The sequence below is a fragment of the Symsagittifera roscoffensis genome, chromosome 2 (genome assembly GCF_963678635.1).
Source record: "Symsagittifera roscoffensis chromosome 2, txSymRosc1.1, whole genome shotgun sequence".
Lineage (NCBI taxonomy): Eukaryota > Metazoa > Xenacoelomorpha > Acoela > Convolutidae > Symsagittifera > Symsagittifera roscoffensis.
In genome coordinates this window covers 49619087-49691175 of record NC_087063.1, presented here as the reverse complement: position 1 = coordinate 49691175, position 72089 = coordinate 49619087, and the positions used below count along the sequence as shown (strand labels likewise).

Genomic DNA, 72089 nt, shown 5'->3' with positions numbered 1-72089 from the left:
GAGAAGTACTTCAATGGAACTGGTAATCAACACGAAAGTGCTGAATGCAGCTCAGTGGAACTTAAAAGCACCACAACGGAAATGAAAAGCATCTCAATGATATGAGAAGCATCACAGCGGAAATGATAAGCACCTCAATTAGCTGGAAAAATTCAGTGTAATTGAAAATTACATTATTGAACTGAGAATCATCGCCAATGAAGGGAAAACCACCTCAGTGGAAATGAGAAGCATCTCAATGGAATTAGAAGCACCAAAATGGAACTGAAAAGCACCTCATTGTTTTGAGAAGCACTCCAGTTGAATTGAGAAAAATTTCATTGGAACTGAGAATGGACACAAAAAAAATTAAAAGCACCACAACGGTAATAAAAAGCATCTCAATGAAATGAGAAGCATATAATTTAGTTGAGAAGCATTCAGTGTAATCCATAATTACATCATTGGAAGTGAGAATCATCACCATAGAAGCGAAAAAAAAACCTCAATGGAAATGAGAAGCAACTCAAGGGAGTTAGAAGCACCAAAACGAAATTGAAAAACACCTCAATTTGTTGAAAAGCGCTCCACGTGACTATAGAAAAAATTTGATTGGAATTGATAATGAACACAAAAGTATTGAAAAGCAACTCAACGGAAATGAAAAGCTCCTCAAACTGACACAAATCACCACAAAAGAGTTGAAAAGCACCTCAAATGGTTGAGAAGCACTTCAATGGGTTTGAGAAGCACCTCATTGGAACTGAGAAAAACACAAAAGAGCTGAATAGCAATTCAATGGAATGTAGAAGCACCACAAGGGAATTGAAAATCCCCTCAATGGAAACGAGAACCATCATAGCGAAATCGAGAAGCACCTCAGTCGCTTGAGAAGCACTTAAATGGATTTGCGAAGTACCTCATTTGAACTGAGGATTAACACAAAAGAGCTGAAAGTAGCTCAAAGGAATTTCGAAGCACCACAACGGAAATGAAAAGCACCTCAATTAGTTGAGAAGCATTCAGTGGAATTGAGAGGTTCATCAATGGAACTGAGAATCATCACCATAGAAGTAAAAAGCACCTCAATAGAGTTAGAAGCACAGAAAAAGAATGAAAAAGCACCTGAATGGGTTGAGAAGCACTCCACTTGAAGTGAGAAGTTTTTCATTGGAACCGAGAATGAACATAAGAGAACTGTAAAGCAACTCAATGGAAATGAGGAGCTCCTCAAATTGACTTAGAAGCACCACAAAAAAATTGAAAAGCACCTCATTTGGCTCAAAAGCACTTCAATGGAATTGAGAAGTACTTCATTGGAACAGAACCAACATAAAAGAGCTGAAAGCAAGTCAAAGGAATTTAGAAGCACCACAACGGAATTGAAAATAAATCAATGGAAATGAGAAACACCATTATGAAAATGAGAAGCACCTCAATCGGCTGGGAAGAACTTCGATGGAAATTAGAAATACCTGATTGGAACTGAGAACAACACAGAAGAGCTGAATTGCAACTGAATGGAACTTAGAAGCACCACAAAAAATTGATGAGCAACTCAATAAAAGAGAAGCATCAAAACGGAATTGGAAAAACGCTCAGTCGGTTGAGAAGTACATCTCTGGAACTGAGAAGTACCTCAATGGAACTGATAATCATTACCATAGAAATGAAAGGCAACTCAAAGGAATTGAAAAGCACCTCAATGGAACAGAAAAGCCCCAAAAGAGAAATGACAAGCACCACAATCGGTTGAGAAGCACTTCAATGGAATTGTGAAGCACTTCATTGGAACAGAGACTCAACCCAAAATTAATGAAAAGCAATTCAATGGAACTTACAAGCACCACAACGGAAGTGAAAAGCATCTCAAAGGAAATGAGAAGCACCACAACGGAATTGTGAAGCACCTCAATTAGTTGAGAAGCATTCAATGGAATTGAGAAATACCTAATTGGAACTGAGAATCATCACCATAGAAAAAAAGGGCGCCTCAATGGAGATGAGAAGCTTCTTAGTGGAGCTAGAAGCACAGAAAAGAATGGAAAAGCACCCGAATGGGTTGAGAAGCACTCCACTTGAATTGAGAAGTTTTTCGTTGAAACCGAGAATGATTACAAGAGAACTGAAAAACAAATCAATGGAAATGAGAAGCTACTCAAACTGACTTAGAAGAACCACAAAAGAATTGAAAAGCACCGCATGTGGTTCAGAAGCACTTTAATGGAAAAGAGAAGTACCTTATTGGAACAGAGAACAACATAAAAGAGCTGAAAGCAACTCAAAGCACCACAACAGAAATGAAAACAACTCAATGTAAATGAGAACCACCAAAACGGAAATGAGAAGCACCTCAATTGGTTGGTAAGAACTTTGATGGAAATGGGAAGTACTAGATTTGAACTGAGAACAACACAAATGAGCTGAATTGCAACTAAATGGAAAGTTGAAGCACCACAAAAAATTGGTAAGCTACTCAATAAAAATGAGAAGCATCAAAACGGATTGGAGAAGCACCTCAGTCGCTTGGGAAGATTTTCAAGGGAATTGAGAAGTACCTCAATGGAACTGGAAATCAACACAAAAGTGCTGAACGCAGCTCAGTGGAACTTAAAAGCACCACAACGGAATTGAAAAGCATCTCAATGAAATGAGAGGCACCACAACGGAATTGAGAAGGATCTCAACTAGTTGAGAAGCATTCACTATAATTGAAAATAACACTATTGGAACTGAGAATCATCACCATTGAAGTGAAAACCACCTCAATGGAAATGAGAAGCATCTCAAAGGATTTAGAAGCACCAAAACGGAATTGAAAAGAACCTCAATGTTTTGAGAAGCACTCCAGTTGTATTGAGAAAAATTTCATTGGAACTGAGAATGGACACGAAAGAACTGAAAACACCTGAATGGAAATGAGAAGCACCACAACGCAAAGGAGAAGCACCTAAATTAGTTGAGAAGCATTCAGTGTAATCGAAAATTACATCATTGGAACTGAGAATCATCACCATAGAAGTGAAAAGCACCTCAATGGAAATGAGAAGCAACTCAATGGAGTTAGAAGCACCGAAACGGAATTGCAAAAAATACATCAATGCGTTGAGAAGCGCTCCACGTGAATATAGAAAATTTTGATTGGAACTGAGAATGAACTCAAAAGCACTGAAAAACAACTCAACGGAAATGAGAAGCTCCTCAAACAGACATAAAACACCACAAAGGAATTGAGAAGCACCTCATTGGAACTGAGAATAACATAAAAGAGCTGAATAGCAACTCAATGGAACATAGAAGCACCACAAGGGAATTGAAAAACCCCTCAATGGAAACGAGAACCATCAAAACGGAATCGAGAAGCACCTTAGTCGCTTGAGAAGCACTTGAACGGATTTGAGAAGTACCTCATTTAAACTTAAAGCTCAAAGGAAATTAGAAGCACGAAAACGATATTCTAAAGCACCTCAATGGTATAAAGAAGCGCCGCAACGGAATTGAGAAGCACTTCAATTAGTTGAAAAGCATGCAGTAGAATTGAGAAGAACATCGGTCGAACTGAAAAACACCATGTGTAAAAGCACCTTAATGTAATTGAGAAACACCTCATTGAAGTTAGAAGCATCAAAATAGAATTGAAAAGCAAGTCAATGTGTTGAGAAGCACTCCACTTGAATTAAGAAAAACTTCATTGGAACTGAGAATGAACACAAAAGAACTGAAAAGCATCTCAATGGAAATGAGAAGCACAACAATGGAAATGAGAAGCACTTAAATTAGTTGAGAAGCACTTCACTGGAAATGAGAAGCTGCACAAACTAACTTAGAAGCACCAAACTAGAATTGAAAAGCACCTCAATGGAGTCAGGAGAACTACAATGGAATTCTGAAAACGGAATTGGAAAAACGCTCAGTCGGTTGAGAAGCACATCTCTGAAACTGGGAAGTACCTCAATGAAACTGATAATCATTACCATAGAAATGAAAGGCAACTCAAAGGAATTGAAAAGCACCTCAATGGAACAGAAAAGCCCCAAAAGAGAAATGAGAAGCACCACAATCGGTTGAGAAGCACTTCAATGGAATTGTGAAGCACTTCATTGGAACAGAGACTCAACCCAAAATTAGTGAAAAGCAATTCAATGGAACTTACAAGCACCAAAACGGTATTGAAAAGCACCTCAATGGTATAGAAAAGCACCACAATGGATTTGAGAAGCACCTCAATTAGTCGAAAAGCATTCAGTGGAATTGAAAAGTACATCAGTGGAACTGACAACCATCACCATAGAAGTGAAAAGCACCTCAATGTAATTGGGAAGCATCTCAATGAAATTAGAAGCAACAAAATAGAAATGGAAAGCAGCTCATTGTGTTGAGAAGCACTCCATCTGAATTGAGAAAAATTTCATTGGAGCTGTGGATGAAAACAAAAGAACTGATAAGCATCTTAATGGAATTGAGAAGCACCACAAGGGAAATGAGAAGCACCTCAATTAGTTGAGAAGCACCCCAATGGAAATGAGAAGCTGCACAAACTAACTTAGAAGCACCACAGTAGAATTGAAAAGCACCTCAATGGAGTCAGGAGAACTTCAATGCAGTTTTGAAAACTTGACTGGAACTGAGAATCAAGACAAAAGAACTGAAAATCACTATAACAGCATCAAAGGAACTCAATGGATTGAGAAATACTTTAGTGGAATTGAGAAGTACCTTACTAAAACTTACCGAAATTAGAAGCCCCATAACGGAAGTGAAAAGAAGCTCAGTCGGTTGAGAAGCACATGCCTAGAAAAGAGAAGTACTTCAATGGAATTGAAAATCATTACCAAAGAACTGTAACTAAATCCAACACAATTGAAAAACACCTCATTGGAAATGAGTGCATCACAACAGAATTGAGAAGCACCTCAATTGGTTGAGAAGCACTTCACTGGAAACGAGAAGTACCCTATTGGAACTGATAAAGATCACCATAGAACTCAGAAGCATTCCAACATTAATGAGAAGCACGTCAATAGAACTTAGAACCGCAACAACGAAACTGAAAAACACTTCAATAGAACTGAGAATTTCCTCATTGGAACTGAGAATGAACACAAAACAGCTAACCAGCAACTCAAGGGAAGTTGGAAGCGCCAAAACGGAATTGAGAAGTACGTCAATTGGTTGAGAAGAACTTCAATGAAACAGAGAGCTGAAATGAAACCTCATTGAAACCTCATTGGAACTGAGAACCAACACAAATTAACTGAAAAGCATTCCAATGGAATTAAGAACCACAACAATGGAATTGACAAGCACCTCAAAGGTAATGAGAACCAATAAAATGGAATTGGAAAGCACGTCCATCGATTCAGAAGCACTTCGATAGAATTGAGAAGTTCTTCTTTGGAACTGAGAAACAACACAAAATAACTGATAAGCAACTGAAAAGATTTAGAACCACCACAAAAGAATTGAAAAGCACGCCAATGGATCTTATAAGCACCGCAAAGAACTCGAAGAGCACCTCATGGAAATGGTAAACACCATAACTGAATCGAGAAGCACCTCAGGGGATTGAGAAGCACTTCAGTGGAATTGAGAAGTACCTCACTAAGCTGAGAATCATTACTATAGAACTAAAAAGCAGCAAAATCGAAATGAGAATCTCCTCAAACTAGCTTGGAAGCACAGCAAAGAAATTGAAAAGCACCTCAATGGGTTGAGAGGCACTTCAATGGAATTGAGAAAGACTTCATTGGAAGTGAAAATCAACACAAAAAGAACCGAAAAATAACTCAATGGAATTTAGTAGCACAATAACGGAAGAGAAAAGCTACTCAAAGGAAAAGAGAAACACTACAACTGCATTGGGAAGTAGCTCAGTCGGTTGAGAAGCACTTCATTGGATTTGAGAAGTACCTCAATAGAACTGAGAAATGAAACCATGGAACTGAAAAGCAGCCCAAAGGAAATGAGGAGCAACTCAAGGGAACTTAGAAGCACCACAAGGGGATTGAAAAGCACATCAATGATTTAAGAGGCACTTCCATGGAATTGAGAAGTTTTTCGTTGGAACCGAGATTCAAAATAGAAGGACTGAAAACCAATTCAATGGAAACTAAAAGCAACACGACGGTTTTGAAAAGCACCTCAATGGAAACGAGAAGAAGCAGAAGAGAATTGAAAAGTATCTCAGTTGATTCAGATGCACTTCAACGGAACTGAGAAGTACTTCATTGGAACTGATAATCAACACAAAATAACTGAAAAGCAACTCAATGGAACTCAGAAGAACCAGAACGGAATTGCGAAGCACCTCAATGGATTAAAAAGCACTTCAATGGATTAGAGAAGTACTTCATTGGAACTGAGAATCAACACAAAAGAACTGAAAGCAACTCTAAGAAACTTGAAAACACCAAAACGGAGTTGAAAAGCACCTCAATGGAAATGAGAAGCACTAAAACGGAATTGAGAAGCACCTCAATTGGTTGAGATGCACTTCAATGGAACTGAGAAGTACTTCATTGGAATTGATAATCAACACAAAATATCTGAAAAGCAACTCAATACAAATTAGAAGAACCAGAACGGAATTGCGAAGCACCTCAAAGGACAAAGGAAATTAGAAGCAACACAACGGAATTGAGAAGCAGCTCAATCGGTTCAGATGCACATCTGTGGAATTGAAAATTAACTCAATGAAACTCATAATCATTACCATAGAACTGAAAATCAATCCAACGGAAATGAAAAGGAGCTCCATGGAATTGTGAAGCACCACAACGGAACTGATAAGCAACTCAATTGGGTTGGAAGCACTTCAAAAGAACTGAGAACTGCCTCATTGGAACTGAGAATCAACACAAAAGAGCTGAAAACAATTCAAACGAACTTGGAAGCACCACAACGGAAACGAGAAGTACCACAACCGGTTGAAAAGCACTTCAATGAAATCATGAAGTACCTTATTGGAATAGAGACTCAACCCAAAATTAGTGAAAAGCAATTCAAGGGAACTTAGAAGCACCACAACGGAAAGGAAAAGCATCTCAATGGAACTGAGAAGCACCACAACGGTATTGAGAAGCACCACAACGGAATTGAGAAGTACATCATTGGAACTGAGAATCATCACCATAGAAAATGAAAGCACCTCAATGGAAATGAGAATCATCTCAAAGGAGTTAGAAGCACAGAAAAGGAATGGAAAAGCACCTGAATGGGTTGAGAAGCACTCCACTTGAATTGAGAAGTATTTCATTGGAACCGAGAATGAACACAAGAGAACTGAAAAGCAACTCATTGGAAATGAGAAGCTCCTCAAGTTGACTTAGAAACACCAGAAAAAATGGAAAAACACCTCATTTGGCTCAGAAGCACTTCATTGGAATTGAGAAACACCTCATTGGAACAGAGATCAACATAAAATAGCTGAAAGCAACTCAAAGGAATTCAGAAGCACCACAACGGAATTGAAAACAACTCAATGAAAATGAAAACCACCAAAACGGAAACGAGAAGCACTTCGATGGAAATGAGAAGTACCCGATTGAAACTGAGAACAACACAAAAGAGTTGAATTGCAACTGAATGGATCGTAGAAGCACTACAAAAAATTGATAATCAACTCAATAAAATTGAGAAGATTCAAAACGGAATTGAGAAGCACCTCAGTCGCTTGAAAAGATTTTCAAGGGCTTTGAGAAGTACCCCAATGTAACTGGGAATCAACACAAAAGAGCTGAAAGTAGCTCAGTGGAACTTAAAAGCACCAATACGAAATAAAAATCATCTCAATGAAATGAGAAGCACCACAGCGGAAAAGAAAAGCACCTCACTTAGTTGAGAGGCATTCAGTATAATTTAAAATTATAATATTGGAACTGGGAATCACCACCATTGAAGTGAAAACCACCTCATTGGAAATGAGAAGCATTTTAATGGAGTAAGAAGCATCAACAAACGGAATTGAAACTCACTTCAATGTTTTGAGAAGCACTCCAGTTGAGTTGAGAAAAATTTCATTGGAACTGTGATTGGACAAAAAAGAACTGAACGGATATGAGAAGCACCTCAATTAATTGAGAAGCATTCAGTGTAATCGAAAAGTACATCATCGGAACTGAGAATCATCACCATAGAAGTGAAATTCACCTCAATGGAATTGAGAAGCAACTCAAAGTTTTGATTGGAACTGATAATGAACACAAAAGAACTGAAAAGCAACTGAACGGAAATGAGAAGCTCCTCAAACAGACATAAAAGCCCCACAAAGGAATCGAAAAGCACCTCAATTGGTTGTGAAGCACTTCAAGGGAATTGGGTAGTACCTCATTGGAAGTGAGAATAACATAAAAGAGCTGAATAGCAACTCAAAGGAACACGAGAGCTCCACAACGGAATTGAAAAACCCCTCAATGGAATCGAAAACCATCAAAACGGAAATGAGAAGTACCTCATTTGGATGTGAAGCACTTCGATGGAATTGAGAAGTACCTGAAGGGAACTGAGAACAACACAAAAGAGCTGAATAGCCACTCAATGGAACGTAGAAGCACCACAAGGGAAGTGAAAAGCCCCCCTCAATGGAAACGAGAACAATCAAAACGGAATCGAGAAGCATCTCAGTCGCTTGAGAAGCACTTAAATGGATTTGAGAAGTACCTCATTTGAACTGAGAAATAACAAAAAAGAGCTGAAAGTAGCTCAAAGGAATTTAGAAGCACCAAAACTGTTCTGAAAAGCACCTCAATGGTATAAAGAAGCACCGCAACGGAATTGAGAAGCACCTCATTTAGTTGAAAATCATTCAGTGGAATTGAGAAGTACATCAGTGGAACTGAGAACCATCACAATAGAAGTGAAAAGCTCCTCATTGAAGTTAGAAGCATCAAAATGGAAATAAAAACCAGATCAATTCGTTAATTCGTTGAGAAGCACTCCACTTGAATTGAGAAAAAGTTCATGGGAACTGAGAATGAACACAAAAGAACTGAAAAACATCGAAACGAAAAGCTCCTCAAATAGACATAGAAGCACCACAAAGGAATTGAAAAGCACCTCATTGGGTTGAGATTTGATTCAAGGGAATTGAAAATAACACAAAAGAGCTGAAAACAACTCAAAGAAACCTAGAAGCACCACAAAGAAATTGAAACGCACATCAAAGGATTAAAAAGCACTTCAATGGAATCGGAAAGTAATTCGTTGGAATTGAGAATAAAAGCAAATGAATTGAAAAGCAACACAGGGGAACTTGGAAGCACCACAGATGAACTGAAAAGCACCTCAATGCAAATGAGAAGCACCAGAACGAAATCGAGAGGAGGCTCAATCGGTAAATACATCATTGGAACTGAAGATCAACTGCACAGAAAGGAAAAGCAGCACAACGGAATCGGAAAGGACTTTATTGGAGGTAAAAAGCACCCCAACGTAGTTGAGAAGCACCTCACTTGGTTGAGAAGCACTTCATGGTAATTGTGAAGTACATCATTGGAACTGAGAATCATAACCATAGAAGTAAAAGCACCTCAAGGGAAATGAGAAGCACCTCAAAGGAGTTAGAAGCACCAAAACGGAATTGAAAAATACCTCAATGCGTTGAGAAGCGCTCCACGTGACTATAGAAAATTTTGATTGGAACTGAGAATGAACTCAAAAGCACTGAAAAACAACTCAACGGAAATGAGAAGCTCCTCAAACAGACATAAAACACCACAAAGGAATTGAAAAGCACCTCAATTGGCTAAGAAGCACTTCAATGGGATTGAGAAGCACCTCATTGGAACTGAGAATAACATAAAAGAGCTGATTAGCAACTCAATGGAACGTAGAAGCACCACAATGGAAATAAAAAACCCCTCAATGGAAACGACAACCATAAAAACGGAATTGAGAAGCACCTCAGTCGCTTTAGAAGCACTTAAATGGATTTGAGAAGTTCCTCATTTGAATTGAGATTTAGCACAAAAGAGCTGAAAGTAGCTCAAAGGAAATTAGAAGCACCAAAACGTTTTTGAAAAGCACCTCAATGGACCTAGAAGCACCAAAACGGAATTGAAAAGCACCTCAATGTGTTGAGAAGCACTTCCTTTGAATTGAGAAGTTTTTCATTGGAATTGAGAATGAACACAAAAGATCTGAAAAGCAACTCAATGGAAACGAGAAGCTCCTCAAACTGACTTAAAAGCATCACAATGGAAATGTAAAGCACCTAAGTTGGTTGAGAAGCATTAAGTGATGTTGAGAAGTACATAAATGACCTGAGAATCAACACCGAAGAACTGAATAGCAACCCAAAGGAACTTAGAAGCATCACAAATAAAATAAAAGGCAGCTCAGTCGGTTGAGAAGCACATCATTGGAAGTGAGAAGTACTTAATTAGAACTGAGAATCAAAACAAAAGATTTGAAAAGCAATTCAATGGAAATTTGAAGCACCAAAACGAAATTGAAAAGCAACTCAATGGGTTGAGAAGCACATCACTGGAATTGCTGAAAGAGCTGAAAGCAACTCAGAAGAACTTGGAAGCACTACAACGGAATTGAAAAACAGCTCAATGGAAATGAGAAGCACGTAAACTGAAATGAGAATTACCTCAATCGGTTGAGAAGCACTTCGCTGGAATTGAGAGGTACCTGACACGAAAGGGCTGAATAGCAACTCAATGGAACGTAGAAGCACCACAAGAAGCACCACTCAATGGAAATGAGAAGCACCAAAACGGATTTGAGAAGCACCTCAATCGGTTGAGAACTGCTGTAATGGAAGTGAGAAGTACTTCTTTGGAACTGAGAATCAACACAAAAGAAATGAAAAGCACCTCAACGGAAATGAGAAGCACCAAAACGATTTGAAAAGCACCTCACTCGGTTCAGAAGCACTCCAATGGAGTTTGGAATTACCTGATCGGTACTGAGAATCATCAACATAAAACTGACACACCCCAAATGGAATGAAAAGCACCTCTATGGAACTTAGAAGCACTAAAACGCAATTGAAAAGCGCCTCAGCGGAAATGAGAACCACAATAGCCGAATCGAAAATTCCCTAAAGGACTGAGAAGCACTTCATTGGAAATGAGAAGTATCTCACTAGAACTGAGAATTATCACCATAGAACAGATAAGCACCCCAATGGAAATGAGAATCCCCTCAACCTTACTTAAAAGCACCAAAAGGGAGGTGGAAAGCACCTCAATGAGTGGAGAAGCATTTCAATGGAATTCAAAATTGTTTGATTGGAACTGAGAATCAACACAAAAGAGCTGAAAAGCAACTCAAGGCAAATTAGAAGCACCACAGCGAAACAGAAAAGCACTCAAAGGAAATGAGAAGCACCACAACGGAATTGAGAAGCAGCTCAATCGGTTGAGATGCACTTAACTGGAATTGATAAGTACCTCATTGGAACTGAAAGTCATTACCATAGAACTGAAAAGCATCCCAACAGAATTGAAAAGAACCTCAATGGAAATGAGAAGCACCCCAACGGAATTGAGAAGCACCTCAATTGGTCGAGAAGCACTTCACTGGAATTGAAAAGTGTCTCATTGGAACTGAGAATCATCAGCATAAATCTTAAAAGCACCCCAATATAAATGAGAAGCACGTCAATTGAACTTAAAAGCACCACAAAGCAATTGAAAAGCACCATAACGGTTGAGAAGCACCTCAATTGGTTTAGAACAACGATAATGGAAGTGAGAAGTAATTCATTGGAGCTGAGAATCAACAAAAAGAACTGAAAAGCAACTGAGTGGAATTAAGAAGCACCAAAACGGAATTGAAAAGCACTGCAATTGAAATGAGAAGCAGCTCAATGAAATTTAGAAGCACCAACCGATACTGAAAATAACGTCAATGAAAATGAGAAGCACCACGACGGAAATGAGAATCAACTCAATGGTTTGAGAATCATTTCTGTGGAAATTAGAAGTATCTCATTGGAACTGCGAATCATCGCCATAGAACTGAAAATCATCTCAATTGAAATGAGAAGCAGCTCAAGGGAACTTAGAAGCACCTCAATCGAACTGGGGAGCACCACTGCGGAATTGAGAAGCACCTCAATGGGTTGAGAAATATTTCAGCGAAATTGAGAAGAAACTCATTGGGAATGAGAATCATCACCTTAGAACTGAAAAGCCCATGCTTGAAAATGAGAAGCACCTCACATTTTTGAGCTGTCAGACTAAGCATTATGCTTTGGTATCAGAAGTTAATTGAGACCCTCATGATACCCATAAAATAACATAACTTTTGTAGCAGGCTAGAATAACTAATAAAATACGCGGTTTCAATGTAAAAAGAGCTTCAGAAAAAACTTAATTTTGAAAACTGAACTCGGGATACATAAAAATTATTGCTAATTGAGGTAACCTACAGAAGAAGCATTCAAGAATTGAAATTTAGAAGCACCAACCGATACTGAAAATAACGTCAATGAAAATGAGAAGCACCACGACGGAAATGAGAATCAACTCAATGGTTTGAGAATCATTTCTGTGGAAATTAGAAGTATCTCATTGGAACTGCGAATCATCACCATAGAACTGAAAATCATCTCAATTGAAATGAGAAGCAGCTCAAGGGAACTTAGAAACACCTCAATCGAAATGGTGAGCACCACTACTGAATTGAGAAGCACCTCAATGGGTTGAGAAATATTTCAGCGAAATTGAGAAGAAACTCATTGGGACTGAGAATCATCACCTTAGAACTGAAAAGCCCATCCTTGAAAATGAGAAGCACCTCACATTTTTGAGCTGTCAGACTAAGCATTATGCTTTGGTATCAGAAGTTAATTGAGACCCTCATGATACCCATAAAATAACATAACTTTTGTAGCAGGCTAGAATAACTAATAAAATACGCGGTTTCAATGTAAAAAGAGCTTCAGAAAAAACTTAATTTTGAAAACTGAACTCGGGATACATAAAAATTATTGCTAATTGAGGTAACCTACAGAAGAAGCATTCAAGAATTGAAATGTTGTTTGATTCAAAAAATTTAAACAGAGATAGCTGAATGCTGTGCAAGTAGAAAAACTATTCTGACCTCGAAAAGAAAAAAACGCAGAAAAATTGAAACAAAAAATCTATTAGAATTGCTATTATCAAAAAAGAGCTAGATGATTTAATCATTTTTCAAAAATTTGTTGCTATTTTTATTAAAAAAAGGGCAATTGATAAGAAACTGCAAGAGTTTTTTTTAGAGTTAACATCAGACAAATTTTTCTTGATACAAAGACAATTTTCTCTAAGTTTTTTCCTTCTCGAACTCGAACACAGATTAAAAGAGGGCTTTTAAAATGTTTCCTAGTCTTCGGGTGATCGAAACTGCTTTTTTTTTCTACTTGATGGACTAAAAGAGCTAATTGAAAATCGCCAGTTCTAAATGCCGTTTTGCGAGCCTACTTTCTTATTAGTATAATTGAAAACTCTTTTAGAAGCACTACAACGGAATTGAGAAGCACCTCAATGGGCTGAGAAGCATTTCAGTGGAATTGAGAAGTACCTCCTTGGAGTTGAGAATCATCACCATGGAACTAAAAAGCACCCCAATGGAAATAAGAAGCACTCTTGGTATCAGAAGTTAATTAATGTTATCATACCAAGAAAGAAAATCGGGCTATACTCCACCCAGACTGTAGCCCCCTCCTAATTTTTACGACCTCGCTTTTTGAGGAAAAAAACGCAAAAAAATTGAAAAAAAATGAGAAAAAATTGATTATATCAAAAAAAAACGTCAAATGAATTTTATCACTTTTTAATATTTTTTTTTGCTATTTTTTAGCAAGGGGCAATTGATACAAAACTGCAGCAGTTAGAGTTCGCATCAGAACGGTTTTTTATGACACTAAGACGCTTTTTTAATTTTTTTCCTTCTCGAATTCAAACCCATTTAAAAGGGGGTTTGAAAATATTGTCTACCCTTCGGGTGATCGAAACTGTTTTTTAGACATTTTTGACCAAACTTTTTGACATCATTCAAAAAATAATGTTGTCTTGAGCTTAAGTTTGGAAAGATGTTTTACTTGTGATCTTTTTTTGTTAAGTTATGGGGGTTTAAAATTGCCATTTTAGCCAACTTGGGACAATTAACGCGCGATATAGTTCGCGCTATTAACGCATAAGCGGATATTCAATCCGTCTTAGAAATCGTTCCAAAAAGGTTGAAAGAACATATTTGCCATAATTGATTTGTTGCAATGAGCAAAACTTATCCTTTTGTACTTTGGCGTGTGAGGGGATGATTTTTGTATAAATTTTCAAGTTTTAGATGAAAAAATTTGCATTTTTTTATATTATATTTAATTTTTTATTTACCACTGCCCAATAAACCTTAAAAAGCAGTCGGAACATTCAGGTACGAGCAGTATTGTTAGTATGTATAATTGAAATTTTTTTTTGCAGTTGTGTGATTGTTTATTCCGCAAATCTTCCTAAGAATCTGGACAATAACCTAATTTTTGCATAATAACAGATATTAATTACATTGTTGGCACGATATGGTCTACATAACTTTACGTTTTCTTAGCAGTTTTTTTCCTTTTATGGTAGACACATAACTAATAACTTCATCGGCTCAACTGTCGTTCCAACCATTTTAAATGGGAAGGAACTTTGTATTAGGGTGTGTTATTTTTTTTTCTTTTTTTGTTCCGACCATTGAAAATTTTACCATTGTTCCGACCAATGTGGAGGAAATTTTATTCCTGTGTGTTTTAGTTTTTTTTTGCTTTTTGTTTTCTTCGCAAAATCAGGTGCCATAATTATTGATCGGACTGGGTTGATTATGTCATATGAAAGCCCTTTTCCTTGTGATTTGAAAGACATTAAAAAGTTTTCAAAAAAATTCTCCTTGTTGAGAAAAACAAAATGGTTTGAAGTTTCGTCTTCATTTGAGCAAATGAAGCAAGCGAGCAGGCTTAAAAATGCTGAATTATGCCAAATTTAATACCTTAAAACAGAATTTTCAGCAAGTAAAACTAATTTTTGAAGGTTTTCAGCTTCATTTTGGGAACCAAACTTTCAAAAAAAATGAAAAATTTTCTGCAAAAAATTTGAACAATTTTTTAAGTTCCTGTTTAAGGTTTTCCAGTAATTTATCTACAAAATTTCTCGTTCAAGTTGCCTATATTACTATTACTGTCTAATATGCCTTATTTCAGACAGAACAGAAAAAACTACACTAATTTGGAAAAAAAAACTTTCTAAACCGTAATTTTCTAAAGACTATGGTCGGAACATTCTGTGCTAGTTGCACAGTAACCGGCTATCCTTGTTTTCTTTTTCTTTTCGTTTTCCACGCAAAATCAGGCACCACAAACAATCATCTGACCAGGTTGAAAGATATATATAACCTTAAAGCCCTTTCAGTCGTGATTCGACCGACATTGAAAAATTACAAAAAAGTTTCCGGTGTCGAGAAAAACCGGTTTGAAATTTAAATTTTTCATCTAATTTTGAGCGAGTAGTCAGGCTAACATTAGCTTATTTCTGCTTAATTTAAGCTTTGCAAATTTATTTTTACTCAAACAAAGTTAGTTTCTTGAGTCTTTAGCGGCATCTTAGGAACCAAAAAATTTCAAAAATTTCAAAAAACTTGGGAACCAAAATTTTGAAACACTAAAAAAACTTTTTCAGTTTTTCTTTATTTTTTTGTTTTTCTTTTCCCTTTTCTTCTAAAAATTTTTACCAGTTTTTATAATTTACTATGACTGACGAAAATGACTCAGCTCTACTTTTTCGTTCAGATTGTTTTTTATCACACCACGCCGAAAAAACGACGCTAGCTTGTTGTAATTTTGTTGTAATTTTTTAAGTCTATAGTCGGAAAGTTCTGTGCTACTTGCCTAGTAACCGGCTATCCTTGTTTCATTTTCATTTCACTTTGCAGCTTTTTAAATTCACTTTGAATGAATTTTTTAAGGATGCAATTAGATAATTGTCAAACTCAACTTAGTAGCATTTTACTTTTTTAAATTACACTGAATCACTTTTGATAGGGCATTGTGATGTAGAATACAGCAGTAAATAATACCCAATGATCAACTAGCAACTATCAATTAACAAGTTTTACTGAATAAAACTGAAACATGATTATAAAGAGAGCATTTATCCAATGAAACATGTGTGCAGTATTTTGTTACCATATTTGACAAAATTAGAAGAATTTTGAAACAATTGTGCATTTTTTCAAATTTTAGTGCAATATTTAAAACCTTAGTGCAAAATATGAAGTACTAGTGCAACATTTGGAAGACTAATATCTTTTTAGAACAATACAACAAACGAAATAAAAAAATAAAAGCTATGTGTTAGCGGAAAATGTTTATAAGTGTGTGTTGTAAGTTTTTTTCGCGTTTTCCACATGTGCGTCTCATCAGATATGTAATAATTCTCATTGCAGCTCGAAACTTATTCAATTCTCGACACTGCGTGTCTCGATTTAATCACAAAACTTAAAGATGTAATATGCAACTGTTGCTTATCTACTACATTTGATAAGTTGCCAAAAATTAACTTGAAAGTCAAGATATAAAAAGACTTCTTTTTTAAAATTGCATATAATTGCAGGTAATTGCTGAGCTAAAAAAAACAAGGCTAAAATGCGAAAAGATTCAAATTTTTTTTGAGCATTATATATTTCTCAAGCATCGTGTATTGAATATTTTTTTTACTGAACATCTCTTGATTGGTTGAATCAAACTGTTGGATATTTGCATACGGAAAAGGGCTCTTTTGCCTCCCCCCACCTGCAAACTTTTTGGAGTAATTTTTCTGTTCACATTGTCGGAATGTTATTTGGCATACGGACTGATTAGGCCATGACAAACATATTTAGTCTTCATACTCAAGTTTGTAAAACCACTCGTTACACTATGAAATCGATACTTATGTGACGTGGGGTGGGAGGAGGGAGTCCGGAAAAGTAACCATCGTCTGCAAGACGAGGTCCCAAATATTTATTTCGGTCCAATCCTTGCAGAGAAAACGGGCGAGTAAGGGGAGAAAATGGGAGCCAGTCACGTCTTTAAATCCGTAGCAGTTAATTTTTTCTAGACTGTTACTATTGAACAGGTGCTTAGTCATAGATCGATGAATTCCCTTCAGTGACCGGTTGCGCTGACTCAATCAAAGCTTCTAAGAAAAATTGTTTCTGAAACTTTCTAAAACACTGAAGTTGAGATGGATATTGAACTTCAAGTTAATAGCCGTTTGTTGTCAAACACGGCAGTGGCGGATTTAGGGGGGAAAGAGAGGGGAAGGGGGTTGCGGACGCCCACCCTTTAGGAATTCGACCCCTTGCCAAACCAAAGAGTCCCCCCTTTGTACTATTTTGAGATATCCATTTTTTGGTGAAGGACCTTTAAATTTTTAGACCCAATATATACTAATTTTGAGGGGTAGCGAGCCGAAAAAATGATTGGGCGACAATTCGTAACAAGCAACGATTCGTAACAGCCGGCAATTCGTAATTTTTTAAAAGGCGACTTTTCGCAACAAATGACGATTAAGATCAAGCGACAATTCGTATCAATGTTTTGTTTGATGTTGAACAATCAAAAGCTTAATTAACGTAAAAGGAATTAAAGAAATCAGAAATCAAAGTTAAATGCTAGTCCCTGTAGTATTTTACTGATTCGATTATTCTAATAGTTTTTCAATATCTCAAACAATCTTAACTGCGCTCTTTCGTATTTCGCTGTCTTTGATGCCTTCTCTCGGATCTTATTCTCACTAGCTTATACGCAGCTAAGCTTTGTTCTCGCCGAATAAAATTCAATGAACTTGTGGATAGTTGAATGTGTACAGCCCAATTTCACATGGAAATCACGAGGCCAGCTTTCCACCTAATTGTTCGTCTTTTACTTTAGATCTCGCGCGCACATAACTGATTCCAGAGATCTGGAGGGAAGGACGCTGATTGACGTTTTGTGCGAGATATTGGATCAATTGATATCTTTTCAAAATATTCCACATATGGAATGATTTGAGAGGTTTTGCCCAAATGATTGTTCAGGTGTTTGAAACTCAGCTCCAAATTCCCTTGAGGGATAAGTGCCAGCGCAACGAATGATTTCATTCGCAGTGTTTAGTTGGATCTATAAAAAGGAGCCAAGCTGAGCTCCTGAATATCTTTCCAATTAGCTTGCGCGAAAAGTTAAAAAGCAGTCTTTGATAATGGCACATGGGAGGGCTGAATGAAAGTCATTGATCGAGGTTTTTTTTGAAACCAAGGAAAATTTTGCAGGGTCTAAGCAGGGGTTTAATTGTACCAGTTCTTCAAAAGCTCGCAGATAGCGCTCTTCTGTTTTTGGTGTCAAAAGAAAGTATACCATTGAAACTTTTTGTTCTTTTACTACAGCGTGTATGGTGAATACTTGATAGAAGAGCGAGATTTAAAAATTCCATCAGAATGTCAAGTTGTGTTGCTCTCCAAGACATCTAAATATTCTTCCGTAGAATTTTATCTCTCCTGACTGAGGGCGTGAGCTGAATTGGTATCGCAATGTCTTTTAGAATAACATGCGCTGATTAGAGGACTTTTTGTCACTGAACCGTTCGGGCTATCGATTTAAATTTTGGGAAATTTGCCACCGTTCCCATTGAGGCGTCACCAGTAATCTGCATAAATAGCCAAAAGCGGTTCCAAAGTGACTTTGGATTTCTCTTTGATAGCACAATTGACTCTTAAAAACGTTTTTTTTTTGCATTTGGGGTTAAGTTCGAATTTTTCTCCCCAGAAAAATAACGGCATGCTTAGAAAAATAAGGTCTGCTTAACAGTATTTTTGTTTTGGATAAAAGCAATCCTTCTAGTCCCCACTGAAGTGCACGCCCTCTATTCATGCTTGTTTAAGCTTTATTTAATCCAAAACGGAAACAAATATTTAACTTTTTAATAAACCGGTACATGCACGTGCAAAAATCAAAAAACTATAACGCACGAAAAAACAATCCTTCTAATCCTCACTAAAAAACAATCCTTCTAGCCCCCACTGAAGTGCACGCCCTCTATTCATGCTTTTTTAAGCTTTATTTAATCCAAATTTGAACCTAATATTTAATTTTTTAATAATCCGGTACATGCACGTGCAAAAATCAAAAAAATTATAACGGACGATTTGCAAAGAAGTTTACAGCATCGCCATGTAGTCTGGTCAGTAACATTGCTGTGTCGAACTGGGTATTAATTTTCTCACTCCAGGAGAAGTTGCTGCTTGGCGAGTTCACTGATGGAGTATTCTAGAGGCATTGATGGACGAGTTTATATGGATCGAATTGATAGATAAGCGATTTAATTTCAACAACAATTGAGGAAGAATGTTCACAATCATTGTGAGAAAGTCCATGCTTATATTGAGAATAGTTTCAATTACTGTTTTTATGATAACCAAGATTACATCAATTCAAAACGTTGATAAACCAATGCATAACTAAGGGTTTCCGTCCCCCACCTCAATATTTCGATGTAAATAACAAATGAGAATCAAAAAAATAATCCCCCCTAACAATTGCAATCAATAATTCGAACGCTAGTTTTAATCCTTCCCCATCAGAAATTAAGTGCTGCTAAGTGTCGACCTTCAAAAATTTCCGAATCGTCGCTTGATACGAATTGTCGCCTGGTTCGAATCTTCGCCTGCTACGAATTGTCGCCTCACGGAAAAAACGTGAATTTTTGGTCAAAATTTTCCAAAAAGTGCTTAAAAGCGCCTTTTTTGCCCGTTTTTTCAAAATTTTGCCTGCGGCGTAGAAAATTAAACAAAACAGGGTCTTTTTAGCGCTCTGGGAGAGCTCGGAAAAGAAATTTATTCGACCTAAAAAAAAAGGTCGACAAAATTTTCTATTTGTTTTTTGGAATCCCCTCGAGAAAATCCTCGACCCGCCCCTGAAATACGAAATCATTTTTAAAAACGCAATTTTTTGAATAAACTATCAAACTGAGAGCAATAAAAATCTTTTAACAGTTGAGGAATCATTAGGTCATTATTAACCATTTCATACTCTGAATTGAATCTGAAAAAAAAAGGATATATCAAATAATTAAACACCTGGATAATAACAAAAACTTCAGCATCATTTGATGCTGCAAGTGCCCTATGCAGAGGCAGCTCTAAGAAATTTCTCGAGGGGGAGGGGCATATCTTCAGAAAACTTTTGAAAATTTTGTCGAACTTTTTGATTTTAGGTCAACCGAATTGGTTTTCCGAGCTCTCTCAAATCACTACAAAGACCCGATTTGGACAAAATATTCTGGGCCGCAATTAAGTTTTTGAAAAATAAACGGGACAAAAAAAGAGTTTCTACGATTTTTTGGACAACTTCGACCAATAAATGGACAGCTTTGACTCATCCCTCAAATTTAATATATATTGGCTCCAAAGCGCTTTCGAAAATATTCAGGGCCGGTCAACCTAAAATGGATGTTTTCAAATAGAAGAAAAGTGGGGACCCTATGAGCGTCCACCCCTCCCGGCTACCTCCTTAATCCGCGACCGAATTGCGGGTGAGCGGGCGGCAAATCAGGAACCCAAAATATTACTAATATACTACGAGATATATTTGAAAGTTGACAGGCAAAGTTAAAGGTTAGAGGCAAAAACTCATAAATTTTTATCTCTGATAATAAATTTAATTTCATCACAAATACTGCGAAGGAAAAAATGAATTTAGTTCAAATTCGAAAATTTGGGATAAGTTTTTATTGCGTGAGCTTGGTTCGCAGATTGCTGATCAAATTCGGATCTGTTAAAGTAACTTATATTTGTTTCTCTAATTTTGTTCAACCCACGAAGACGCAACAAATTGGCTCAAAAAATTGATAAACTTTAGGCAAGTTAATAAGGATCAAATTGGGCGTTAAAGGACGGAAACCAAATTACAAAGTATACGTGTTTTCGCTTGCATTGGTAGACATCTCGAGAAAGAGCAGTCAGATCTCATGGATCATATTCTGTTTATGAAGTCCCTGGAAGCGAAATGAAGCGGAGCACGCTTTCAAAAATTAGCATATGGTCAATGTTCGTCTTGTCAACTTCCCTGTCATTTTACCAGTTCCCTGGTACGCAGTTTTCAGTCGTCTCAATCTGCTGAGAAATATATAATGATTCATTCAAAAAAATATCATTTAGCATAAAAGCTGGCCAGGGTTCGTTGGCGAAATTAATTTTATTTTCGCAGAAGAAATTAAAGTTGTCTTTTCAAAACTTGTGATAACTAATACTTTGTCCTTGATAAGTAAATGAAATCAGAAAGACTGATATCTTTAGCTTAGACTCATTGCTGTTACTCTTTTATACAGAGGTCTAGTTGTTCACTCTCTGACAGATAAGTGAACACTCAAGTGACCGTTTAGGTAGGCCTGCTAGAATAGCCTCGAGTACATAATAGCAACAAAAACAAACAATAATAATCTACCTTTCCAAGGTTACTGTGGCAGCAGTACTACACAGTACCACATTCCCCCGAAGGCAATAAAATTTTATATAGTACCATATAAAATTTTAAATACAATATGAGTTTTAATGCACAGTTTAATGTTTTGTTTTAGGTTTGCTCGTTTCTTCTCTCTTTGTTTCTTTTCTGACTCGAACTGCAACGGAAATTTCCGCGCGGCATTCCATGATTTGGAAATGTCCAGCGACGCTTGACCGAATCTTCGTTTAAATAATGGCGTTTCAATAATCCAGATTTTGATTCTGTCGTTTTTCCGGTATCCGTTTCGAAAATCGCCAATCTTGTCCGGTATGCTTCGAGAGCTGCCATGTTCAAATCAAAAATATCATCCTCACAACAATTTAGCTTTACTGAGTGTGACACTGGGCTTCCGTACCGATTCGGCCCCTAATTTTTTATCTGTCGGCCACTTCACCCCACTACAGTTTGATCTTCCTCCTGATCCGAATTATCCGAGAAACCTGGTGGAGGAAACTCAACGATCGTATCCGCCTTTATTGTGAGGATTTGTTCCGCTTCTTTCTGGACACCTCTAGTCATCACTTGTTCCGCTAATTCATCCCATTCTCCCGGTGTCATATCTTTATTCTGGAACGTATCCAAGATTTTTTTCTCGTTTGTTTGCCTAGTGATGCGTTTAGTACCGTCCGCGGTTTTCTTTGGAGTCGACGATTTTGGTGTATCTTTGTCGGCTTTGTCATCCTTCGATTCCGTGTTTACTGCTTTTGCAGCTTTTATTTTTCTCTTGCGCTGTGAGCTTGGCTACACCGCCTTTTTTATTGTGCGATGGAGGTCCTGCATTGTTCGGCTTTGCCTTTTTGACGGCCAAATTCAGGCCACCCCCGCCTCTGTGTCGCTTGAGGTTACTATCGTTGGACTACTCTGAAATCTTTAGCAGTGCTGTCTTCATTCAGAACCGTACGGTACTCCCGCTGATTTGGGTTAGCGTCCTCGTCATTTGACTCACTTTCCACCTCTTCATCTTCTCTTGCTGTTTTCTGCAGCTTACTTCTCGGTTCCTCCCCCGTTGGGCTCCTTTTCTGATCTGATCCTTTCACTGCAGGTGCTACAGATACTTTCGACTTAGCTATGTCTATTTTTATGTATACTGCACCTGCAGCTGTTTCCACGGTCGATGGTGTTTCGGCAATTAATTTTCCTTTGAGCGGGATTGTCAGGGCCTTGCCACTCTTTTTTTGTTCGTGTTTTCGGAGAAAATTGCTTGACATGGGTCCAGTGTCGCGGTTCGGCTTGTCCTCTATGAATCTTTTCTCCCATGGGTACAATAACTCCTTTCTGAGCTCCGGATTTTTTGTACTATTCTCATCCACTATTCTTCTCAAATTGTTGGCCGACGTATCTCTCCTTGTGGCGTTCCATCGTGCGTTTGCCTCTAATAACTGTTTCAGTTCTTTCGCTCGTTCTCGTTCTCTGGCAGCGAATGAATTAGGTTGAAACAGTGGGCTTACGTCCCGGCTGTTCTGCCTTTTCCTGACGATTTTCACAATGTCTCTCGATTGATCAATTCTTCTTTTCAGTTGGGAAGCTGCAAGTGTAGATCGTTCCAGATGCACTTTATCTAAACGACCAGACTCATTGATGAATCTATCTCTTAAAATTTTAAATTCATTTTTCAATAATCTTCCGAAGTGTGCTTCAAATGGGGACCGTTTGACTGTTTTTTGTTTATTCAACCTTAGATCCCTAACTATTGTACTTAGGCAAAGCTTGATTGACAAGACGTTTTCATCTAAAAGCATGACACCGAGTCTTCGTTTAATTGTATGTATTGTTCTTTCTACCAGACCACACCCTCGGTGATCTCCCACCAGACAGAATTTTTGTTCAATTTTGTTTTCGGCACAAAAGTTTTTCATCGCTTTTCCTTTGAATCTGGAAAATTGATCCGTTTTCATTTACTCCGGTTTTCCGTGTGTGTATATGTTTGTGCGTAGAAATTTTATTGTTGATTTTCCCCCAGTAGACTTCGTGACTTTAACCGACGGAAACTTAGAGTATTTATCAATAGTAACCAGTAAGTATATCTTCTTACCCTTATGATCTTCAAGTGGTCTCGCATAATCTAATTGCAATTCTTGACCTGGCTGCATCAGCAGTGGCAGCGGTTTTGACGAAATTTTCGGAATTATATATTTAGCGTTCTCACCATAGCGAGTGCAGCTTCTAGACTCCTCGGCCAGGTTGACGATATCCTTATGCATGTGAGGCCACCACAAATAATTTGATATATTTTTTAACTACGTACAATTGTAATTAACATTGACTTAAATAGACCATTTTCGATCCAATTTTCAAAAAAAGTGAGGAATATATATGCCTGGGGTGGTTTTTTAATACTCAGACCAATTTTAGAAAAATTGAATGCGTGTGGGCATCGATCGCAGCATATTTATGGGTGGCAAATTAACCGCACTAATAATAGTTCCAAATTGAATTGAATTAGCTAATTTGTCTTATTAATTCCATAAACGACTCACAAACTAACGCTTCAATAGTATCAGCCAAAAATTCATAAATTGTCAATCCTTCTATTTCCAAAAATTATTCGAGACTAATGAATAGGCAATCGGAACTTTTAAGGCTTTGGTCTGATACGAGCAGCTTTGTTATAGTTAATGCCAAAATGTTGAAAATATGTTTTTGGTCAACGAATCTGAATGAAGTTAATCAATCTAAAACTGCTCATTTTGACGTCGAATTTCATCTTCTTACTGACTTCCACACGTCAGAACAATTCCCGAAAAAATAATAAACCTAAAACGCAATAGCTTTTGACCGATAAAACGGCTCATGGTCACCGATATTGATAACAATTTGGTGGACTGACTTTTTACCAGACCGACCTTTTACCAGAAAAGTTGAAACATGGACCTTTTACCAGGTGGAATCTCCCATAGGCAAAAGACAGAATGCGTCAAAACAAAAATCAGCCAATCAGATTTCAGTATTTTAAAAGCGTGAAAATCTCAAGGAAGGTAAAAATTAATATTAAATTTTACCGAATATAAAACGGCAGAAACATGCAAAAATTTTAAATTGTCACTGACCGCCGGCAAATTGAAACAAATTAAGCCTTCTCATTGAATGGAAATTGATTCATTTTAAAACTGACTTTCGACTGTTTTTATTTTCGGCCCGCCGCCCATGAGCCTTTCGCCCAGGAGAAAATACCCATTTTACAGGACTCGATAAACAAAACTGATTGACAGATGTATTTTTGCCGTTTAGTTTGGTTAAAGACAATTATTTACCGAAAGTTTTGCAAATAATTCCTTTTGAAAACTTCTACTAATTTAAACTTATTTCAATGAAATTATTGCATTGTGGTCTGGTGAAAGGTCGGTCTGGTAAAAAATGCACCCAATTTGGCATTTACTATTTTTCTGAGTGGTCAATGCAGTTCGAAACTTAAAGTTGTGTATTGCCACCAGGTGTCACTGAAACAAGTACTCTGCTGGCTTTAGTCTTCTTTCGAAACTGGTAGTAAGTCGATAGAGCGGCTAAGACCGATGAAAGATACAAAAATAATTGGATCAAAATGACCCCTTTGAATCCAGTCAGATCAAAGAGTACTCCCCCGACCAGTGCGTTTCCAATACATCGTCCCCCCATGTAGCAAATGTTGCTATTCCAGGTTGACATTAGAATTCTGTATTCTTTTTTCGCGTCGTTCGGAGAGAAGGCTTCGAAAATTTCGTCGCTTATGACACAACTGACAACCCAGCTTGCGCTGAAACTGAACCCGAAACAAACCAATCCTGATGTGTCAAAAATAGCAAACAGTTAATTTCATCAATTAAGATAAATCTTTGTAACAAAATTTTGCCGTTTTGGCAAACCCAATTATTTTGTGTATTTGCTCACCAAAAATGCAAAAAGAGAACTTGAGTTTTAGTGCGCCGGAAGTGTTAGGTGGGGGTGGGGCGACCTTTTCCATTTTAGGCAGCCGAATTTTTTAAAAGGGCCTCCCTTTGTATTATTTTACGGCATCTATTTCTGCACAAAACGATATAAAATAATTTTGAGGAGATTATTTGGTCAAAACATTCCAGCAACATTCCAGAAAATCTGGCCGTAGCCTAAAATAGTTTGCCAAATATGGTCATTTTGGGGGTATCAGGAGAGCTCTAAAGTTTCTAAACTGTGTGCTTTTCGAATGTCACCTGCAACCATTACTAGTTGAGCAGCCGTCCCATCTAGAAACAAGTTAAATGTCACAATACAGAAGAGGAAACTGCCAATACTTCCAACGATGGGAGACAGAAGAAAAATGGTCCATTTGTATTTCCACGTGATTAGAATTCCAACTACAGGGCTGAGAACTAGTGCCATAGCTGGAGCGGGTACGAAGAAGCACCAGATTTTTTTCTCTGCAACCTTCACTACCTGAAAGATAACACAGGCAGACTTTTGTAGTATACAGAGAACGTATCTTACCGAGGTTTCTCGATAAAATATATGTTAAGCTGAAGTTAAAAAGCTGAAGAAACCTAAAATTTTTGAGTACTTTAAGCGTGTAAAAACGTTAATTTGACACCAAATTTATATTAGTTTCTCCACTAAAACTTTTCGACTTCTTAAGCGCCGTGCCTTACCTCTGTCAACATTGGTGTGAGAAACACTCGGAATAGTCCCAGTGTCATTGAAACGATTACGTTAGGGTAAGTTGCAAGCTGGATTTGGTACGATAGAATGACTCCGACTATTGTCAGTTTGTTTGGCTTCTCTTTTTTGGATGAGATCTCTTTCAAATCTGAAAAAAATGGACGTGTTTAACCAATAAGAATAATGGACGAACTAAGGTTTGATTTATGGCTACTACGCTTTCACAAGCCTGGTCGTATTTTTTGCAAACTTTGTCTGTCTTAGCTAACAATGAAAGCTATAAACTGATTTTCAAGTGAATAAGATTTACCAGACCTTTCCTGGCTGCTGGCATTAAATTATCTTTATCATGCTAATTTTAAAATGCGTTTTATATTGACATTGGAGAAAAAATTTCATGCGTTTTTTTACATTTAGGAGATTTGGGGCTCATTTCGTCTATAAAAATTGTCCAAATTGTTTTGAGAGCTGAATAGAGCTTTTATGTTTTGGGCCTTGGATTCGATGCGAAGGGTGATATTACACGAATTTTCAGTCAATTTGTGTCTTTTTCGGCTAAATCATTTTTCCCATCACCATCAAATCATCAAACCCCTCAAATACAGTAAAATCTATCAAACTAATTTTTTTCGGCCCTTTTTTCTATGTGATCTTCTTGGCGCCCACAGACTCTCAATTTTTAGAATCTTGTTTTTTTTTGGCGTGCACCACCCAATTTTTAGCGTAGTAGACTCCGTCAGAAAAGATTAAGGGAGGGTCAACCAACCGATGACATATACAATAGAAACGGAGAACGACCCGAAATATAACCTCTTGACCACCCGAAATAAATCTTTTAGGGTTAGTCGAGAGTTTAAAACCCTGAGTAGGGTGTTCCTTGACGGTTTTTAAACGATATTTTGTTCACGTCATTTTAAGATATTATAAGCTTCTTGTTTTTTGTACACTAGGGGTTTTCAAGATTGAAAATTGCTTGTTGGGCTAATTTTGGATCATTAACGCCTGCAAAATTTCCTAACTCTAGCAGCGCGTAGCTTACGCATCAAACTGATTCGCCTCAGAAAAACTTCCAATTTAAATTGAGGCAAGATGATTAATCCAGGTGATGCGTTACCAGCTATAAAAAGTACCTCTTGTGAAAAAAAAATAGAAAACACTGTTTTTGATTTTGTCAGAGATAATTAAAAAGATTTTGAAAAAATCAAGGCACAGTAAAAATATGCATGTAAGCTGTTCTTCTAAAAACCGAAAACTTTAAACTAAAAAAGATTGCTGCCCTATTATAACCTCAAGAACTTAATAATAGCTAGGTTAGCCAACTGTTGTGCAATAAGTACAGTATGTGTCCACCAAGTTGTATAAGTAAAAAAAAATCAAATTTTTTCTTCAAAAATGCGATTAAATTACGTGAATAAACAAAAAAATTGATAGCCATAGTCTCCCAAAGATATGTACGTCGTGATAGTGTTTCTACAAATTGAATTTTGTTTTTGAAAAATAAAGGTATCCTTTGGTATTATTTTTTGTCTTCGAAAACACATAGCGATGATTTTTAGTGAAGGTATAATAGTAAAGGATGTTTCCTTCGTAATCAATAAAACGTGAGCGTATGCCTGAGAGTAGGTATCCTGTTTATGGTATTTTTTATACAGCTAATGCGAGTGATTGTAATGTTTGTGTTCCTTCTAGTTCACATAAGTGATAGAGTGTTTCAAGCTCTCATGGTGACATTTCTTGAAAAATTCGACGAAAGGTGAAGTCAAATTTCATGTCGAAATGGGTGCCATAATAGATTGCTCCACAGAATGTGTTGTTCATTAGTGGCACTTCTTGTAGGCGTGTACTGTCACGATTTCTTAGTAGGAGTTTTCCATCAACTCGTCCATTATTTCTTTGTAGTGTGACTGGTATGTAAGACTTTTCATCGTTTCTGTTTTGTTTTGTAGTTTTTTAGTGGATTATGAGTTTTCCTGTTTTCCTAACAAAAACTTTTTTATATTCAACTAGTAATTCAGAGTATTGAGTTCTAAATAGTGGTTTACAAAATTTGCATGCTAATTCAGTTTCCGTATGTACTTGAAAACTTTTTTCAACACTTTGTATATTTCTATAGGGATTTTCAGCTTATTTCGTTCCAATAAAATTGACTCGTTCAAAAGGTATAGATTCGATAAAAAATTTTTGTAGAACTTAATCCTATCTAGATTTTAGCAAATTGAAAGGTAGCACATGTGTTTTCAGGAAACCAAACATTGGTTGCCTTGTTGCGGGCGGTGGGATCGCAATATCCTTGATCAATTTAACACGATAAGCCGAATCCTTGATTTAATCTAGTATCACCTTTTAAATGGCGTGTAAGTTGAATTTGTTCAGGCTTTGATTTCCATTCAAAGAAAATTACTTTTTGGTATCCTGAGTCCTTTCTGCTAGCTTTACAAATGGAGTGGTCAATTAATTGGCGGGGTATCCGATAATTATCATGAAGATTGTAAGTTAATTGTTCGTGTGCACTGTGGTAGGGAAATTTTTCATCTAGTTGTATATGGCTTTGATGTTGTTCAAGTTGATGTTGATGTGCTGAACCTGGGAAACTTGAAAATTTACTAGTGTTCGAGTGATGTCTTTTTGTTTCACTAACTTTCAACGTTTAGTTACTTTTTACAGTCTTCGGGATCAAGATGTAAGAATCGTTCAATTTTACTACAGAAAAATTACCTGTGTACCTATAACCTGTTAGATTTATAGCGCGCGTTTTTGAGTAAAAGGTTGCAAATACTTAAGTTTTTTCGTGTGCTTGGGGTGCTGATTCGCCTTGGGTAACTTGTTGTAGTGTTTTTTGTTGAATGTTTTCGCAATCAAAGTGACTTACTAAAAAAATCTGTGGTCCTGTTTGTGAATACAGGTGTTTCTGATTTCGTGGTTCCAGTGAATACCAGTGTATGTGATTACTTGGTTCCTGATGTGATTAGAGGTAAAGGGAGTTAATTAATAAAAAAATTTTAATAGATAATGTGTATGATATTTCTGAAAGTAGAATACGAAATGACGTATAATTTATGGTCTTTTTTGTAAATCTATCGTATTTGTAAATTAAATCTGTGCAAATAAATCAATGGACGAGGCAAGGATGTCACATTGAGATAGTGGTAGTGGGTGATTGGTGAGTTTATTTAATTTTCAATACTATTTCAAATTTTTTTTATAATTTCTGCTGAGATAGTTTTTGATGTTATGATCTTGGATATCTTAAGTGTATCGTGTCTGAACTGTAGTCAATTTAGTGCCCAATTGTGTCGGCGGCTGATATCTAAAAAATAATCAAAAAAGGAGGTGCTGCTGCGGAAGTGTTTCAACATAGTCGTCGTGCTTTTTTGTAGTTATTGAAATCTATTATTTTGATGACGTTGAAGGTCTATTGGGAAAATATTTAAAGATGATATACTTGTTATGGAAGGTGTTGATGGTAGGAAATTTGTTTCTGGTAGAATTTATGACGTTGTTTCTGAAGAACTATCGATTTGATTGTCGGCGAGGTTTGAATCAACTTGGAAAAAAAAAGTTCTTTCAAAGTGGGAGCTCTTGTAGAGAGGTTGGGGGATTAAACGGTTTTCTTTGATTTTTTCAAAAGTAGGTGTTGAACCTAACTATTCTGATGAAAAAATCGGTGTGTTTTGCTGTGAATTGAAATTTACTGGCGAAGGTGCATTTTGTAGTGTATTGCTTGAGAGATTAAAGGGGGTGATGTAGAAGATGAGGGTATGTTGAATTTAACTTGTGGTGTTGTCAAATTCTTGTTTCGTCATGTATGAATTATTTGTCGATCAATTTGATTATTCGGGTTTCGGTTTGGATTATGTTATCTTGTTCTATTCAGACCTAATGGTAATGTTGGGTGGATATTATAGGATGGTTTGTACTATGGTTCACTTAAGGGAGTGTCGTGATGAGCTGGTGTTAATGGTTGTATTAAGGGTGCTTGTCTATCTTCAAAGGTATATGGGTTTTCTACGTATATTATACTAGTAGACATTAGATACTGAGTTGATTGAATTGAGATAGTAGGAGTTGTACGGAGGTTTTAGTTCGGATGTTGGGATAGGTTGCTAGATGGGGAATCTGTTTTAGGGGTTGGATCAGCATCTTTGATATTTCTTTTTAGAAGTTTTCGACGAAGTTTTAAAATGAATGTTCTTGGTAGTAGTTTTCAACAAAAATGATAAGTTGAAATAATTACTAGGATCAATGCAATTAAAGCTTTCTTAAAACATGTATAGATGGTCAACATGTGGGAAGCTTTTACTGTTAGGAAATTTACAAAAAATATCAGGAGGTCTGTTTTGTTGAGAAGATTTTTAATAGTTTGGAAGAAAAATTTTTGATTATTGTACCTGGTTAGGTTGTCAACTGTCTGGGAAAACGAAAAGTTTGTTTATGATTATTGTAAACTCTAAAGCATCGCTTCAATAAAGTGCAACAGCTTTAATTTATTAGTGAAAAAATTATGAAGTTTGCAAGAAGCGTTTTTCAAAATTCGAACAACTGACTCTAAATTGAGCAATTTCCGAATTTTTTTTAAAGAATTGTATCAGACTGTTCATTGACTTTTGACAAATAGGCTGTGTATGGAGAAGTTTTAGTGAATGAAAATCTGGACGTTTTGATATAGCTCGCTAATTCTTGTTTTTTTTGGATGATTATGGGTTTTTGCGGGTTAGATTTTTTAGGCTGTAATCTTATGATTTTTCAGCTTTAGGCTAGTTTACTTATTTTTTGTTAGGGGTTTATGGGGTCTGATTAGGTTCAAAATTGTTGATTTGTGTATTGAGTGTAACTAATTGTATGATATTTATTTTTGTTGTCAAATATGAGGTATTGTTTATTATTTTGACTTGGATGCCTCAAAGTTTGAGTTTTAGTTCTGGGTCAATTTAAAGTCAATAAAAACAGTAGCGGCAAAAAAGTGTGACAACTTCAAGTATTCTGATTGGTTGATTTTTGGATGATTATTTCTGAGAAGTAAGAATAAGAGAATATGATTTTGAAAAATTGAAGATAACTTTTGTTTGTTTTTTTTTCTAATTGTGATAATTTTGTGAAGAAATTTTGGCTTTTATGATTGTTCGAAGATAACGATAATTTTCAGATGGTTGTTGAATTTCTGCCTTTTTAAATATTTTAGATTGAGTAATAGAATTTTAAAATCTTTTCTGGCTGGTTTTGGAGTCAATATGATTGGCGTTGCTGCGATTATTTTTAGTTTAAGGCTTTAAATTTTGTCTTTTAAGTTTTGATTCGTTCTTTGTGTAATTGCGGTAATTTTAGTGGGTTTACTGGGATTTTTTTTGTTTCAATTGTTGGCATTGGTAATGTTGTTGAAATTGCTGTTATTTTGGGATCACTGATTTCCCGAGGTGTTTAAACAAATGGAGTCTAGTAAAAAAAATAATTGTATTAGTTCGCGAAAAGCGTACTCTTTTGAATAAAATGATAAGAGGATTTTTCTATGCTGAGTGATTTCCTTTTTTAACCGATTAGTTCGTATTTTACATCTGTATGTTTGTCAATGATTTGATATGGTTTTTATGGGATATAATTACTGTGAACTTCCTTTATGTTTTTAAAGTTTGGGATAAATACAAAAGATCCTAATTTAGATTGGTGTAAAACGTGAACTGAGTTGACTGTGAGGATGCTGTCTTTTTATTGATTTTTTTAATAAGTTTCTGCGTTTTTTTTAAAATGTGTTGTTTATGTTTTTGAAAAATTTTTCGTGTGGGTACCGGTAGCTAGTTTTAAGATTTGTGGATGATAAAAATGATCTTCATCGTGACTGTGAAATGGTAGATTATAACAAAGGGAGTCTTACGATGACTTACCATAACTTTGTGCATTTTTTGAGGAAATAGCAGTGAACATTGTTGGTTAACGTGGCTTTTGATTAAAATCTTTTTCATGAGGTAATTATTAAAAGGTGGTTGCGTGTTGAGATTATATGCGCGAGTTGAAACCTTTGAAATTAGTGCGAGTTGAACTAATTTTACATCTGCTGACCATTCAGTGTTTTTTTTATCGTTTCCGCAAATTATACATCGGAGAATTTGTTGAAGTGAACGATTCATGCCTTGAATAATCCATTAGTCCATGGGGCGGACAATGTTCTAGATTTACGTCTTATTTTATTTTAGTGATATCAAATGACTATTTCATCAATGATAAGTTCAGTTCCCTGTAACAAGGATTTCGGGTATAAACATTTTTGCTCTAATGCTACATAATGTGTAAATGCGTCTACAGTTACCATAATGTAAGAGTTTGTTTCAGAAAAAAGTGGGAAAAAATTTTTGCATCAAATGAAACTCTATGATTGAAATGTAAAAACTGTACTTGAAAGTCTTGTTTTTCGGCAATTTGTCTCTGATGTGGCAATAGTTTCCCTATTTGGCAACAGAGAAATTCGCAGACATTTATGATTGTTCGAGGATAACGATAATTTTTAGATGGCTGTTGAATTTCTGCCTTTTTAAATACTTTAGATTGAGTAATAGAATTTTAAAATTTTTTCTGGCTGGTTTTGGAGTCAAGATGATTGGCGTTGTTGCGATTATTTTTAGTTTCAGGCTTTAAATTTTCTCTTTTAAGTTTTGATTTGTTCTTTGTGTAATTGCGGTAAACTTAGTGGGTTTTACTGGGATTTTTTGTTGTTTCAATTGTTGGCATTGGTAATGTTGTTGAAATTGCTGTTATTTTGGGATCACTGATTTCCCGAGGTGTTTAAACAAATGGAGTCTAGTAAAAAAAATAATTGTATTAGTTCGTGAAAAGCGTACTCTTTTGAATAAAATGATAAGAGGATTTTTCTATGCTGAGTGATTTCCTTTTTTAACCGATTAGTTCGTATTTTACATCTGTACGTTTGTCAATGATTTGGTATGGTTTTTATGGGATATAATTACTGTGAAATTCTTTTATGTTTTTAAAGATTGGGATAAATACAAAAGATCCTAATTTAGATTGGTGTAAAACGTGAACTGAGTTGACTGTGAGGATGTTGTCTTTTTCTGATTTGATTGAAACAACTAATGCTAAGGTGCGTTTTTTATAATATCAGGTAAGAAATTTTATTTTCTTAAAAAAATACATTTTTACCCGTTAATAATAGTAAATTGCAACATACATATACCATTTTCTGTTTTCGTGAGCTAGTCAAAAATCAATTTAAAGGCTTGAAAAGTTAACAGTTAAATGCTGCCACCGGTATTACTTAACGTATTTGTAAGGAAACTAGGCCGTTTTTCAAATTTACATAGCAAACAAACTTTTTATTAGAAAAACTTTCTAGTTATTGGTTTATATCTATTATGACTGTGAGGATGTTTCATTAACTGCAACAGAGACATTAATTGAAAAGTACTTTTTTCTCATATTGGTGCGTATGGGAAGTAAAAACTTTGGATGAAAATATGACTTTTTTAGAACCAATCTGTGTTTTTGTATTGTGAAAAATGCGATTAATATTAAACTGTAGTGTGACTGGTATGTAAGATTTTTCATCGTTTCTGTTTTGTTTTGAGATTTTTTAGTGGATTATGAGTTTTCCTGTTTTCCTAACAAAAACTTTTTTATATTCAACTAGTAATTCAGAGTTTTGAGTTCTAAATAGTGGTTTCTAAAATTTGCATGCTAATTCAGTTTCCGGATGTACTTGAAAACGTGTTTACTTTTTTCAACACTTTGTATGTTTCTATAGGGATTTTCAGCTCATTTTGTTCCATTAAAATTTAATCGTTCAAATGGTATAGATTCGATAAAAAAAAGTTTGTAGAAATTAATCCTATCTAGATTTTAGCGATTTGAAAGGTAGTAAATGTGTCTTCAGGAAACCAAACTTTGGTTGCCTTGTTGCGGGCGGTGGGATCGCAATATCCTTGATCAATTCAACACGATAAGCCGAATCCTTGATATAATCTAGTATCACCTTTTAAATGGCGTGTAAGTTGAATTTGTTCAGGCTTTGATTTCCAATCAAAGAAAATTATTTTTTTGGTATACGGAGTCCTTTCTGCCTGCTTTACAAATGGAGTGGTCAATTAATTGGCGTGGTATCCGATAATTATCATGAAGATTGTACGTTAATTGTTCGTGTGCACTGTGGTAGGGAAATTTTTCATCTAGTTGTATATGGCTTTGATGTTAATCAAGTTGATGTTGATGTGGTGAACCTGGGAAACTTAAAAATTTCCTAGTGTTCGAGTGATGTCTTTTTGTTTCACTAACTTTCAACGTTTAGTTACTTTTTACAGTCTTCGGGATCAAGATGTAAGTATCGTTCAACTTTACTATAGAAAAATTACCCGTGAACCTATAACCTGTTAGCTTTAAAGCGCGCGTTTTTGAGTAAAAGGTTGCAAATACTTAAGTTTTTTCGAGTGCTTGGGATTTTGATTCGCCTTGGGTAACTTGGTGTTTTGCGTATCTATGTAGTGTTTTTTGTTGATTGTTTTTGCAAACAAAGTGACTTACTAAAAAATCCTGTGATCCTGTTTGTGAATACAGGTGTTTCTGATTTCGTGGATCCAGTGGATACCAGTGTATGTGATTACTTGCTTACTGATAAGATTAGAGGTAAAGGGAGTTAATTAGTAAAAAAAAAATTTAATAGAAAATGTGTATAATATTCCTGAAAGTGGAATACGAAATGATGTTTAATTTATGGTCTTTTTTGTGTATCTATCGTATTTGTAAATTAATTCTGTGCAAATAAATGAATGGACGAGGCAAGGATGTCACATTGAGATAGTGGTAATGGATGATTGGTGAGATTTTTTAAATTTTAAAACTATTTCAAATTTAGGTTATAATTTCTGATGAGATAGTTTTTGATGTTGTGATCTTGGATATCTTTATGTGTATCGTGTCTGTACTTTAGTCAATTTAGTGCCCAATTGTGTCGGCGGCTGATATCTAATAATTAATCAAAAAAGAAGTGCGCGGAAGTGTTTCAATATAGTCGTCGTGATTTTTTGTAACTATTGATATCTCTTATTTTGATGACGTTGAAGTTTTATTGGGAAAGATATTAAAGATGATATACTTGTTACGGAAGGTGTTGATGGTAGGTTATTTGTTACTGGTAGAGTTTATGACGTTGTGTCTGAAGAATTATCGATTGGACCGTTGGCGAGGTTTGAATCACCTGGCAAAAAGAATAGTTAATTCAAAGTGGGAGCTTTTGTGAAGAGGTTGGGGGATTAAACGGTTTTCTTTGATTTTTTCAGAAGTGGGTGTTTAACCTAACTAATCATAGTGACATACTATAAAATCCTGTGGATAAAGATATTGCAATTTCTTGGTTCCAGTGGATACAGGTGTTTGTGGTTACTTGGTTCCAGATGTGATTAGAGGTAAAGGGAGTTAATTAATAAAAAATTTTTAATAGAAAATGTGTATAATATTCCTGAAAGTGGAATACGAAATGATGTTTAATTTATGGTCTTTTTTGTGTATCTATCATATTTGTAAATTAATTCTGTGCAAATAAATGAATGGACGAGGCAAGGATGTCACATTGAGATAGTGGTAATGGGTGATTGGTGAGATTTTTTAAATTTCAAAACTATTTCAAATTTAGGTTATAATTTCTGATGAGATAGTTTTTGATGTTGTGATCTTGGATATCTTTATGTGTATCGTGTCTGTACTTTAGTCAATTTAGTGCCCAATTGTGTCGGCGGCTGATATCTAAAAATTAATCAAAAAAGGAGGTGGTGCTGCAGAAGTGTTTCAAGATAGTCGTCGTGATTTTTTGTAACTATTGATATCTCTTATTTTGATGACGTTGAAGTTTTTTTGGGAAAGTATTTAAAGATGATATACTTGTTACGGAAGGTGTTGATGTTAGGTAATTTGTTACTGGTAGAGTTTTTGACGTTGTGTCTGAAGAAGTATCGATTGGACCGTTGGCGAGGTTTGAATCACCTTGCAAAAAGAATAGCTCATTCGAAGTGGGAGCTTGTGTGAAGAGGTTGGGGGATTAAACGGTTTTCTTTGATTTTTTCAGAAGTGGGTGTTTAACCTAACTAATCATAGTGACTTACTATAAAATCCTGTGGATAAAGATATTGCGATTTCTTGGCTCCAGTAGATACAGGTGTATGTGGTTACTTGGTTCCAGATGTGATTAGAGGTAAAGGGAGTTAATTAATAAAATTTTTAATAGACAATGTGTACGATATTCCTGAAATTAGAATATGGAATGAGGTATAATCGTATTTGTATATTAATTCAGTGCAAAAAAAATGGAGGAGGCAAGGATTGAACTTTAATGTCACGTTGAGAAAGTGGTAATGGGTGATTGGTGAGTTTATTTAATTTTCAATACTATTTCAAATTTTAGTTATAATTTCTGTTGAGATAGTTTTTGATGTTGTGTCCAATCTTGGATATCTTTATGTGTATCGTGTCTGTACTGTAGTCATTTTAGCTCCCAATTGTGTCGGCGGCTGATATCTAATAATTAATCAAAAAAGGAGTGCGCGGAAGTGTTTCAACATAGTCGTCGTGCTTTTTTGTAGTTATTGAAATCTATTATTTTGATGACGTTGAAGGTCTATTGGGAAAATATTTAAAGATGATATACTTGTTAAGGAAGGTGTTGATGGTAGGAAATTTGTTTCTGGTAGAATTTATGACGTTGTTTTTGAAGGACTATCGATTGGACCGTCGGCGAGGTTTAAATCACCTTGGAAAAATAATAGTTCTTTCAAAGTGGGAGCTTTTGTGAAGAGGTTGGGGGATTAAACGGTTTTCTTTGATATTTTCAAAAGTGGGTGTTGAGCCTAACTATTCTGATGAAAAAATCGGTGTGTTTTGCTGTGAATTGAAATTTACAGGCGGAGGTGCGTTTTTTAGTGTATTGCCTGAGAGTTTAAGAGGGGGTGATGTAGAAGATGAGGGTATGTTGAATTGAACTCGTGGTGTCATCAAATTCTTGTTTCGTCATGTATGAATTATTTGTCGATCAATTTGATTATTCGGGTTTCGGTTTGGATTATGTTATCTTGTTCTATTCAGACCTAATGGTAATGTTGGGTGGATATTATAGGATGGTTTGTACTATGGTTCACTTAAGGGAGTGTCGTGATGAGCTGGTGTTAATGGTTGTAATAAGGGTGCTTGTCTATCTTCAAAGGTATATGGGTTTTCTACGTATATTATACTAGTAGACATTAGATACTGAGTTGATTGAATTGAGATAGTAGGAGTTGTACGGAGGTTTTAGTTCGGATGTTGGGATAGGTTGCTAGATGGGGAATCTGTTTTAGGGGTTGGATCAGCATCTTTGATTTTTCTTTTTAGAAGTTTTCGACGAAGTTTTAAAATGAATGTTCTTGGTAGTAGTTTTCAACAAAAATGATAAGTTGAAATAATTACTAGGATCAATGCAATTAAAGCTTTCTTAAAACATGTATAGATGGTCAACATGTGGGAAGCTTTTACTGTTAGGAAATTTACAAAAAATATCAGGAGGTCTGTTTTGTTGAGAAGATTTTTAATAGTTTGGAAGAAAAATTTTTGATTATTGTACCTGGTTAGGTTGTCAAATGTCTGGGAAAACGAAAAGTTTGTTTATGATTATTGTAAACTCTAAAGCATCGCTTCAATAAAGTGCTACAGCTTTAATTTATTAGTGAAAAAATTATGAAGTTTGTTAGAAGCGTTTTTCAAAATTCGAACAACTGACTGTAAATTGAGCAATATCTGATTTTTTTTAGAGAATGTTCATTGATGTTCATTGACTTTTGACAAATAGGCTGTGTATGGAGAAGTTTTAGTGAATGAAAATCTGGACGTTTTGATATAGCTCGCTAATTCTTGTTTTTTTTTTTGGATGATTATGGGTTTTTGCGGGTTAGATTTTTTTTAGGCTGTAATCTTATAATTTTTCAGCTTTAGGCTAGTTTACTTATTTTTTGTAGGGGAATTATGGGGTCTGATTAGGTTCAAAATTGTTGATTTGTGTATTGAGTGTAACTCATTGTATGATATTTATTTATGTTGTCAAATATGAGATATTGTTTAAATTTTGACCTGGATGCCTCAAAGTTTGAATTTTAGTTCTGGGTCAATTTAAAGTCAATAAAAGCAGTAGCGGAAAAAAAGTGTGACAACTTCAAGTGTTATGATTGATTGATTTTTGAATGATAATTTCTGAGAAGTAAGAATGAGAGAATATGATTTTGAAAAATTGAAGTTAACTTTTGTTTATTTTTTTTCTAATTGTGATAATTTTGTATAGAAGTTTTGGCTTTTATGATTGTTCGAAGATAACGATAATCTTTAGATGGTTGTTGAAATTCTGCCTTTTTAAATACTTTAGATTGAGTAATAGAATTTAAAAATCTTTTCTGGCTGGTTTCGGAGTCAATATGATTGGAGTTGTTGCGATTATTTTTAGCTTCAGGCTTTAAATTTTGTCTTTTAAGTCTTGATTCGTTCTTTGTAATTGCGGTGAATTTAGTGGGTTTTACTGGGATTTTTTTGTTTCAATTGTTGGCATTGGTAATGTTGTTGAAATCGTTGTTATTTTGGGATCACTGATTTCCCGAGGTGTTTAAACAAATGGAATCTAGTAAAAAACTAACTGTATTAGTTCGCCAAAAGTGTACTCTTTTGAATAAAAAGATAAGAGGATTTTTCTATGCTGAGTGATTTCCTTTTTTAACCGATTAGTTCGTATTTTACATCTGTACGTTTGTCAATGATTTGATATGGTTTTTATGGGATATAATTACTGTGAAATTCCTTTATGTTTTTAAAGTTTGGGATAAAAACAAAAGATCCTAATTTTGATTGGTGTAAAACGTGAACTGAGTTGACAGTGAAGATTTTGTCTTTTTAATGATTATTTTTTTTAAAATAAGTTTCTGCGTTTTTTCACAATTGTGTTGTTTATCTTTTTTTTCGTAAGGGTACCGGTAGCTAGTTTTAAGATTTGTGGATGATAAAAAAGATATTCATCGTGACTGTGAAGTGGTAGATTATAACAAAGGGAGATTTACGATGACTTACCATAACTTTGTGCATTTTTTTGGGGAATTAGCAGTGAACATTGTTGGTTAAAGTGGCTTTTGATTAAAAACTTTTTCATGAGGTAATTATTTAAAAGTTGTTGCGTGTTGAGATTCTATGCGCGAGTTGAAACATTTGAAATTAGTGCGAGTTGAACTAATTTAATATCTGCTGACCATCCAGTGTATATTATCGTTTCCGCTAAATATACATCGGAAAATTTGTTGAAGTGAATGATTCATGCCTTCGAATAATTCATTAGTCCATGGGACGGACAATGTTCTACATTTACGTCTAATTTTATTTAAGTGACATCATATGACTATTTCATCAATGATAAGTTCAGTTCCCTGTAACAAGGATTTCGGGTATTACTATTTTTGCTCAAATGCTACATAATGTGTAAATGCGTCTAGAGTTACCATAATGTAAGAGTTTGTTTCAGAAAAAAGTGGGAAAGGGATTTTTGCATCAACTGAAACCCTATGACTGAAATGTAAAAACTGTACTTTAAAGTCTTGTTTTTCGGCAATTTGTCTATAATGTGGCAATAGTTTCTATTTGGCAACAGAGACATTCATTGAAAAGTACTTTTTTTCATATTGGTGCGTGTGGGAAGTAAAAACTTTCGATGAAAACATGATTTTTATAGAACCAATCTGTATTTTTGTGATGTGTAAAATGCGATTAATATTAAACTGAAAGGAAGATAGAGGAGTTTAATATCTGTGTAAAGATTTTTGACTATCTTTGTTTAATCATTTTTTGTTTTCACAAATTTTCGGAAGTAACGATATAGGGTTTTGTTTCCTAAGATGGTGATATCTGCCTTTCCGGGTTCAGTTTTATATTTATGACAAGATTTCATTTGGCGAAAAACAGATTGAAGATTTTGATATTTTTGCGTAGGTCTATGGTAGTTTAACTGTATGTGGTAAAAACTGTTCTGTATCTCTTGACAAGTTAGCGGTTTGTTATCAACCGTGTCTCGTAAATCAAATACTTCTTTTATTGTAATTTTCGTGTTGGTATCAGATGGTCCTGCTATTTTGATTTTGTCAACTAAGTCTTGTTTTTTTTAATGAGAAGGTCTTATAACGTTCTGGAATTTGTTTTTGGTGTTTTTAATTGTGTTTTGTTGTTATCCATGAGGAAAAAGGCATGGGTTTAAACTTGTTGTTTTTTCCTGTTAAATCAACTTCACATGAGCTATTTTGACCTTCGAAATAAAGTGGGAAATTGTCTGAATGATTTAACTGTTTGTTATCTGAGTCAATTTGTTACTGAGTATTTGCATTCTAATCGATGTGATGTTTCGTCTTTTGCAAGGAAAATTTTTATATTTTGTGGATTTTCAACTGTCGTTTCTCGTGTTAGGAATCTGGTAAAGCAAAATTTTTACCTGATGTCTAAACTATGTGTAAAATGGGAAATTTTATCAAACTTAGTTAAAACCGATAAATGATTTGGATTAGATTTCTGTCTAAAGCTAAAATTTTCTAAGTTTGTGATATGTAAATCGAACTACAGGACTTTTTGGTCAAATGAGTCATTTTTTGTCTTTTGATGATAGGTCCATAAGAACTCAACGCGAGGACAAAATGTGAATAATTTGAAGCTGCTTCCAATTTTTTTGTAAATAGGATGCGATTTTTCTAAAACTTTGAACAATTGTGCTTTTGCTTGTGATTGTATGAAGACATCGTCTGAGTGTGTGATTACAGTTTTACCTAAATTTAATGGTCAAAGTGTTTTCCTCATGAATGCGGGAAAAACTGCTGGTCCTCTAGAAATACTATAGAACAGTCTCTCACTTTCGATTTGTTGATTTCCATTAACGAATTGAGTTAAGCGGTGTGATTGTTCATCCAGGCGCATTTGGGTATGTGCGCTGTTCTTGTCTGCTGTTTCGTAGTATTGTCCATTTATGCTTGAGAGAATTCCTTATATTGGTTTGATGGGCCAATTGATTTTGGATTCAAGGATCAGAGAATTTAAATATCTTGCGTCTAGTACCATTTTGAGGGATTCTCCTTTCGCTAATATAATACGTGGGCTTTAAAATTTATTTCCTTTTGGTTGTTGTTTTTAGTTTACTCGATGACTAATTTTTTATTAATGGAAAAGATCCAAAAGTCTGTTTACTTTGTCTTGTATTTGTATAGGAACTTTACTTGCATGTTAATTTTGGAGACTGTGTCGGGTTTAAATAGATGATGTAGGTATGAATGTAATTTTCACGCACCAAATTTTAGGGTGGCATTTACATTGGGGTTTTTTTTAGATTAATTGCTAGTTGTTCGATCTCTTTTTGGTTTATCTAAGAGTGTTGGAAAACGAACTTTCTTTAAAACGTCTGTTGTTTTGAAAAAATCTGAACTGAAGGTTTAAAATACGAGTTTTATTGAAAAGTTGGTGTTTTGGTTTGGTTTTTTCATAAAATTTTGGATTCGCAATTCTTCATCAACTATATTAGATTGACAAATATCTGGTACTTCTAAAATATGTTTTACTCTATATGCTTTTTCTTGAAAAGAATGTAGTGTTGCGTTTGTTTCACAAAACTCTAGCAAGTTTTAGTGAAGGGTGATTTTGTATGGAGAAATGAAGTATACAAGTAGGTTAATAAAATCTGAGTTTGTATTTTTTGCGTATTTGATTGATGAGATTGTTACTCGAAAGAATTTATGAATTGGTCTGAGATCAATGTCAGACATATACAACTGTTGTGTTTTCTGACCCTTGTTGAATTGATGATTTTGAGTTAGTATAAAATTGTACGTGTACCCAGTTAATGCTTCCAAATGCTATCGTTATTGATTGTAAGTAAAGTAGCTTTTGAAGAAATGGAGGCGGCTGATTGAGACGTAGGAAAAATAATGAACGAGTTTTACTTGTTCCTGTGTTTTTATCTTTAATTGTACTTTACAATTGAATGTATTAATTGTTGGTATGTATCAAGTATTGAAAGGTTTACCTACTGTATTGTGTTTGATATCTGTGATAAAAAACATCTGTTTAAAGGGTTTTATAGAAGTTTATTTTGTTCTATCGTATTCCTTGGTATGAGAGATAATTGAAATTTTTGTTGTTTTTTTCAGTTTTTTCTTTGTGCTGTAGCTATCTTTCTTAGGGTTTTATAAAATATAAAGCTCAGATGTAATAAATGAGTTTCATTCGGTGTATTGATATTTATGATAGTTAATTCTGCTCCTGAATCTTAGAGAAAATCTATTTCAACAACTGGTGGTTGACAATTTTTAGTTTTCTGGAATGTATCAAATTTTTCCTTTAGGAGGAGGTGTTTTTGGTGTCGTATTTGTTATATATTAATTGAGTTGGCGTGATTTTCGATGAGACGTGGAGCAAAGTTTTTATCGGCTGTTTGGCCTATGCTAGGCATGTTAAGGTTATTATCGGGAATTCGTTCTGTTAGTGATCAAATTGAACTGGAGTTTCATATTCGTGATCTCTTTTTAACATCAGAATAACTAATGTGTTTTCGTTTTCACTTGCTTCATAGCTGCTTTCACAAAATATATGAGTTAATTGCACATCCTAAGTTTTTGTCTTATCTATTCTTGATGGGTCTGGAATTGTTTCAACTGTTGCTTGTACCTGTTTATAATTTTTTGCTGATTCTATAATTTTGATTTTGTCTTTTTGAAGACTGTGAGTTGTTTCGATGTGACGACTGTGAATAGTTTTGTGATCTATTTTGGTAGCTGTTGTTTCTATTGTTGTAATTATTTGAGTTTTCACGCAATCGGTTAATAGAATTCCTATTATTCGAACTGTTAAACTGTTATTTGAGTAGTTTCTAGGTCTTTTTTGAGTAATCCCCATTGCGGTTGTTTGAAGATTGACTGGAACAATCAATTGAGAAATATTGATTACGGTTATTTCAAATTTGAACGGTGAATATAGTAATTAGGTTATTTAATTCTATAAGAGTTTGATACTGAGTACTTGTTTCTGTACTGCTATTGTGACTCTTCGAGCGGATATATCTGTTATGTGAATAAAATTGAAAATTTCGTCAATTTATGGATTTTCGTCGAAAGTTGTCGGTGTTTTGTGTATTTGATCTACTGTTACTATAGCTGGATGAAAAAAAATTTTCTGAGGTAATGTTGCTTTCAATATTTTTGTGTGGTAGTTTTTGAGCTTTCTTCATGTATTGGTAAGAAAATTTATCTGGTTTTTATTATTTTGGTGGTCTGTCTGATTTGTCGTGTTGCTTTCGACTACATTCGGCATTACTTTTTTCGTATGTACGGCAGCAGTTAAACCATTTTTAAACAAATTCGGTTCTTTTTGTATAAATTTTAAATAATTTTTTCAAAAAAAAAATTTTAAAACGATTTCGGGTTCCTTTCTCATGTAGTTCGAACCATTTTTTTTTTTGAAATTTGGGTTAGTTTTGTATATCATGAGAATTTGAGTGGTTGTTTCTGCTAACTCACTATAAAAGTCGTGAATGTCATTTATATTTGACGTAGTTGTCTGAAAATTATTGACACATTGTAATTATAATTTTTCTGTTTCTTCTAACTTCGTTGTGATATCTGTTTGTTTTATTTTATCTACGAGCTGACGGAAAATTACGTCTGGTTGGCGAGTTGAAAAGGGTTGTGATGTTTTCTTTTGTTTGCTAGTGTACCTTAATGCATTTTAAGTTCGTCATTCGAAGTTCTGTCATTTTTTGGTTCTAATAATTATTTGTATTCAGAGAATATGCTTTTAGTACTAAAGTTTTTGTTATTGAGGCGAGTTGTTTTATAGTTTAAGTCGGGAGTCTACTTTTTTGGTGCAAACAACTCTTCGATGTTGTTTGTTTCATTCTGAATCAAAGAATTCTTGTTTGAAACGTTTCCAATCGGATTTATTTTTTATGGTGAGGTCTGAAAAACAATTTTGGGCTGCTCCGTCGAGTGTGATTTGTATCATTGCAGTGCGTCTATGAATCCAAGACCAGTTCAAAATTAAATTGACTGTGACAACATTTAAGAAATTTTCAACTGAGTTTTCAGGGTCTGTTTCTATAAATCTCATTAGTGGTTTATTTGATGTTATAGTTGATCCACCCATGAGGCATGGGTTCATCGTCATTTGAAGTGTTTCTGCTGAAAAAGATTTTTGTGTAAAATTTGTGAATTGTTTTCTGCTAAGTTATGTTTCTCATTGATTCTGGTTGGTAGCCTTGAGTATGCGTTGCATTTTGTGATTGTATGTTATGACTAGCTTGTGCAAAATTCGGTGTTATAGGAAGCTTTTGTTGTACTTTATGTGGTCTTGATGGATTGATATAGGTTTCAAAAACATTTGGTTTAAAAATATCATCTGGTTAAAATATGTCGTTCAACTGCTAATTCAATTAATTATTGTTGTTTTGCTGTTTATAAAGACTTTTTATAAAAGTCTTCTTCGTCTGCTGAATGGTGTTATTGGATTTTAATAATTTCTTTATTGATTGCGTAGTGTTGATTTTGTTGAAAAATTGAAAATTTTCCAGTGCGATCTGTTTGAGTTTTTTCATTTATCAAGAAAAGTTACCGATTGAGTTGATGGGTTTTTGGGTGTTTAATGATTGTAGTTACGTTCTTGACTCTAGGTGTGAATTGTTACGGGTGGTCGTGCTAATGGAAAAGCAATTTTTCTATTTGCAAAAACAGTCACAATCGTGGTTTGCAAAACCCTTTTTTTACATTTGTATTTTTTGTTTTCTTGGATGATTGGTCTGTATGTTTCCTAATCAATGTAGGAACAATTAGGAAACAGTTGGTTTAACCGTTAATTGCACTGTTGTTTGCGGAAAAGAAGTATCTGTGATATACTTCATTGTGTTATTGCAGAATTATTTCAACAATTTATTTACTAATGAAATATGATGCTGTTTGAAAACCTTGACGATTTAGCGTTAAGTTCCATTTATAATAGTTTGTTTATTCATAAATTTTTTAAAACTTTTGTTAAATGTTCTATCATAAAACATTTAATTGTAGTTTAAATGTGAGACATCCGCCATTATTGGAGTTACTCCTAGGTTGTTTTTTATGTACTGAGATATCTTGGGTTGCTTCACTGGAAACACCGTTTGGTATATTAAAGAACGTATCCTGATACAATGCTGGGTCCCATACATAATTGGTTGCATCTGCTAAAAATGTTTTTTCGATACAGTGTGTGCGAAGTTTTTTTTTCGAGATTGTGCATTTAGTTCTAGCTTGTGTTGAAAGTAATCTATTATGAGCCATGCTAATATTCTTCGTAAGTCAAGTTTTATTAATTGTGAAGTCTTTGTATCAGTGAGTGTTTTGCGAACTGAATCTAAGAATCGTGGAAAAAGATTTTTTTATGTGCTTACTGCTGCATGTCGCGATGTTTGTGATTAGGGTTGCATAAACTGTTTCAACGACTTCTAGTAATGAAATAAAGCTGTAGATAGTTGCCAAGACGTCATTTGTGAATATTGAGTTTGCTCTTTATGAATCTTTATGAATTTTGATGTTGAAATAAATTAGATATATTCTGTAAAAATTTTGAGAAACTAAATTCCATAACAACTGCTTGTTTTCGATGTGTTGGCGCTTGATTGTCTAAACATGGTGCCGTATTATGGGGTTATGTTACCTATACTTGGTAAGTAGTGATCTGATATCTATTTTTTTAAAATTTTTATTTCTTGGAATTCCTGATGACAGGGGTTATTTCGTTTCTGAAATAATTTTTAATCAGATTGCGGCAAAACTGTACTTATCCTTGTGACGCTTCGCCAGTGGGTTCAATGAAAAATGTGAGGGTGGGTGCAGTCATCGACAACTTTTTGGTCGTAACGAGTTTTCTTATGTGGCATGACAGTTAATGTGTAGCTTTCAATGTCTCTTATTGGTTGATTCCAATTATATGAACTTACTAGTTTTCGACTATAAAAGTTTTTAATCTACGTTTGCCTTTTATTGATGACGCTGTTGTGGCTTTTGATTCGGAAAAGTTTTGTTGATCGTCAACTGGCTTATTTTTATCGTGTTACTTGTCTCTGAGGGTTTCAAGTTTTTGTATAGTCGTTAGATTTGACTCCGAAAATTGAGTTTTTATAATATGGTTCTGCTTAGATATTATAGCCTTCTTTTTCATTATTTTGTTTATCCTAATCCTCGGGTTGCATTGTCGTGGCTTTTTTACTGCGCTCAAACGATTGTGGCGTTCTAAACAGCTAAGTTAATTTAATTTTACTTAAAGGAGGATCGATACAAGATCGAGGGTTGGTGATTAGTAAATCATTCCACAAGGTTCAGAAACAATTAGAACACAAGTAGAACGTTCGATACTATTTGGTTCTGACTAGAACTAAGATTTGTTCCAGGCCTGGGTCAATTAAGAGCTGGGGTTCAAGTGAAGGATGAGTAACCGAAGTTCTTATTTAGTTAGCTTAATTTGAATGGTTAGTTTGTGTCGGAAAAGTTTCAATTAACCTTAGGTAGTAAGTGAGGGTTGGAAAGTAAATCGTTGTTTGAAATCGTTAGAATCAGTATTATGAGGTGGAATTTAATTTACTGAAACGTTTTCCCAGGAAAGCCTTGATTATATAAGTTTTTAAAATTAAATAGAAGTAAGAAGTTTGAATAAAAATTTCGGACTTAGATTCAAGGATAAAGTTTGAAGATTCAAGGGGGGCCTCGATGATCTGATTTAAAGCAATCAAATACAATTTTAATTACAGCAAGGGCAAGCCCTGATAGAAAATGATTGAAACTAATCGATTCATTAAAAAATGGTAACAGATCCCAGAAAAATCTCGATGATCTTGTTTTGAAAATTTAGATTTTTTTTAGATGAAGAACCAAAGCAGTGATGGTCCTCGAGTGCAAGTTTCCAAAAAAAAAGTTTATTAAAACTACTCATTAAATTTTTTACACTAACTAATTTTTTTAATTTGTGTTTTTGGTTATAAAACATTATAATTTAAAATTGAGATTTAAAGTTAAAAGTTATGAGTTTATTTGTCGACTCGTTGTTCAAGACTATATATAAGACTAGTTTTCATAATATCAATTCTACGGCTTTATTCATTGCAAATTTAAACCAAAATGATAATCCTCGTAGTCTGCTTTTTCGCTTTGCAATGCAGAAATTTGTTTTTTCGTCTTGTGGCCTTGTTTCGGCTTTAAAATTGACTTGATTTGATTAGATTTATTGAGATGTGGAAATTAACTAATTTTATTGTCGATTTGCCTCAACATTTTGATGATCTTTTTCTTATCTAATTTTAATCTGTCTAATCTATGTCTGGTTTTCTATATATAAATTGGTATAAGTCTGCTCGAGACTCGCTTGGTCGCACCAGATGAGTTTAGGTCCGGGGATGAGTTTAGTTTTTCTTTAAGTAATTTCGGATAGGGTACATCGTCTTTTTGCGATCTTATTTTCGGCCGGATAGAGTCGTGCAACTTCTTAGTCTAATACCGGTCCTAATACTTATCCTATTTTTCCTAGTCTCAATAGATCTAGTATATAGCGGTTTTCTTTCAAAGTCAGAGGAGAGGGAGAGCAACTGCTTTCAAACTTAAATTTAACCTCTCTGGCCGAAACTATAAAATATTCAGCCTTACAAATTTTTTTTTCATGGATCATGATTGGTTAGTTCTAAGTATCTCACAGCGATAGTTTTTAAGAATATAAATGGTTATATGAAAGACTTGTTTTGAACTGGTTACAAAATGGACCCTAATCATTATATCCGTTCCAACCTTCGAGAATAGTCGGAACAGCACGTTAATTAACATTACACACAGTCGGTCTCAAAACAAAACTGGTCTGAAAACCAAAACTAATCAATAGCTTTTCAACTTTTTTTGGAATCCGAGTCACACTCCGCTTACTTTTCCTTAAAACGATTTGGCAGAATCAGTGGATGATTCAAAGAAGTAAGAGGAGAAATTTACTCGAATTTTCTGAGGAAAAGGGTATTTCTAGCGGACAATGAAAATAAAATCAGAGATTTTTTCAATTAACTCAAATCAGTTGCATGATCATTTAAACTTTCTTAAATGAACCTAGAGAAAATCCATATATCAAAAAAGATAATCCGAAAGATGATAGTTTGGCTCTCTTCCCCTCCAAAAAAGTGGCGAAAAAAATTAACTCAAGAATTTTAATTTTAAAAGTGAAAAATAATAAACTTTTTCCTATCTTATTTTTCATTTCAATCTTTTCAGCATAATTAGCTGTTGCCATTTTATTCAGCGATTCTTTACTCCTACATACTTAATAGAATAAAGATTGAATGTACTCCTTACCAGTTTCTTCGTTCACTTGCACAGTTTCGTTGACGTGTTGTATTTTATGAGGTAGCACGAAGAAGGCCGATAGAATCGTAACTACAATTCCACATACCCCAGTCATCAGAAATGGCACAAAATATCCCCCGAAATTGAACAAAAATCCCCCAATTAAGGATCCCAAAATAGACCCTGCTTCGTATGCTTCTTGAATCGCAGCGGATAAATTACCACGTTGTTTGGGAAATAGAGCGAACATAAGGGGGAGCATAACTGTTTGTATACAGCAAGAAGCAGCTCCGGCAACAATTTGATCAATTACACTTAGGACAATATAAGTCCATTTTTCTTCGATGAAAGTTAGCACCCCAAAACATGCGATAGCTACAGAATAGAATAAAGAACTAACCCAGAAAACTGTTTTCCAGTTTGCTAGGTGGGTAAATTTGGATATCAAAAGACCCAGAATTAAAGCTGTGCCGTCATAAAATCCGCAAATAGTGCCCACGTTAGTCTTGGTCAGTCCTTTAGGGCAAATTTTCTTTTTTAATCAGTATTGAAAACAGTAAAAACAACGCAAGTATCGCCCTTTAGATTTTTTATGGCTTTTCAGGTAAATTTAAGTAATTGGGCAACGTAGTTTTCTTTTGGAATGTTCTACGGATGTTCTTACGAGCAAGGGCGGATTTAGGCGCGGAGGGGGTTTGTTGCGACCACGAGGGGGCGTGGCCGGAATGCACAGAGCGAGTTTCAGAGGCTTCGCAACGTCAGTCGGCCGTAACCACAAGTCAATGGGAATCAAGGTAGTGGTGTTCTTAGAACTAATGAAAAGGTGTAAAGTGGTATGTTTGGAACTAAAAAAGGGGCAGTTGGAAAAGGATGCTTGGATCGATTCTATTTGAGTAGGAGATCAAGAAGGGGCTGTAATCTGGGAAGCGCATTCCAGGGAAGCGCATCTGCATTTTTTGAGAGGTAGAACTTCCAAGGAAGCGCATCTGAACGATGTTTTTAGGGTACAGCTGTTTTAAAATCAATTTGTAATTTTGAAAAGCAAAGGATCTTAGTTCGTTAAAATCATTTGAAGTGGTAAAAGAAGCGTTTGCTGTGTCTTGGAGGCTATGTTCTTATCCTGGATTACATAGGCCATATCCTGATGGGCGGATTTTTTGGCAAAGTCTGGTCTGGGCGTGATGGTGATGAAAAGTAAAGGATTTGAGGTGCTATCAGTTTTGAGGGTTAATTGAGCAAAAAGTAGTTTATGATGGTATTCAACATTTAAATTTTCACATTCTGATTGTAAGTTTTCTGGAGCAATCACTTTTGTACAGCCCGTTATATGTTGCAGAGAGCGGCGTTTTGAACTACTTGAAGTTTGTTTAAAGACGTTAAGCTGGCGGCATTGAACCATGCTGACATGCGTAATGTAAAATTGGTCTGACCAAAGCCTTGTAGGTAATCAGTAATGGCTGAATTCCTTGTTGAACGTGAGAAAGAGACCGCGGAGCCTTTTGGAAAAAAATACGAAAGATCTAGACGTAAAAAACTAGCCTAATTTGGTTAAGTAGTTTGATAGGGTAGATGAGGCTTTTTGAAAAATGTTTGACTGTACAGAGGGGTAGAAATTGTCTGCGTATGATTGTAATTTAACTTCAGGGGGAGATAATGGCGCATCGTGAACGTAGATTTTGAATGATGTTGGTATTAGGACTGAGCCTTGTGGGACACCTGTTCGTACAATCCTGGATAAAGACAGAGCGTCCCTAAAATATATATTTTTTTCCTTGGTGACCACTGAGATATTTTAAAAACTATCTGGTTAAGCTACCCGGTACGGTGGAGCCGTGAAAAGATCCAGGAGAGTTCGATGGTAGACCATGTTGACAGCTTTGGATAGTTCTAAGGTGACCAAAAGTGTTCTAGTGGGTGACCTGTGTTGTTTGAATCCGTCATTGATAAAAATTGAGACTGATAATGACGTGGTGGTTGAATGCATTGGGCAAAAGCCATGTTGATGGTCGGTTTTTAGTAGGTGTTTCGTTAGGGTTAGGTGGATTAGCAATTCTAAGTTTTAAACAGCTGGACTAAAAATTGAGACGGGGCGGTAGGATTCTGAGAGTTTGAGGTATTTGTTAGGTTTTGGGAAGGGTGCTACTTTTGAATTCTTCCATATTTGGCGGATAATCTTAAGAGACAGAGATTGATTAAAACTGTTTGTTAAACAACTAATAGCCAGCGGGCCAAGCTGTTTGAGATGAACCGCGCATCGACGGTTTTATCGGTTCAATACAGTGTTCCACTTCGAGTGCTATAAAGCTTAAAAAGGCACCTAAGCTAAGCTTGAGAGCTTTCCTTTTTGTTACTCTTTGATCTTTGATCTTTGTTGCTTTCATGTATTCTTAGCTTGGTGTATTGTACAATTAAAAAAAATTCAATTTCGTTCGCCTTTGAAAAATTTCTGTCATTAAAACTGATAGATCGGTTCCTACTAGAGACTTAGCGCCATCCAATAATCTAACCTTTTTCCAGAATTTACTAGACGACGTGTGATGAAGAAAAATTTGGGGGATCTCTCGCCGTTTGTTCTTTTTTCCTTAGCCGTTTTGAACATGATTTCTCTATGTAGATCCTTTTAAAGTTTTTATTGCGCAATACACCAAGCTAAGAATACATAAAAGCAACAAAACTCAAAGAGTAACAAAAAGGAAAGTTCTCAAACTTAGCTTAGCAGATTTAAATATCTGACCCCTCACCTAGCAAAGAGTACCTTCTTGTTATTTTATGTTGTCCCTTTTCGGCCGACCAACCCTAAAATTTTTCTAAGGGCGCCAATATGTACTAAGTTTGAGGGGGAGCTCGCGTCGAAAACGCGATCTTCAAAAAGTTCCAAAAAGCCGTATTTATCCGCTTTTTCAAAACCTTCCCCGCTGCGCCGAAAAATTTGTCAAATTAAGGTCATTATTGTCTTCTGAGACTGCTCGTGAAATCAATTTGGTCGACCTACAAAACAAAAAACTCAACAAAAATTTCGATATTTTTCTGAAAACCTGCCCACCTCGAGAAAACCCTAGATAAGCTTGCATAAGAGTACAACAATTAGTAACCTAATTGACAAGAAATCAAAACAGTATATCACAGATAGAAAATAAAAATGAGCCCTTTTTCGTGTGCGTCCATAGGAAGAAGTAGACCAACTTGAGCCGAGTAAATTGACGTAACAGTAATAATTGCGTTAACCAAAAAAATTGTCGCAAGTTTCCAGATAAAGAGCTTGTTCATATTGAGTGAAGATGGAAGTAGCTAGCCGTCTAATAATCGAGAAGAAATCTAACTAAGGAAAATTAAGAACGGGAGGTTTGAATGAAAACATTAACTACAATTCAATTCAGTACCTGTGATTGAAGATATGCCCTCAGATAATCATCTATTTGTTGTAAATTCTAACCTTGTTGAAAAAATTATTTAATTCCTCATACTAGAAAATCATTTGAAACTGAAATCCCGCTGATTGTCAAACCCCCAGTATTTTACAAAAAATATACTGGTTAAAAGGTAAAATGTCTAGTTACAATTGCAATTCAACGAGGCAACAACTTTGATGAGGTATAAGAAGTTTTGGAATAAAAATATTATTTTGATCGCCATAACTTGATTGAACAAAAAGACCACTCCATTCAGAATATTATATTTATTTATCCTATTTTTGAGTGGGAGCTCGCGTCGAAAACGCGATTTTCCAAAAAAAAACCAAAAAAAAACTTTTTTGACCGGCTTTTCAAAAATTTCTCTGCTGCGCAGAAAATTTTGTCAAATGAAGGTCATTGTTGTCTTCTGAGACTTACGTGCGACCCCCTGCCGTCCCAAAGGGTTCCCCCTTCATACGGTTTTGAGATATCAATTTTTGTTGACGGACCCTAAGGAATTTTGTCTTGATATTATTCCTTTGCCGAGAAATTCCCGGGTCGAGATCCCGCTCAAAAACCGCTCAAGATTTGAGCGGTTTGAGCGGTTTTCCAGCAAGGTTTGAGCGGTTTGAGCGGTTTTTTTTTTGGAAAAACCGCTCAAACCGCTCAAATCTTGCTTAAAAAACCGCTCAAAAACCGCTCATTTTTTGCGGTGATTTTTAAACGGTTTTTCAAGCAAGATTTGAGCGGTTTTTGAGCGGTCTTCCCGGGTGGAGGTCCCAGACTCATGTCAATACTTTCGCACATGCGATGCACAGTACTATGGATACCTGTGGTCTGAGGTACGGGCCCCTTTTCCTTTTCCCCCCACCTGCAAATTTTTACATGCTAATTTGTTGACCACATTGTTCAATTGTTATGAAAATTTACATACAGACTAATAAGGCCACGACAAAGATATTTGGTCTTCATACTCAACCTCGTAAAACCACTCGTTACACTAATAAATTAAAGCTCGTGTGAGGTGGGGGGGAAAGGAAAAAGAGCCGAGGTACGTATCACTGTCACAGGAATTTCAAAAGCATGAATTAGAATTTATATTGGCTTCGCTGCGCGACACTAGTTTCAGGGCCACATGGGCTAACGGATAAGGCGTCTGACTTCGAATCAGAAGATTGAGGGTTCGAATCCCTCTGTGGTCGACTTTTTATTATTAAATCTAAAAAAAACCGCTCAAAAACCGCGCAAGATTTGAACGGTTTTGAGCGGTTTATCTAAAAAAACCGCTCAAAACCGTTCAAATCTTGCGCGGTTTTTGAGCGGTTTTCTTAGATAAACCGTTCAAAAACCGCTCAAACCGCTCATTTTGAAGCAAGATTTTGAGCGTAATTGTCTACAAAAACCGCTCAAACCGCTCAAATCTTGCTTCAAATTAGGTGAAAAATCTCGACTCGGGTTGCCTTGGCTACATTTAACCACCAATCCTTCTCCACAAAAATTTAACAGTAAGGTACTATACAGAGGAGAATGTGTGAACAGAAATTAGATAATCTTAGATCCACCCTTCAAATATTATACAACAAAGGCTCATACGTTAAATTTTTTTCGGTCTGTCAAATTTTGGCGGTCGAAAAAATAAATTTTAACTAAAATTTTTTTGTCCAATTGGACAGTAGTCTTATCTTTGTATGATTGTCATTTTTATGAAAACTTAAAGACTTCTGGAGCTAACTCAAAAAATTTTTCGTTCGAATTGTTGCTGTAGGAAAGATGTACAATCTATTTCAGCAAGTTTTCTCTTGCATCCTTTGCGCTACTACTTTGCAGTTTGGGAATAAAGGAGGTAACAAAAAATTCCTATAGACTAGTTAGTTATATAGAGAATATGTACAATTACTTAAAAAAAGTATAAGATATAAAATGAAGTGTGAATTAAAATGTTTGTTCTTAGTCATCACAAACTAGCAATGATCGACCGATGGTCGCATCATGCAATGTGTTGACTGGTATCTAGTCAATACCGAAGGTCATATTGATATACATATCACAACATTTCACCAGAAAAAATTGAAATTTTACAATTGACTAAAACTAATTCTATATACACCCGTTTCCCCCTTCAAAGTAGGAACAAAATTTACAAAATGCACCATAAACAAAAACTAGGACAAAAATAAATAATGAAATGTACAATTGAAGTTTGGAATATACAAATGTACAAATTGGGTGAATGTACAGAATTTACAAAGGTGAAATCTATCGAAAACAAATCTATTCCACAGACTGTACATCTAAAATGTACATAAAAAATACAAAAGTATTGAAAATAAGTCCAAAATCAGATTATTGAAATGCAAAAAATCAAATAAAAGACAGAGAATCTTCAATGGAAAATCGAATAAGATTCATCTAAGCAATTTTCGAGTGCTGAGTCAATCGTTGAAGAGATTTCACTAAAACTATTGGCATCCTGAATTGGGTGTTCCGGCGGAAGTTGGGGTGTAGTTGTGGATCCGCTAGGTGATATTGAAAGGATAGTTTGTATCAGAGTCTGACCAACTCGTTCCGATGGGATAGACTTTTGAGAAGACCAAAATAGAGTGGTTTCATAGCCACCAGTGTGTCTCTTAGCGAGATCCACTGGCGGCCTTAGAAAATCTAAAGGGTAGATGTAAAAAAAATGACCAACGGAGGAGAATGTGATCCGTCATCTAACTTTTTTACGTCCGTGACTGTGTCCTCCTTTTCCAGCACGTTTTAGATATAACCGAAGTTCACCGAAGAATTTAGGAGCGCCCACTTTTCTTCGAAGTCTAAACGGTCTTGGTTGGTGTTCCACCTGGGAAGGATTTTCCGGGGTACTGACCAATTGTATCAGACCTTTTTTGAAGCCAGCCCCGAGCAAAATTTATGATAGTCTAATCCTGAGGGAGTAACCGCTGGTCCACTCGGATATTTGGGCCTTGGGAGTGAAGATTCGCCACTTGTAACCTTTATTTCATGGTTAGGCCCTGCCACGGCGTCCTGACTAAAGGCATGTTATTGTTTGATATGCCATCGAAACAGTCTTTGATTATCCCATCCCATGACATTAGGTTTAGAGAAGAAGAAGAAGAGCCTGAGGTTTTTTGCGGACACTCTTGTATCACTACTAGTTCTGTGGTCGGCTGATGGGGACCTATAATTGGGGCCGTCTTGGATGTGCCCTGCTTGAGACGAGTGGTGTCTCTCACAATGGACTTCATCAGAGGTGACAGCTTCCTTTTTCCTGCTAAACTCAAAGATTGGGTAAGATTTTGCCCAATGGGTTTCAATGCGATATTCTTGGGAAAGGCGAACAATGTTACTTTGAAAATTAAGTCGGATTTACACAAGATGCGACCGTTATTGAGCGTAATTGTATAATCAGAGGATTAGATGATATTTCCTTTACCAAGTTGAAATCGGGTTCCCCAATTTTCCTGCTAGCCGCCCTTCTATAATATTTACTTCCAGAGGCCAACTTTTTCGTAGTTTCGGCGGTTTTGCCGGGTCTTGACAGGTCCGGCGGAGGAGTCACCGAGTGGGATAGGGCTAACGGTAGATTGTCTGTCTGAGCTTCCGTGTCAGCATCCATGTAGCCGTTTTCTGCCTCGTCGTGAATTTCCTAATTCCTGGCTTGTTGGTCTGATAAGATAAACTTTACTTTATCTAATCGGTTATCGAAGTATATCAATTTTTCCATCTGGCGTTTGCAGTTCTATTAAAATGTTTCTCGAGGGGGTGCATTCTATCGAAGGTTGTTTTCTAAGTTTGAAGTTTCAAATAATTTTTTCGGTCAAGGAATTTGCAGAAGGTTTTGGCAACTCGAATGACATGGCTAATAATTAAGATTTCTTAGTATATACAAGTCTTTCTACATGTCCGTTAGATCTTTGATCTCCAACTGTACAGAACAGAAAACTTTGCCTGCAGCGCAGAAAGTTTGGCCAAAACGGGACTTTTAGTGATGTGGGAGAGCTCGAAAAATCAATTTAGTCGACCTAGATAAAGATAGATAAAATTTTCGGTAAAAGTCGTAGATCCGGCCCTGGCTGTTTTGTAGATTTTTCTACTTTTTGATTTTTGGGAGTTCGTAGCAAAAAACAAAGGTCAGAACACTGAGTTAGCAACAAAAATTTTGACTCTAATTTCGAAATATAATTTTCCCTGGTCGACCGAAGGTGCTATCATAGAAGTTTTTCGATATGAATATCACAAATTCTGACAATATTAAGCTCTAAGAACGTTATAAAATACGAGTTTTCTTGGTCAAAAAAGTTGCAGGTTTGCACATCTTCTACTTATTTTTGGGTTTCTCGTGGGCTTCCAGCAGATGTTCCAAACAAACCCACAGACTTGTCTTATTTGCCCCCCAGAGCTACTTTTAAGATCAGGTACAAAATCAATTTGAAGCATCAGCTTAAAGTCTACGCGAAGTATGCGACACCAAGGTTTGATCTTTCATTCCTCCTTGCTACAATTGCCTTGCAGAAATTATTTTTCTGCGTGATGTTACTCAAACTAGAAGTCACTAGACAAAAACATGAAATTTTGTCTTGACATTATTCATTCGCCGAGAAATTGCCTTGACTACATTTTACAATCGATCCTTCTCAACAAAAATTTAACAGTAAGGTACTATACAGAGGACAATGTGTGAACAGAAATTAGATAATCTTAGATCCACCCTTCAAACATTATACAACAAACGTTTATACGATAATTTTTTTGGTCCGTCAAATTTTGGCGATCGAAATAAAAGTTTAACTAAAAATTTTTATGCCCCATTGAACGGTAGTCTTATCTTTGTATGCATGTCAGTTTTATGAAACCGTAAATTGAGAATGATTGAATGGAATACCTTGAAACATAACAAAACATACAATTTGAACTAAAAGACTTCTGGAGCTATTTTCAAATTATTTTTCGTTCGAATTGTTGCTGTAGGAAAGATGTACAATCAATTTCAGCAAGTTTTCTCTTGCATCCATTGCGCTACTACTTTAACGTTTGAGAATAATGGTAATGAATTGTTCCAATAGACTAGTTAGTTATATAGACAATATGTACAATTACTTAGAAAAGTATAAAATATAAAATGAAGTGTAAATTAAAACGTTCGTTCTTAAACCATCACAAACTAGCAATGATCGACCGATGGTCAAACCATGCATGGAGTTGACGGGTATCTAATCCATACCGAAGGTCATATTGACATACAAATCACAACATTTTACGAGAAAAAAATGAAATTTTACAATTGACCAAAACTAATTCTATATACACCCGTTTCCCCCTTCAAAGTAGGAACAAAATTTACAAAATGCACCATAAACAAGGACTAGGACAAAAACAAAGAGAATTTTCAATGGTAAGTCGAATCAGATTCATCTAAGCGATTTTCGTGTTCTTAGTCAATCGTTGAAGAGATTTCACTAAAACTATTGGCATCCTAAATTGGGTGTTCCGGCGGAAGTTGGGGTGTAGGTGTGGATCCGCTCGGTGATATTGAAAGGATAGTTTGTATCGGAGTCTGACCAATTCGTCCCGATGGGATAGACTTTGAGAAGAGCAAAATAGAGTGGTTTCATAGCCACCAGTGTGTCTCTTAGCGACGTCCACTGGCGGCATTAGAAAATCTTAAGGGGAGTTCTTTGTTTACGTCAGTGACTGTGTCCTGCAACTCCAGCACAATATCGATATAACCGAAGTTCACCGAAGAATTTAGGAGGGCCCACTATTCCTCGAAGTCTAGACGGTCTTGGTTGGTGTTCCACCTGGAAAGGATTTTCTGGGGTACTGACCAATTGGATCGGATTTTTTTCGAAGCCAGCCCCGAATGAATATTTTGATAGTCTGAACCTGAGGGAGGAACCGCTGGTCCACTCGGATGTTTGAGCCTTGGGAGTGAAGATTCGCCACTTGTAACATTTTTTTCATGGTTAGGCCCTGCCACGGCGTCCTGACTAAAAGGCATGTTATTGTTTGATACGCCATCGAAATAGTCTTTGATTATCCCATCCCATAACTTTCGGTTTAGAGAAGAAGAAGAACCTGAGGTATTTTGCTGACACTTTTGAATCACTACTAGTTCTGTGATCGGCTGATGGGGACCTGTAGTTGGGACCGTCTTGTAGTTGGGACCGTGCCCTGCTTGAGCTGAGTGGTGTCTCTCCCAATGGACTTCATCCGAGGTGAGAGTTTCTTTTTTCCTGCTAAACTCGAAGGTTGGGTAAGATTTTGCTCAATGGGTTTCAATACGATATTTTTGGAAAAAGGGAGCAGTTTTCCTTTAAAAACTAAGTCGGATTCTTGCAAGATGCGACCGTTATTGAGCGTAATCGTATAATCAGAGGATTCGATGATGTTTTTCTGAAAAGTTGGAACAGGGTTCCCCAATTTTCCTGCTAGCCATCCTTGTTTAAAATTTACTTCCAGAAACTAACTTCTTTGAAGTTTCGCCGGTTTTGCCGGGTCTTGACAGGTCAGGCGGGGGAGTAACCGAGTGGGTTAGGGCTAATGTTAGATTGTCCTCTGAGTCTGTCTGAGCTTCCGCAGCATCCATGTAGCCGTCAGCACCCATGTAGCCGTTTTCTGCCCCGTCGTGAATTTCCTAATTCCTGGCTTGTTGGTCCGGTAAGATAAACTTTACTTTATCTAATCGGTTATCGAAGTATATCAATTTTTTAATCTGGCGTTTGCAGTTCTATAAAAATGTTTCTCGAGGGGGTGCATTCTATCGAAGGTTGTTTTCTGTTTTCTAATTTCGAGGTTCCAAATAATTTTCTCGATCTAGGAAATTACAGAAGGTTTTGGTGACTCAAATGACATGGCTAATCATTAAGATTTTACAGTATATACAAGTTTATCTACAAGTCCGTTAGATCTATGATCTCCAACTGTATAGCAGGTGATTTTGATGTTGAATTTTTAACAAAAGCCTTTCAAACCGTGAGATGAAAAAAGAACCCATGGCCTATTCTAATCTTTCTTGGAAAACCATGATGATGGCAGTAATCAGTTTTAAAAGGAAGTAACGGAAGTTGAGGTTGGGTTATTGACTAAATTCGCAGAGAGAATTTTTGTGAAACAATCAATGCAAAAAAGGACAAATTTTTTGTTCCACAAAAAGCGTCCAATGGACCTGCGTAGACCGAATTTAGTCCTAAATCGCGTAAAATAACGTGGGACGTTTTGTCGTGTGTTCCGTTCCGAGTAAAACTTTGAGGCTCTTACCGACTTCCAGGCACTGATTACAAGACTCCCCAAGATGATACCTTTCCCGGAAGATGTGTGGCAACCAAATGTATTCTGCTAAAAGCTTCATTCCAAATTGGCCCGGATGAATTTCATTTAATTGTGAGCTGAATAATCCCCGAATAGCTGCTGGCACTTCCAGCTTAGTGTCCTTGAAAAGGACTTCGTGTTTCACATCAAGGTCTCTTTTGTAGTTTTTCAAGTAGATTCCCTGAATCACTACTGGTCGTCCAATTCTGATCGTGATGAGTTTGCCCCAGATAATCTTGTCGTCTTTTGTCATGATCGTTAAGAGTTTCTTTGAACAGTGTTTTCTCTGGAATTATAGGGGAGTAGGGTAATATGAGGTCTGTTTTATATCTATTGGGCCGGCAAATTGATTGAGATTAACTATCTCGGGGACTTCTTTTTCCTTAGATCTTCGTTTTGCATAATGAAATGTATAAGAACCTTGTCAGTAAAAATAATGCTTCTAAAGTTGGCATTAGAGTGGACTGGGGGTAAACAGTTCAGAGAACAATTTTCTGCTCTGATATTTGAGTTATCACAAACTTTAATTGCTTGAACAAAACAAGAAATAATAGCACCAAAAATTTTAGAATTCAATAAAACTATTGAAAAAATTTTAAAATCTCGACTAAAAAAATTGCTTGAATTTTCAACTCGCGACGGGATTTTTTAAAATAACAATTGGATTTGATTTAACAGCGAACAAAGGTCTATCTACAAAATTTGTATTTAAACATTTCAACTGGTCTCCACTAGATAAGATATTCCAAAAATTCTTCGTCGTAGAGTGAGGAGGGTAAGGTTTAGTTTTTGCCAGACGGTAATCTAGATAAGAGGTCAGTAAGACCCATATTTTCTCTGGAAGATGTGAGATTTTAAAATTAAAAGGGTAAAAATCTGTTTAGCCGCCGGTTTGTAGCTATATTTTGCTGAAATGGCTGAAACTAGGGCTATATGGTCTGGCTCAATTTCGAAATCCGAGCCGAAAAGTAATTTCTTAACTACTCTGCAGCCCATGCTACGCCCAATAGTTCTAAGTCAATGTGGAATACTTCATTTCTTGATTTTTTAAGAATTTTGAAGCGAATGCGATTGCTTTCCACTGTCCACCTTGAAAATGTTCTTATGTCGCACTCAGTCCACTATGAGAACAACAAAGTGGCTGCTTCCTGTGATATATACTTTTTCTGATAGCAGTTTTTCAGAAGCTATCTAGTGTCTAGTATCCCATTTGTAAATTGACTTCTTGTTTAATAGGGGACGAAGGGGGGAGCTCAAAGAAGAAAAATTCGAAGCCATCTTTCACATACTGGTTTATTCAGCCGGAGAACATTCATAACTTCGAGATAATTTTGGGGTCTGGAAGGTTTTCGATAGCGTCCGCCTTGCCGACAAACGAAAGTACTCCGTCTTCAGAGATTTTAAAACCTAATCCTCATATTTCTTTCTGAAAGAATGGGCATTTTTTTCTTTTCACCGCCATGATGTTCTTGTTTAGGATTGTCAGAAAGCTACTTACAATTGATTAATGTTCATTTCAAAGTCCTTTCGAAGCAACCACAATGTCGTCTATGTAGCAAAACGTACACAGTATGTTCTTTAGATGTGAGTTCATGACGCGTTGAAATTCATTAGGCATGTCGCCCAAACCGTAAGAACCGTTTGAAAGTTGATACACTACAGTTGTTTCACAACCCAAAGTGTTGAAGTTACACTGTCCGCTTGCATTTTTGCAAATTTCAAGTTGACTATACGCATTTTTCAATTCCAAATTGCTAAACCAGACCTGCCCACTGGAAGTTTGCGAAAGTTGAATAGCAACATTGTGTATCATTTCATGAATGTTGGGTATCTGAGATTATTTTTGAAAGTCTGATCGTTTAGTAATTTAGAATCAGACCTGCCCAGTAGGAGTTTCCGAAAGTTGAATAGCAACATTGCCTATCATTTCATGAATGTTGGTTATCTAATGTTATTTTAAAAATTCTGATGGTTTGTAGTTTAATGCCAATTTGATCCAGCCAATTTTCTTTTTTGTTAAAAAAAATTGGACTATTGAAACAATCCTCGTCGCATTTCTCTAATTTTACAACGTGTCCTTCGGTCTCCATTCTTCTTAAGTCTTCACTTACGCCCAGAGTAGATGCATAGGAAATCTTCTTTATTTTGCCTGAACTGGTTTAAACGGAGAATCGATATGTGTTAAATTGCGATCGTTCCGACTTTTTTCAACTCTCGTAAGTTATTCTTTAAAGTTGTAGAAAATTTGTTCAGTTGAAAAGGAAAGTTTCAACTTACTCTTCATTGGTGGCCGGCTGAGTGAACATATTGGATTGGGACACTTCTTCTGTGTGTCCTCCAGTAATGAAAAATGGCGTCTCTTCACAAATCCAACTATTGAATTGCGTTGATTATTATTTTGCCCAGGATGTTGATCGTATGGTCTGTGAAACGGCAGGATAAGTATCTGATCCTCTTCGCCACTGCGTAAAATTTCAGGTTGGGATATCTGAGTTTAAGTTCGTGTAAGTCAGTTTGTTTTATAAAACTAACTGGGCTCGCCGAATCGAATAATCATTTTTACAATCATCTCCCATCCCAATCCTACGTTCAGGAGTTTTCTAGTTTCCAGTCCGTTCTCGTCGATATAGTTCTAACGCTCCAAACCGAAACATTGTCATCTTCTCTCGGTCCGTTCCCGTTCCAAGTATTTATCACTCCGCACATTTCTTGATTATCGCTCCAGGATTTCTCCGGCGGTACACTATTCGCAATATTTACATGATTATCACTTACAATATTTACAGATGGTAGTTTGTTGCGAGATTTACACAGTTTGGCGAAATTTCTTCTGTAAGTTTTACAAAAGATACGCTGCGCTGGACATACATTCAAGTGACCCTTTGTTAATGCGTTGCCGCACTTCATGCATGAATTACTCCGTTCTATAACGCGACTCAGTTCTTTCTTTATCTGGTTCTGTACATTGAACGATTCAAAATTCGGCCCATCGGTCAAAGATTTCGTCATAAGCGTCAATTTCTGATAATTAAAATTGCTTTTTCCGTCGATTAGAGTCAGACTTACAGCTTCTGAGGGGCTGATTGTAGCTGATAGGAGTTTCCCTTGGGTTTCGCAATCCTTCATATTGCATATAAAGACGTCCCAAATCCATTCCGCTTCATTGGTCTCCCTAATGTTTCATGTACTAGCTAGGTCTGTCAGCGCGCCCCAAAATTGTTTAATTGCCTAACGACCTTTTTGTTTGCGGTTTAATTTATTGTGCCTCTCGAAAGTTGTGTTAGAAGGTTTTTTAAAGGCAACGTCCAGAAGATTCCAGAATTCAGTAAAAAGTATGGCTGAAACTTTCACCCGAGGGTTTTTCGGGCAAAGATTTTTTTCTTGCTGCCGAGTGCTAAAAATAGGATAGAGCATCAGCCTCTGCTCGTCTCATACCATAAAATTTTTTCTTTTCTTCGTTGATCCGCTTTTCTTCGGCGGCTTCGTATAATTTTATCGCGTTTTTGTTCGTCGTTTCTCTATTGACTCTATTGATATCCAGTTCACTTTCTGTTGCTTGTTTCAGAATTTGAATTTAAGTTTCCGGTACATCCGGTCCGTTAAGACTATCGATATCCAGATTCTCTTTAGCAATTATCGCTAATTGAAAATGGATCGTGGAATGTGGGGCTCCATGGTATGGTTTGGCAGAATGAAAGGTCTCCACGCAAGTTCGATTCATGTGACTACGCCATACTAAAAAGTTCTAAAAGACTTGTTAGTTATGTACAGAGTAAGCGCAATTACTTAAATAAAATGAAAAGATAAAAAATGAAATGTGAATTGAAACGTTTAATCTTAATCAACACAAACTAGCAATGATCTACCGATGGTCGAATTATGCAATGTGTTGATTGGTATCTAATCAATACCGAAGGTCATTTTGACATAACTATAAAAATAAATCACAACAACTGGTAATCGATGAAAACCAACAATCTATTATTGCAGAAGCTGGAAATTTTCATATTAAACTGGTTTAAATTTATTCATTTCAAACAAAAATACTTAATCATGATTAATATGAATTGATATTCGAAATGATGTCTTGAACAACAAGAAGTCGCTTGAATTTGTCCGCATTTTAATATGGTAGTTCTTCTTGCAACCGTCCTAGAAATAAAAGTTGAAAATGTTGTCTGCTTAACTACTAGTCTGCTTGCTGACTGCCCGGGTTGACCAAAAAAGCTCGTCATACAATTTTCATCTATGGCAAAATGCTAATCAAACACTTTTCATGCAATTCCGTAAGTAATTGCATGAAAAGTGTTTGATTAGCATTTTGATTACATGAAAATTACATGAAAGGTCTATGATTACTACTTTTTAGTATAGGGAAATTGTATGACTAGCATTTTTCCATAAGCCAAAAATAATGATTTTTTTACATTTTATTTTCTCAAAATTTATTGGTTGTGTTCGTAACCGAACACAAATGACAAAAACCTTGGTTACTCAAACGTAGTAACCATACATTTGGCCGTCTCGCATTGAAAATGCATTGGAAACAGCCTGCAGATTAATTCTGTCTCACACAAATAATATAACGAAAGTAACGAACTTTTAAATTTTGGCAAAAAATTTCAAAGATGATTATTTCCAAAGTTTCTAAGTTCTTATACCAGACATTGATCAAGGCATAAACAAACATGTCATTCAAAACAAAGAGGAGTTTTAAGCGTTTTTAACAAAAGTTATGAAGAGAAAAGGAAAAAAACACGATATTAGTATATCCAGGACTACGTTATACACACAAAAAAATAAATTTTGCATGCAAATTTTTTTCTTCAAAAAATGTTTGTTTGAGTACGAAAATCAATTTGCAATTGAAAAATAACACAAAAAAATGTTTGGGGCAATTTCAAATATACTTGAAAATTTTTTGTCGCCATCAAAAATGCTAGTCATACATTTTCCACATATGGAAATTGTATGATTAGCATTTTTTTGACAAAAAGTTTTTCTTTCTTATTTGGTACGATACAACGAATTTTATGCCAAAACAAGAGAAAAGTTGTTCGAAAATTCAATGACACCGTTTTAGCAAAATGTATGAGATTTGTATGACTAGTTTTTTTTGATAGTTTTAGTTTATGGAATTGTATGATTAGCTTTTTTGGTCTATGGAGGTCAACCCGGGTGTTTGCTTACGCGATTGTCAACTTCTTGCTGCCACAAAGTAAGCAGCCAGTAAGGTAAGTGAGATTTGGCAGCAGAAATTATAAACTCATCAACGTTTCGTTAAATCATAATGAATAATTTTCATGAAAACCACAGCATAACTTTTCACTTTAACGAACACAGATCTTTTAGCAGCGCATAACAAGCATGAAATGTGAAGTATATACAATTTTCTTTATAATAGCACACCGTAAGAACGAACACATAATAACATAGTAATGTTGCATGCTCATAAAAAAAACAATTAAAAAAACAAGACTGATTGTATCAGGGCAAAGCCCTGAATGTTCCGACCGCCTTTTAATGTTTATGGAGCAGTAATAACATTTAAGAAATTAAATGAAATAAAACAAAAATTGAAATTTTTTTTTTAAATTTGAATTTTTTTAATGAAAATCATCCCCCCACACGCCATATTAAGTACAAAATGATAGATTTTGCTCCTTGTAACAAATCAATTATGGCAAATAAGCTTCTTTCAACCAATTTGGAACGATTTCTAAGACGGATTAACTCTCCGCTTACGCGTTAATAGCGCGAAATATATCGCGCGTTAATTGTCCCACATTGGCCAAAATGACAATCATTAAACCCCGTATTTTTGCGAAAACTGATCACAGGTGAAATATCTTTTCATATTTAAGCTCAGGACAACAATACCTTTTGAATGATATAAAAAATTTCTTTCAAAAATGGCTAGTTAAAAAGTCGAAATTTGTCTGAAGAAAAAAAAAACCCACCCCGAGCACAAATATTCCGTTACTTTCATATCGAAAGTCGGAACAATAATTGTCATATGAATAAAAGGCGGATATTCAACAAACGACCATGTCTAAAAACCGCCATATCTTGAAGCCGAAATTGCATCAAAATAACGTAAATTACATCAGAATTACGTAAAAACTGTATAACAACAATGACAACCTGTCATGTTTGCATAAAAGTATTAATTTGTTGGAAGGGTAATCCTATTTTTGGTTTGCTGGCCCATTGGCTTGTTGGCCTACCACCGAATAGTCTGCAATTTAGTTTGATTTTCATACTACTTTGGCTCGAATTTTTTTAAAACGCTATTTCCGACAATTGACAATTTAAGCGCCAAAATTGTTTTTAACAACGATAAGTGAAGATAGATGACCACGACCATATACTCAACGCCGCAGTCGCGCCAAAGCGGCGGCTCGCGCGCAGCGCGCCCAACGCCGACCTTAAGCCAAGAATTTGAAGTTTCCAATTAATAAGCTTCAAAAACTTGCGAGTTGTCGCTTTCCTTAATTTTTGCAAGTTGTATTTTCTTGAGAGTTGTCGCGGTACCATTTTTTTTTCATGATAAAATTTTCCCTATCACAAATTATTGGATGAACAGTTCGGCTGAAGCCTAATCTCAAACTGTCTGGTCCAAACTTTCCAAAATTGAACAACTTTTGAGCTACGTCGGGGTGGCCTTCTCGTAGAGTAATTTCGGATACGGTAAATCGTCTGTTTGTCACGGTATATATTTTCGACCGGATAGATTTGCGCAACTTCTTAGTGCAATGCCGATCCTAATCTTACCCTTATATTTCTTAGTTTCAATAATTCTAGCGATTTACTGGTTTATTGCGAAGTTAGAGGAGAGAAGAAAGTAACTGGTTTCAATCTTTATTTTTAATTATTTGAACCACTAGGGTTTCAGGCTTACAAGAAGAAATAAAAATTAGTCTAGAATTATGATTGGTTTGTTATGAATATTTTACAGTGAAGTATTTTAAAATACTTAAAGAAATGGTTCAAACTTGTTCCACCCATCCGGGGTAAAAATAATTTTTAAAGTTTTGAGTTTCATCGTACGAGAGTGGTTTTGAGTTCTCGAGAGAATTGTTGAGAGAGTTGCTGAGAAAGACAAACAACTATTGTCTGTGCCTGCCAAATACTTTCAATAATGCGGGATTGTCGTGAACCCAGAGAGATCGAAGTAACGTGCAGAAAAGTTATACACGAAATGAGTCGATTTCATAAATCAGAGCGAGACTATGTGCGAGATAAAAGGTTCACTTTTCTGAGAGAAGTGTCATGTGGGCCTTTGTTCTGTTTCAATAATTTTTTCTTCGCTGTCAACTCCATACTTTATATCCAGAGAAAGTTGAGACTGCGGCAAGCAAAATCAATCGATTGCCATTCCGAAGTCGTCGTAATGTCGTCAATTAATCATCTTCCTTTTTTTGCTTGTGGAATCTACTCTGTGAAGTTTCTTCCATAGTTATTTCTGCATTTTTTTTCTCATTTTAAATTAATAATCAGGTAGTTGTTTTCGCAGAAGCTTTTATTTGATTTTGGTTTATTTAAAGAGTTTCTTACACTGGAACCACTCATAGCAAAAAATGAGTGCGGTATGTCTAAGTGTGGTTTAGCTCGGTTGGTGAGGGCGTCTATAGAGCATGCTCAGGACGTCCTACTGGTGTGCTAGGCGAGTTGTGGGAGTATACTTGAGAGTGGTTTATTGATCAAAGGGTTTTATCGATTACAAATTTTTCTTTTCTTTTTACCTGGTGTTTTCGTCAGTCATATTTTGAGATTTTGTTCACTTGTTTAAAACAACCTATCCGTGATTAGTGTTAACTTGGGGCTTACGAATGTTGCATGTGGTCTTATTTGAAAAATGCTTTTCGTGCTAAAAAAAATTATTATCCAGTTTGATCTGGGTTCAGAACAGTGGAATTTTTCTGTTCATATTATTAGTGTGGAGATAGTGCGGTAGTTTCAATATATTGCGTTGGTTATTTAAGCTTTATTGGAACCGGGTTAAGGGAAAAATTAAGTTTTAAAACCTTACTAGAATTGTTATCAACGGTTAGCGAAGTTTGAAATTCATTTATTTACTACAAGTTGTTATGCGAAAGAATAAAACGTTTTAAACAGTTTATTCAAAAAAAGGTGAACTTTCGGGACAAGTTGGAGAGAAATAAAAAAGTCGCACCTAAACAAATTATTTGACCTGTAATTTGTGATTTAAATTGTAGAACTCAATGCTTTGTTTTACAAATTTTTTGCATAGAAATTTTTAAAACCTGTTTATTTAAATATTTTGAAAATCATATTTCAATATACTGCAATAGATTAGCGCCGCTTAAATAGTTGATAAAAAATAGTTTCTACCTTTTATTTGATTTTCCTATTTTGAATGCTAAAGAAGAAATCTGAAAGAAAATTTATGAAACTTTTCAACATAAAACAGTAAGTAAACCCTTTTAGAATTAGTTAACCTTTTCGAATACTTGATTTAGACTTACGTTGGTTCTGGTAAGAAATTTTAAGCAAAAACTACCGATGGAAGTTGATTCTGAGAGGAGTTCAGCTAGTATGCGAATGACGTTTTTCGTTTATAAAAGTGGCCAAAAAAGCTCAAATACCTGGATGGTTTTTAGGTTTTCGTGAAGGACTGAACATTTCTAATGATTGGGCTTTATGAAGTTATAGATCTTGTGGTTGAAATCTAATAATGGTATTTTTACAGGTTGGATATATTCATGTGGTAAGATCGAGGGTTTAGTTTTGTCGACGGGTTGGTTTCGGTGGCAAGAAACATGCATTTGTTGGACGGGATCATAATGCGGATAGTGCCATGCAAGTTGGTGCCATTAATACAATAAGCACAACTCAAAAAGTTAGGTGATGTGTTTTGAAATCATGGACATGCAGTGGTGATGTGGGCTGTGTGATGGTGAATGTTATATGAAGTGTATTTGAATAAAACGGTAGAAAGTGTGAGTATGTGTTAGCTTAGTTTTTAACATTAGTTCGTATGTACAGTTGAACCTCGTTACTTTGATTTTCTCAAATTAAAGGCTAATTGGAAGTGATCAAAACGGCTGAAGTAAGATTCATAAATTTTGAATTTTTCATTGCTTGGGCAATGATGCGATCTAACTGTTTGTTTGTGCCATGGAGATCAAAGATGTAGTGTGTTCTGGTTTTTAAAAAAATTTCAGTAATTTTCGGTTGACTTTGGAATCAGTGTCAAAATGTGAGTCTTCCTTGTACCTGTGAGCATTGTCATCACTGTGAGCGTTGGGTATTTGGTAAAATTTTTAAGCGATGTGTCTATTTAGTACTTTTGATAATTAGAAAAACTGTCGACATTGGCTGTTTCGGAGGAATCTAAACGCGGAGGGTGGGGGTTGACTAAGTTTCTAGGTGGATTTCTTGGATATTTTTCTTCATGAGCTTACGTTGTGCTCGGGTAGGGTTGTTGCGAATAGATAAAGTGGATATTTCTGAAGTTGAAGAGGATTGGGTCAATTGGTGTATAGTTAGTGATTGATAAGTACTGTGAAATTGTTGTTTTTAGTTGTATAATATCATTTAAGTCGTGTTCAAGTTGGTCGTCAGATAGGGTTTGAGGGTCGTTAATATTGGTAAATAGTGATGAAAGTAATGGGAAAGCGTCGATATACGAGGAATTGGAGTTGGATGACAGGGTGATTACAGGGTCTGAGGGAATAATACGGGTAAAAGTTGATCATGAAAAGTTAGTAGTGGGGCTTAATTCGGAGTCAAAAAATTATTCGGTAGTGTCTACTGCGACATTTTCTTTAAAAATGTTGTGTAAAAAAAGCTGTCTGAATTGAGTCATCAGAGTGCAAGTGGAATAGGAAAAATCGGAACGAAATGCTGCAGAGGGGAGGAGAGAAGTTCATTGATGGAAATGATTGAGGTCTGGCGCTGCGAATTCGACTGGTATGAAAAAGATTGGTTGAGGTATCCAATTTGGCGGCTCATTGTGGGCTAAAACCATTATCGTTATGAGACGAAAATTCAATCTAATTTTGTTCTAAGTGTCTTTCTTCTAAAACTTCTTTGTGTTTCGTTCCAATTGTGTGGTTGGTAAGCAATATGAGAGTGTGGGACAGGTTGTGGTTTATTGTTTTGATGAAGTCGTGATTGTGATCAAAAAGTTTTTCTATAAATTGTGAGTGAAATTATTTGTAATTGATTTTGATTTGAAAAACTGTGGAAGTGTACCAGTGCTGTAGATCTTTTATGTGTGTTCTTTTGTGGCTTGTCAATGTGCTTGGATTTGTTGATAATTTTTTATTCTATTCAATGATTTTTGCATGTAGTAGGATTGTGATTAATGAGCCTTAAAAAAATCCAAAAAATATCGCAAAGAGAATTCGGGCGACGCTTGCTTGTCGGTTAACTTGTGTATGAATTGCACAGGTATTCTATATTTCTTAAAAGAGTGAGAATAACATTCCTCAGAAGTTAGGCCTTGCATATTGGATGCCGAATCTTTCTAGAATAGGACAAGACCCTCCTATTTATTATAAAAACTGACTTTTTAATTACCAGAAACAAAAAAAAATTCTTGGATTAATACCTTGAGGTTTATAATTTTCTTCATTAACACATATAAAATCATTGATTTATTCAAAATTTCCACTGTAGTCTTGTGTACAGATGTCTGAGAATCCTGCTGTTTCAGGTAGTTTTCCTAAATTTTGATCTTTGGTTTGACGTTGAATTGCATCCATTTTGTGAGAAGTTGTTGAAATTGTTGCGTTCGAATGAGATGCTGAATGTATAATTTTGATTATGTTCCTCTTGCTTATAAGTCAATAATCAGGCTTCTAGCTTTTCCGCGATTGCTTTCGGGCAAAATTTTCAATTTTTTCAGTGGTGGTATTAATGTAGGGCATGGTGTTACTTAATAATATTTTTTTTTGGGATTAAGTTGCACTGCATTATGGCGTTATTCTTAACCATAGGGAACGGCTCCATCCAAAACTATGTCCATCGTGAAAAGGTACTCACAAAATGAATTTAATTTTTTTTATAAAAACTTGATATGTCCTGGTAGCATTGTTAATCTGCAAACACAAAAAAGGTGATACTTTGTTAGTATAAGTAATAACAAACTGATTTCAACTTTTGTTCTTATTTCTCTGAATTACTTAGTTTTCACATTTGCAAGTATGAATTAAGATTTAGATATGATTTATGATTGATTAGGTACGAACGTTTTACAGTGATTTATTTTAAACTATAGTATAAATAATTAATTTCAAAAAGGAAAAAAAAAAGATCAACGGTACAATATCTACTACCGTTAGTGACCTTTCAAAGAACGTCCTCTCTAAGGTTGTTTTATTTCTGTGAAAAAAAGTGATACGTAAATATTTTCAAAAACTTTTTTTTCAGCTTGCTTTTTGGTGTGCAAAAACGGTTACACCGACGTTTTAATTATCTTTCGACGGCAATGAAATTTTGTTATGTAGCTAATATAAAATTACTCTACAAAGTTATCATTACAACAAATTATGTGGAATGATAAATTGAGTTAAAAGGGGCGGTAACTGTACGTTTGATTTGAAGAAAAGAACGGAAATAGGTAAGAAAGTCAAATAGTGAGGCAATATGACCAAATTCTGCGGCGCAGTTTTCGACAGATGAAGAGTTCTAAGCTAAACTAGGATATAGTATCTGATTCAAGGTAATGGGTTACTAGATTCAAAAAGTATATCTTGGGTTTGACATTGCGTTATCTGAAAATTTTTGAAAAAGAAAAAAATTTGGTTTGTTTTCCAAATTCATCAATTTTGGTCAAAGCCAAAACGATCAGAGGTTTTTTAAAGGACATTGGAACAATCTGAGCTGTGTTTTGATCGGACACTACTAATCTTGTTTCACTTGCAATTATTCTGAACAATTAAGAGGGAAAAAAACAATTCCCGTTAGACTGCTTTAAAGTATGCGCAATTAAATAAAAGTTTCTTTCATTGCGTAGCCACGGCATTAAAACAGACCAAAACTTTTTTTGTTTAAGGCACAATTATTGTTCAAACAGTGTGGCAAAAATTTTATTGACTATTTGGAATTGCGTTGTTAGATAATAGGTTAAATTTTGTAGCCATTTAATTGAAATTGCCTTGATTTACAGTTTTCGAATTGAATGCTCAGGAAAATACTAATTGAGACACTTATTGTAGTGCATTTGGTGTCCACTCTTTCATCCAACATTATTTAACCTCTATGCTTAAACCATCATAACACGATAACCCCACAACAAGATAGTACACAACAACTTGACCTATTATACTGATTGACCTTCAAAAACTTGACTTTGTTTCCATATTAAATACCGATAACTTGTTTCCAATTAAGTCCTTTACAGCCACATTAGTAATCCAATTGATTATATTTGAGGGAAGGAAAGCCAGTTTCTTTTCACTTGATGCATTTAGTTAACTAAAAATGATTGAATTTCCATTAGATACAACAATAATCCCTCATTTACGCGTTTGAAACAGATAAAACCTACATAGTGTTGACTGAAGGGAACAAAACACGTTTGTGGGTTTAAAAAACCATACTACCCTAATCTGTAACCAAGGCTATAACACTCTCTGAGCTATACAACAGCTTGCAGCGAACTTCCATTTCACCCCATTTTCCTCAGACAAATAAATAATAGTGGTATCACGACACGAGTTTAAACTTAAACACAAACATAAACGATCAACTTCAGAAATGCTTAGTGATAGCAATCAAGGATGGAGAATTTTTTTTTGAAATGAAAGATAAGCCCAATCATTGCACTTCTACAGGAAAGCTTGATGATCGACTAGTTTTAAAAAACATCAAGGAACTGAGCAATAATAATACCCCAACAGTCGCAGTTGCAACCGCAGTTCAGCCCTTATAGAGAACGTTGCAATTTAACTAGTCCTAGCATCTAAAAAAGCACTTCAAAAAAATGTT

At 35.5% G+C, this 72089-nt stretch overlaps 1 protein-coding gene and 1 non-coding gene across 25 annotated transcripts; one reads left to right on the top strand and one right to left on the bottom strand.

The window, feature by feature from the left end:
* Positions 1-21111: 21111 nt before the first annotated feature.
* Positions 21112-64482, bottom strand: LOC134838928 (MFS-type transporter SLC18B1-like). 24 transcript variants are annotated; one of them, XR_010162361.1, is made up of 9 exons: positions 64320-64482; positions 62996-63330; positions 51580-51892; positions 48439-48949; positions 26062-26219; positions 25609-25852; positions 24843-25224; positions 23499-24067; positions 21112-23024 (listed from the first exon to the last, which is right to left on the bottom strand). XR_010162361.1 is itself a non-coding variant. In XM_063854258.1 (8 exons), the coding sequence occupies exons 3-7, from the start codon at positions 51694-51696 to the stop codon at positions 24875-24877; spliced, it is 1380 nt and encodes a 459-aa protein (XP_063710328.1). In that variant the 5' UTR covers positions 51697-51892; positions 62996-63330; positions 64320-64482; the 3' UTR covers positions 21112-24067; positions 24843-24874. The 24 variants fall into 24 exon arrangements, 22 of the variants coding, with proteins under 22 accessions (XP_063710328.1, XP_063710329.1, XP_063710349.1 ...); XR_010162362.1 differs by having other exon boundaries at positions 23613-24067; XM_063854258.1 differs by having other exon boundaries at positions 21112-24067.
* On the top strand, positions 52951-53023 carry Trnar-ucg (transfer RNA arginine (anticodon UCG)). Its single transcript has one exon. It is a non-coding gene; the product is annotated as a tRNA-Arg (tRNA).
* Positions 64483-72089: the final 7607 nt, after the last annotated feature.

What these genes read in the sequence shown, in the direction of transcription:
- LOC134838928 (XM_063854258.1), bottom strand. Translation starts at nt 51,696, where the DNA reads ATGAACAAGCTCTTTATCTGGAAACTTGCGACAATTTTTTTGGTTAAC. An exon ending in TTCCTATGGACGCACACGAA is followed by an intron (nt 48,950 to 51,579) that starts AAAGGGCTCATT and finishes AAAATTTGCCCT; the next exon opens with AAAGGACTGACCAAGACTAA. An exon ending in TCACACCAATGTTGACAGAG is followed by an intron (nt 25,853 to 26,061) that starts GTAAGGCACGGC and finishes GTTATCTTTCAG; the next exon opens with GTAGTGAAGGTTGCAGAGAA.